Genomic DNA, 72,089 nt, shown 5'->3' on the forward strand with positions numbered 1-72,089 from the left:
GAGGGGCGATTGGTATTAGGTGTCGTACGAGGTCTTGTCGATACTGGGGCTTGTGAGGAAGGACGCGAAGATGTGAGAACAGACTGAGTTGTAGTCGGGACGTCAGAGCCAAGGACAGCAAAAGGATTAGATGCCGTAGTGGCTATGGGAGGGGTAACAACAGAGGAGGCTGCAGAAGATGGGACCCCAGAAGTGGGGGGACGTTTGGAAACACGAGAATAAGAAACACGGGGTAGTCTCCCTTGGAGGCGGAGATGAGTAACTGCCATAGCATAAGGGAGACCTTCTGCCTCTTTGAGGCAACGGATTTCACGTTCATTTAAGTAGACCTGGCAACGGCGGGAGTACGAAGGGTGAGCTTCATTACAATTAAGGCAAGATGGAGGTTGACTGCAAGATGTATTAGAATGGTCGTCGGCACCACAGACTGGGCATTCGGCCATAGATCTGCAATATTTCGCTGGGTGACCAAAACGCCAGCAATTTCTACATTGTTGCGGTGTAGGTATCACCTTTCGAACTTGTAACCGATGTCCCGCGACATATACAGAGGACGGGAGTTCTCGGCTGTCAAAAGTTAAACGAGCCACATTGCAAGGGTAACGTCTCCGTCCCCGGGCAGGAAGGACATAAGTGTCTACTTTGAGGATTGGGAGATCCTGGAGTTCCAGCTGTTCAAAAATGTCATTGCCACATGACTGGAAATTCTGTTGGACTATGGTATGGGGCAGAATGACAGTACCACTACAAGAATTGAGAGAAAGATGTTTTTCAATAGTGATAGGAGTAGTATCGATATTCGAAAGGAGAGAAAGATCATGAGCTTGGGTAGCATTCTGGACAGTGACGATGCGCGTACCGCTCTTGAGAGCGTGAAATGAAATATCTCTGCCAACATGACGCAGGAGCGCTTTGGCAATACTATGGTCAGAAAGGTAGGCAGAAGAAGAAGTTGGTCTTAAAGTAAAGAATTTAGTACATTGTGTGGTCCGAAACTGAGCGTGGAGAGGGAGTGCTTGACGTGTCGGTCGTTTCCGAGTAGAATGGGAAGGTAACGACGGAGCATCATCAGGAGATTGACGTTGGCGTTTAGGAGTAGGACCGGAGTTGGTCCGGCATGAAATGGGTGGGCGATTCGAAAATTGCCGTACCGTAGAGGGAGAAGCCGGAAGCATAGTCAAAGGAGAGCGGAGTTCAGACAAATCGAAGGAGTCAGTCGAAGCCTCGGTACCTGAAGCGGGTGAGGAAACAGCACCAGCAAGAGGTACAGGGGCATCAGGAGTGTCCGAAGAGTGGTCTAAACACAAGGCAGGGTCAGAATGGGGTGCGGTATCAAGAAGGGGCCCGGGGGTAGTGGTTTCATGGACTAGGGCTGCCATGGTTAGGTTACTCCTTTGCTTTTTGTTTTTAAGAAAAAAAAAGAAAGAAGAAAAGAAAAGAAAAATAAAAAAAAGAATAAAAAAAGGGGGGAGCGGGGAGGAATAGTTCCCAGGAGGAATGAAAGGGCCGGAAATCTCCCTCCGCGCCCAAGAGGACTCGACACCGCTAGTAGCGCAGATGCAGCATGGAACCCGTGCCATACCCTACCCTTCATGCCAGTAAACCAGCAATCCGGGATAGCAACCTCACATCTGCCGAGCTACCTCGGTGGACAAAAGAGAGGGCGGCCGGATATCCGCCACAAAGCATACCTCCTTCAGCCACCACCCCCGGAATCCGAAAGGTGGCTTCCAGAGATACACCCGTCGCCCAAAAGACACCCAAAGCTACTCCGGGATACCGGAGAGGGATCGGGACATCCCTAGGCAATCCAGATTCCACGGCAAACTACGCCACCGCCAAGAAACCTCAACGGAATGGGATGGACCCCGGTGTCCTTTCCCCTACCTAGGAACTAGCGCGCCTGTGGGAGAAATCACGAAGGCTAAAAAGAGGAAGGGCAAAAGGGAGGGGTGAGGAGGAGGAGGAGGAATGGAAAAAGGGGAGGATGGGGAGGATGGGATAGGGGAGGGGAGAATGGGGGGTAATTAGGTTCGGTCTGAGGAAGAAGACCGACAGGGCTAATTCCTCAGACCAAGAGCCTCTTCACCACGCCAAGGAGCCCCCCTTGAAGAGGTAAACCCACAAGAGCCAGTGCTGTGAGGCTGTGATATTGCAGGAACAGCTGAAGAAAGGTATGGCAACAAAGGGTATGATAATACTGATAAATTGTATTATAATCATAACTAAAGCGCTGAACCCACAAGGGTCATACATCCCGTTAAATTTTAGATTATTATTGGACTTGTTGGGGAATGCTAAACCCCTAGATTAAAGGTTACAGCACCTGGGGGATGCAAAGCCTCTAGAGGTTACAGTACCTGGGGGATGGGAAGAATTCAGATTCAACCGAAGGGAAGTCAGGTACAATTCCTGGGATCAAGGAACCTTCCTTGAGGGTACACTACCACTATCAATCAAAACTAAGCACTAAATCCACAAGGGTCATACAAACCATGTTCTTCACTCGTTAGCACTAATTTATATGGCATGCCTATTTTTCAGGAGCATAACCCACATGTTAATTGGGACTCTTACTATAATTATATTAAAATTAAGTCATTGTATGCAATGCAAGTGCTCATACATGCTAGCTCAATACAGCCTCTCCTCACTTAGTGACAAACTCGTGTACCAACACCTCAGACTTACATCGGGCTCTGACCAGTATTTATACCTAAATGTATATTAGAGCTGATTTCCTGTATTCTGTTTATTTCAATATACAGTACACTACTGTATAAATATTTAAAAATATACCAGAAATGTTATAAATGGTGCAAAGGTGACATTAAATCAATATCAAAGACAGTTCACACAAACCCACTACCATTATAGTATGCTCCTCACTTAGCGACGAATTCGTTTAATGATGTGATCTTAGAAAAGAACTCTATCATTAAGTGAAGAGAGGCTGTAATATATTCTAAGAGAACTGCTAAACCCATAGGATTTGTAGATTATTGTTATAATCAAAGAAGTGCTGAACCCACTAGGGTCGTAGGATTTGTAGAGCATGGAAAATGGAAGGGAACCCGGTTTGATAAAAGGGTCACTCCAGTTTCTTGGATCAAGAGTCATTCACCAGCCTTTAGATGTCCCCCAGTGAAGGGTTATTTTAACAGTAAGTATACAATGACACCATTTGATTTCTAAGTTTTATCTAGAGAAATTACAGTGTAAGCAGCCTGCTAGAAAAAAAAGACAGTACATGTTCCAACTGTTGTACAACCAACAAAGCCTCAGATTTAACAAGCAAAAAACTTAAATGAGCATTATGAGTGACAATTCAGAAATTTGCTGATCTCCATGAAGAAGCTCGGATAATACCAACACTCCTGAGTCAAATGTTGTGATACAATATTACTAATAGTAATAATGTACAGTATGTTATGCATTCAATATGCAAAGGCCATGCATTGTGAAAAAGAATAAACAGTTTTACTCCTTTCATTGAAGAATCTCATTACTCTATGTACATTGTCCAAGATTCAAAGCAAACGACATGCTGAACCTAGTCGACATACATATTACCTTACAAACATATTTAAGTATTACGATACAGAGGCGATTGACACTACACTGGGTCACAGAGGGAATAAAATTATTTTCCTTTATAATGACCTTTAAGGTCGATAAATTTTGTTTTATGTGGCAAACACACACAATATATTTATATAAAAATAAGATGAAGTGGCACTTTTTTATTTTTATGCTTACCTGGGAAATCAAATATGAAACAGTGAAATAACCTGCACAAGCAAAAACATTTTTATAGACACTTTCTCAAAGTCTGAGGAATATATTTCAATTTCACTGCATTTGAATGAGCTTTGTGCGCAATCCTATACGAGGTCCAGTAAAAATGTAAATGAAGACACATGTCCAGAGCAAACTTCTATTGTGACAATGCTTAACTCAGTGTAAATCTTCATTAAGTAATCAACAATAAAATTATACATGGTATGACACAAAAGCTTGCTCTGTACCAGTGACATTTATATATTACTTTTGGTAGTATCCCTTTGTATCCACCATTAAAAAATTTCATACAAATGCAATGCTAATTTTACAGTATTGTGAAAGGAATTTTTTTTTTTTCACCATGAGAAAGTGTTAAACCTGTAGGGTTCATACACAAAAACATTGATGAAGGAAAAAACATCCTTGCCATATACTGTAAACTTGAATAAAATGCTGGGCTTTGTCCACTGATGGCTTGGGAGAGTAGGCTTGCTAGTAGTAAAAGTAAACTGTGAAAAAAATGTACCCAAACTCCATCATACAGCTAGTAGACAGACATGCTACCTGAAATATCTAATGTATAAATGATATTTTAAGGATTACCAATTAGTCAATTGTTTGTCCAGGCAACTACTGTTGCCAGAATTTTTTTATGGAAATTCCCAATTCCACCGAGGTTCAGGGTAAAGTCAATGCACATGCCCTACACTTGTGGGCGCATGTACAATCACTTGCAAGCAATGTTCAAATTGCATAAGAATACAATTATAGACAGGATAACCATCCACATACCACATTACTGTGGATAGGTTAATTTAAACACATGCTTCTACTGCTGCCACCAAGCAATGAAATAAAATTTAATAAGTGGGAGACGGCCGACTTGTTGGGAGAGAGAGGGGGGGAGAGAGAGAGAGAAAAAAAAAAAAAGTTTAGAAGATAAAATGAGACGTTACACTTGGTAAAATATGCAAACAATTTTAGCAATCGCAGAATTTGAAATATAGACCACTAAATTGTGATGTACAGAATGACCCTAAAATTCTATTTTAACAATGATTATGCAAAATTCCTATTTGGTTGTTTATTAATCTTTACAGAAATATGAAAAATTTGTAGGCATATTATGTAATGATGATAATGTTAAAGTAAAAACAGTATCTCAAAAATACCAGCTAAATATATAAATAACTTTTTCCTGGAAACATTTTGAACTAGTGAGAGAATATTTTAACAGCATTTTTCTCAAACCAAGCAATACACAAGCTACACAAACTAATGAATTTTCAAACTAGGACTTCACATAATTTTCCAATAACATTAAAGTAGGCAAACCCTTTAATAAAATTCTCTTCCCAAATCTTAATCATTTTTGCAAACAAATCAGTTGCTATTTCATTTCCATATACAGATAAGAGAACAAACTATGTGCAATCAAAAAACAGTCATACTGCATTAGCATGTAAGATAAAGTGTTGAACAAAACAGAGATACCAGGATACCTAGTGTTTAAAATCCTTCCAAGGACTATATATGGTTGATGTAAAAATTCCTTTTTGAATACAGAATGACTTTAATATTTAATATAGTGACACTTCAACAACAAATGCAAAATGAGCACAATCAAATATTTTCAGTTTAGTATCAAGGTATTACATAAACTTTTGTCGACCCAAATTTACAAGTGGCTAAATGGCTATTAAATATTTATTAAGCACAGATTATTCTCCCACATGGTGGAAGATGACATGCAACCTGAGAACACAATAACTAAACATAATAACTGCATCCAATAATGTCAGATCTGTTATTTTCTCTCAAGTCTCCTGCATCAAAAGTAAAAGCATAAACATATTAACAAATCAGTATAATTCTTGCAAATATTTGATGACAATTTCCAGCCAATAAATCACTAATAACAATAGTAGCAATACTACTAAAAATAGAGTGATTTCTTCCTTTGTTCTCCTTACTTGTCTGATATATTAAAATTTAGCCTTTAATAACTATTAAACCATTTATGATCACACAAAGTTAATTTATCTTGGAAAATTCAGCAGCATTTAAAACATTCTCTTTCTCTTTTCATTGTCTTTTAGAACCTTCTTTTTCAGCATATCCTTGTATGCAAGAATGTCTCCTTGCCATTTTGTAACAGTTTCCTTTTCACAGATCCAAATTTCTTCTGCTACCTGTGGATGACAAGACAAATATATTGAAATTAGTGCATGAGGAAAATGTCTATCTAATTTTTCAACTATCAGTTCTTATTCAACCTAAGATAAAGCATGTTTAAAATTATGAAAAATCAGTATGTAGTAAGTACTATACATACATTAGAGCCCTAAATTACAACATTCAACTGAGAAAAACAGGAATCTAATACAGTGAGAGGCAAGAGGATGAGCTGGGCAAAAAGTGGTAGGAAGAAATCAGCCTAGTGGTTTAGGGGCACGACTGTATTCCAAGTACAGTGGTACCTAAAGTTTTGAACAGCTCCCAACTCGAACAATTATGTAAGTGTATTTTTATAAGTGCTTTTGTAAGTGTATTTTTGGGGGGTCTGAAATGGACTAATCTAATTTACATTATTCCTCATGGGAACAAATTCGTTTGATATCGGCACTCGAACAGCCTTCTGGAATGAATTAAGTTCGTAACTCGCGGTACAACTGTATTAGTGAAGCATTTATTAGGCATAATGTTTAATATACTTCTTTAGGAAGGAGGCTTTTACAAACACTGCAAGCCCTCAATGTCAAACTGCCTGATTTTTAAATTAATACCTGCTTGATAGCTCCTGACAAACTAAATACTTCAAGCTAGTCTTTGATTAGCTGGTGATATTCTAAAATCTCCCCAGGAAAGTGGAACAGAATTCTCCCTCTGTAAGTCATGCATGTTGTAAGAGGTTACTCAAATGCTGGGAGCAAGGGATTAGTGACCCCTTCTCCTGTATACATTACTCAAATTAAAAAGCCTGCCTGCACATAAAATTTAAGCACAATATTCTTTACAGTGATTGTGTGTGAGTGAGGTGAATGTGTTGAATGATGATGAAAGTATTTTCTTTTTGGGGATTTTCTTTCTTTTTGGGTCACGCTGCCTTGTGGTAGACAGACAACTTGTTAAAAAAAAAAAAAAAAGTATCTTATTTTGTTATCCATAGCTAAAACACTAATTCCTAACACTGGTTATTCATGGCCAACCTAAACCATTGGAGTATGAATGTACACTTAAACATGTACAGTACCACTAAAAATGATAAGCCTCTTACCTGAGATATTAATCTGAAGTCGTGAGAAACTAGTACCAGGCCACCTACGAAATCCCTAATAGCATCAGCAAGAGCGTCAATTGTGTCCATATCTAAGTGATTAGTAGGTTCATCAAGGAGCAGCAGATGAGGTGCCTGCTGAGCCAGCCACGCAAAGACAACACGGCAACGCTGTCCATCACTCAACTGTCGAATTGGGGAAACCTGTTGCTTTCCTGTTAAACCGTATCGACCAATGATCTTGCGTACCTAAAATAAATATCTTAAATTAGAAATGCATAATCTTTGGAGAAAAATAAATAAGAACAAACCCCTTGATCATTTTGTGCTTTGAATATAGATATACAGTGGTTCCTTGAGTTACAATAATTTTGAGTCAGGACTCACCCTCAAAAGAATTTATGTCTGAGTTGCCAAAAAAAATTTGATACACAATGTGTGTACAATGGTCAACATGCATTGGTGGTCCTCAGCCAACCAGCAATGTGGTAGCTTGCCTCTTGGATGGCATCAGTTATTGTGTGGGTGGACCTTAGTCAACCAGCGACGTGGTAGTTTGCCTTCTGGGCAGTATCTGAGCCAACGGGAGTGGGAGATGTCTTAGCAGTGAACACAGATACGAGTAAAGTAATGAGGGTTATCAAATGAGTTAGGTAAACAAAAACTGAACATCACACTGACGGGAGGGATTATGGAAGCAGTGACTTAGAAGGATTTGAGGCTGAAGAGGATATAAACAAGGAGATTGTCCCTCTCTTGGTGAGGCAATGGGGCTGAAAGTTGATGAAGAGAATGTGGAGTTAATTCAGGACCACAGGCAGGAGTCGACAACAGATGAGCTCCAGCAATTTACAGAGATGAACGAGGACAGTGGGAAGGAAGAAATGGAGGAAGATGACCATAGGATAGCAGCTGCAGAAATTCAGAGGTTTACTTATTAGGAACGTGTTAAAAGAGCTTTTGAAGATAATGTCGTATCTTATTGTAACAGCTTTAGAGGCAAGTAACAGAAACCATTCTGGATAATTTTTTCAAGAGGCAGCAGCAGGAAGGAGCGTTTCCTTCCAACCAGTAACCTTCTCTCCCACCATTACACCACCGACTTTTCAAGTCCAAGGTACAGTAGAAGTTGCATTTCCAGGATCTTGGAATGAATTACCATAAATCCATGTATTTTGGGGTTTGAGTTGCAAGTCTTGAGATAAGATCTGTCTTCTGAAAAACGAATATCATAACTCAAGAGACCACTGTATTTTGCAAGATTATCAATTTGTATCGAGCAGTACTAATTTAGTGTGCTCTCTTTAATAAAAAATAGTCAACAGCTTTCTGCTACTGTTCCAGTTTGCTCATTCAGAACTATAAAATGATCATAAGTTGTATTCCATAACTTTTATATAATTTGTTCAGTCACATTAAAGAAATCTTCACAATGCAATTAAAACAAGATTTTAATGTAGATAGGGGATATTCAGGTTTTATCCAAGGAAAGGGCTCTAGCTCTTCCAATGACATGGAAACCCATGTAAAAATATTTAATATAAAGTATTGCTTTATTCAAATAATGTAAACACAAGTATCAAGACATTCACCAATACCAGTAAATATCTTTACAATATATGTTAAAAACTTTGGAACAGCAAATTTGAAAATAACACACCTCATCACGTTCTTTAAGTTCAGGGAACTGAGCCATCATATAATCTAAAGGAGATGCATCCAGATCAAGTAGTTCATGAAGGTGCTGGTGATAACGGGCAATCCTGAGATGAGAATTCTTGCGTATCATACCTGTCGTTGGGTTCAATTCTCCGTACAGAAGCTTAAGTAGAGTTGATTTGCCTGCGCCATTAGGACCTACTAAAGCCAATCGTGTGTCCAAGTCAATACCAAATTCCAAGTTTTTATAGATCCATGGAGTATTTTCATTATAGCGGAAACACACATTTTGAACCATGATGACCTGGATGTAAAAGTAATTGTTAGGAACACATGTACAGAATTTTATTTAATAATTTTTCATTACAGTTGACCCTTATTTAATGAGAGTTTGTAGAATGTAATTTCAAACACCATTCATAAAACCCGCAGACCACCCCGTGCTTAACTAGTGGTACTTCTCACTCATACAATGACCTAATACCAGGCCCTGACCATTATCAATGATGGGCATGTATGTATACAACCACTGTTAGTGAGATAAAACACGTAAATGTTCATACCATACTTCAACATATCTAATGGAAAAAATAAAGAAAAATATGTGAATATCGCACCTGTAATATAGCAATCCATTTTTTCTTTTAACAAGTCGGCTGTCTCCCACCGAGGCAGGGTGACCCAAAAAGAAAATATTTCATCATTCAACACTTTCATCTCACTCACACATAATCACTGTTTTTGCAGAGGTGCTCAGAATACAACAGTTTAGAAGTATATACGTATAAAGATACACAACATATCCCTCCAAACTGCCAACATCCTAAACCCCTCCTTTAAAGTGCAGGCATTGTACTTCCCATTTCCAGGAATCAAGCCCAGCTATATAAAATAACTGGCTTCCCTGAATCCCTTCATTAAATATTACCCTGCTCACACTCGAACAGCTCGTCAGGTCCCAAATACCATTCGTCTCTATTCACTCCTAACATGCTCACGCACGCTTGCTGGAAGTCCAAGCCCCTTGCCCACAAAAACCTCCTTTACCCCCTCCCTCCAACCTTTTCGAGGACGACCCCTACCCCGCCTTCCTTACCCTACAGATTTATACGCTCTCCATGTCATTCTACTTTCATCCATTCTCTCTAAATGACCAAACCACCTCAACAACCCCTCTTCAGTCCTCTGACTAATACTTTTAGTAACTCCACACCTTCTCCTAATTTCCACACTCCAAATTTTCTGCATAATATTTACATCACACATTGCCCTTAGACAGGACAACTCCACTGCCTCCAACTGCCTCGTTGCTGCAGCATTTACAACCCAAGCTTCACACCCATATAAGTGTGTTGGTGCTACTATACTTTCATACATTCCCTTCTTTGCCACCATAGATAACATTTTTTGTTTCCACATATACCTCAATGCACCACTCACCTTTTTTCCTTCATCAATTCTATGATTAACCTCATGCTTCATAAATCCAGCCGCTGACATGTCAACTCCCAAATATCTGAAAACATTCACTTCTTCCATACTCCTCCTTCCCAATTTGATATCCAATTTTTCTTTATCTATATTATTTGATACCCTCATCACCTTACTCTTTTCTATGTTCACTTTCAACTTTCTACCTTTACACACACTCCCAAATTCGTCCACCAGCCTTTGCAATTTTTCTTTAGAATCTCCCATAAGCACAGTATCATCAGCAAAAAGTAACTGTGTCTCTTCCCATTTTGTATTTGATTCCCCATAATTTAATCCCACCCCTCTCTCGAACACCCTAGCATTTACTTCTTTTACAACTCCATTTATAAATATATTAAACAACCATGGTGACATTACACATCCCTGTCTAAGACCTACTTTTGCCGGGAAGTAGTATCCCTCTCTTCTACACTCCCTAATCTGAGCCTCACTGTCCTCAAAAACTCTTTATAGCATTTAGTAACTTACCCCCTATTCCATATACTTGCAACATCTGCCACATCGCTCCCCTATCCACTCTATCATATGCCTTTTCTAAATCCATAAATGCAATAAAAACTTCCCTACCTTTATCTAAATACTGTTCACATATATGTTTCAATGTAAACACTTGATCTACACATCCCCTACCCACTCTAAAACCTTGCTCATCCGCAATTCTACATTCTGTCTTGCCTCTAATTCTTTCAATAATAACCTTACCGTACACTTTCCTGGTATACTCAGTAAACTTATTCCACTATAATTTTTACAATCTCTTTTGTCCCCTTTCCCTTTATATAAAGGGACTATATACACTTTCTGCCAATCCCTAGGTACCTTCCCCTCTTTCATACATTAAACAAAAATACCAACCACTCCAACACTATGTCCCTCCCTGCTTTTAACATTTCTGCCATGATCCCGTCAGCTCCAGCTGCTTTACCCCCTTTGATTCTACGTAATGCCTCGTGCATCTCTCCCACACTCAAATCCTGCTCTTCTTCATTCCTTCACTGATAAAACTGTATCAAAGAAACAGGGATCCCCCAAATCTACACCCAAAGAACTTTTTTTTTTTTTAATTAACACATCGGCCATTTCCCAAGATAGGGTGGCCCAAAAAAGAAAAACTTTCACCATCATTCACTCCATCACTTTCTTGCCAGAGGTGCACTCACACTAGTTATAAAACTGCAACATTAACACCTCTCCTTCAGAGTGCAGGCACTGTACTTCCCATCTCCAGGACTTAAGTCTGGTCTGCCAGTTTCCCTGCCTCCCTTCATAAATGTTACCATGCTCTCACTCCAACAGCATGTCAAGTTCTAAAAACCATTTGTCTCATTTGCTCCTATCTAACATACTCGTGCATGCTTGCTGGAAGTCAAAGCCCCTGGCACACCAAACCTCCTTTACTTCCTCCCTCCAACCTTTCCTAGGATGACCCCTACCCTCCAATAGATTTATACACTCTCAAAGTCATTCTATTTTGTTCCATCCTCTCTACATGTCCGAACCACCTCAACAACTCCTCCTCAGCCCACTGGAAAATAGTTTTTGTCATTCTGAACCTCTTCTTAATTTCCAAATTATGTATATTCACACCACACATTGCCCTCAGACATGACATCTCCACTGCCTCCAGCCTTCTCCTTGTTGCAACATTCATCACCCATGTTTCGCACCTATATAAGAGGGTTGGTAGAACTATACTCTCATACATTCCCCCTTTGCTGTCATGGACAAAGATCTTTGTCTCCACAGACTCCTCAGTGCACCACTCACTTTTTTTCCTCATCAATTCTATGATTCACCTCATCTTTCATAGACTCATCTGTTGACACATCCACTCTTAAATATCTGAATACATTCACCTCCTCCATACTCTCTCCCTCCAATCTGATATCCAATCTTTCATCACCTATTTTTTTTTTTATCCTCATCACTTTACTCTTTCCTATATTCACTTTTAATTTTCTTTTACATACCCTACCAAACTCATCCACCGACCTCTGCAACTTCTCTTCAGAGTCTCCCAAAAGCACAGTGTCATCAGCAAAGGGCAACTGTGACAACTTCCACTTTGTGTTAGATTCTTTATCTTTTAGCCCCACACCTCTTGCCAAAACCTGAGCATTCACTTCTCTTACAACCCCATCTATAAACATATTGAACAACCATGGTGACATCACACATCCTTATGTAAGGCCTACTTTAACTGGGAAATAATCTCCCTCTTACATACTCTAACCTGAGCCTCACTATCCCCATAAAACCTTCACTGCTTTCAGTAACCTACCTCCTATTCCACACATTTGCAACATCCACCCTGTCATACACCTTATCCAAATTCATAAATGCCACAAAAATCTCTTTACCCTTATCTAAATACTGTTTACCTATGTTTCACTGCAAACACTTGGTCTACACATCCCTACCTTTCCTAGAGCCTTCTTGTTTATCTGCTATCCTACTGTCTTACTCTTAATTCTTTCAATAATAACTCTACCATACACTTTACCAATATACTCAACAGACTTATTTCCCTATAATTTTTGCACTTTGTTTTGTCCCCTTTGTCTTTATACAAAGGAATTATGCATCCTCTCTGCCAATCCCTAGGTACCTTACCCTCTTCCATACATTTATTAAATGAAACCACTAACCACTCCAAAACTACATCACCACCTGCTTTTGACATTTCTATCTTTATCCCATCAATCTCAGCTGCCTTACCCCCTTCATTCTACCCACTGCCTCATGAACTTCCCCACACTCACTACTCACTCTTCCTCACTCCTACAAAATGTTATTCCTCCTTGCCCTATACACAAAACCACAGCTTTCCTATCTTCATCAACATTTAACAATTCCTCAAAATATTCCCTCCACTTTCCCAATATCTCTAACTCTCCATTTAGTAACTCTCCTCTCTTGTTTTTAACTAGCAAATCATTCCCTAGGTGCCTATTCCTCAATTTATTAATTTCACACCAAAACTTTTATGTTCAACAAAATTTGCTGATAACATCTCACCCACTCCCTCACTTGCTCTCTTTTTACATGGCTTTACCACTATCCTAATCTCTTTTTTTCTCCATATACTCCTCCCTCTTTGAGTATACAAAGACACTGCTTAATACTATAGTTATGCTGTGGATGAAGTCAGTAATAGGAAGTACTGAAATATTGGAACCTAGGCAGCAATCAGTTATATCATGCAGCACTGTTTTCATTGCCTCTGATTTTTGCAATTGCAAAGATATTACTTGAGAAAATTACTGGCAGTGGTTCACCTCGAAGGGAATGTGAGGCCAATCTCTTGTGAATGCAATGCAGTGCATAATGAATTTTATCACACCCTAGAAAAAATAAATGGGAAGCAGAAATGGATTATTCTTGTCTTGGTCCACATCTCAAACTATAATGCTTATGTCTATAGGAAAATGCTCTTTATCTAGGTCATTAAACAGGGGTCAACTGTACTTCTTGTACAGATAAATGCATTACATGTATGAGCAGATATTTACAAAACTTATCAAAATGAGTAAGAATTCTTACAGGTGGAGGAATTTTACCGCAATCTGGAAAGCTAAATGTGAGACACTTGTCTCTGCTCACTCTTTCTGTGAGACCACCAGCAACCATTTTTGCCAGAGTTTTTTCCTTGGATTGAGCTTGACGAGCAAGCTTAGCTGAACCATGACCAAATCTTGCAATGTAATTCTGAAAAAGGAAATTTTATACCTTAATTTTTGCAAATATATGTTGAAACATCAAAGTATAATAAACACTTGTCAAAGACCCAAACTCCCAGAGTCAAACAATTTGTTTCCTGTACACAGTATTTTAACCTCTTACTGTTGTACTCTCGAGCAGATGCAGCAGGTAACTGCTGAAGAGCACCTCAGGTGGAACTCATAATATACAGACAACCCATTTGTTTCTGTCTCCATTTTGTAATACAATAAACTCCCACATAGTATTGCACAAGTTACTTTCCTGAAAATCAGCACTGCATGTTTTATTGTTATATGTAGAGTGAAAAACATGCAGTTATAGTCTTAATTTTTTTACTTCAATTTTATATTTTTACAAAATTATTTTTTTTGACATCTTACATTGTAGTTATCATGTGGAGAGGGTTGATGTGGCCTAACTAAGCATAGTTAGGTGTAGCAGTATCTAAATAGAGGACGAGACAAAAATTTTTGGTCAATATTAATATCCAGTTTGAGGACACTAAATCCATCAACATTAGCCTGTACATAAGATAAGATTTCGTTCGGATTTTTAACCCCGGAGGGTTAGCCACCCAGGATAACCCAAGAAAGTCAGTGCGTCATCGAGGACTAACTTATTTCCATTGGGGTCCTCAATCTTGTCCCCCAGGATGCGACCCACACCAGTCGACTAACACCCAGGTACCTATTTGCTGCTAGGTGAACAGGACAATAGTGTAAGGAAACGTGTCAAAATGTTTCCACCCGCTGGGAATCGAACCCGGGCTCTACGTGTGAAGCGGGAGCTTTAGCCACCAGGCCACTGGTCTAGACATTCTATCATGCATCTCCTGTGTTTTATCCTGCAGTCCTTTAAAAATGTGGCATCATTACTCGCTGCAGACCCTGTTTCACAGCATTGCTCCTAGATATGTCTGGGTAATTTTCAGTCAAAAATCAGCAATTTTTACCAATACCATGCAAGGTCTCATTGTATATCTGATCATCAAATGTTTAGTTTCAAATTGTTCTTTCCATCCTCTTCTGTTATCTGCCTCTTCTAGCTAGGAACTGAGCCCCTTCAACATTTCCTCTGCAGTTTGTTTCTTGTCTTTTAAGAATTCATTTCCTGGACAGGACTTTCTACTGAGGGGGAAACCTATGGAATTATTTACCACACTGTCATAGTTTTCTCCAGCCAACATTTACTGACAAGTGGGGCACCTGACGACACAACTTTTATATTTATTACTGCATCTATAATTTTAGATTTATGCCAGAACTCAGGTCCTCTGGGGGTTGGCAATGTTGTCCACTGCTGCGAGGAGTGTCTGTATAGCTTTTCATGTGGCACTTAATGTCTTAATTACTCCTCAATTCAATGGCTGGATAAGATGTTGGATTTGGTTAAAAAAAGAAAAAAGTTGAGAGATGGCAACACTTGAGGATGGATATGGGAATTATCAAGAGGAAAAGCCTCCAACGAAAGGGTCTTTTGGTACAGGTACAGCTTGACTGAAGGAATAAAGTGAAAGTACTAGACCAGTAATCAGTCAGTAAGGTCTCATTCATCCATGCTGTCTTGTTAGATGGCCAAGTAACAGGCAAAGTGGTTTTGTCTTTACCTTCTAAAGCACAGGAATTCCTTTAGTAATGAGTACAAGCTCATATTTTAATCCATTTGATACAATAGCATACCCAAGTATGCCAAAACTACTTCACTGCCTTAAATGCAGGTGCATTTTCCCTTACTTGCTGATGCAAGTTTAGACAAACATCTTTCCAATGTACTCCTGTTTCATCAGCATTCAACTTTTGCTAGGTTTGTAACCACCCTCAGAAATAATTTCCCTAAACCCTGCTGGAAAATTTTCTGCAGCCTCATTGTCAGCAGACACAATTTTCCATCATATACTTTAAAATGGCTAACCATCCATGCTTTCTTTCCTGCTCTCACAGTCTTATAGTACGACAGGCCATTTCTACTCGAGCACATTCAGTATCTTTTCTATATTACTTTGATGTATTAACCTCAGATATTTTTTCACTATCCTCCATGGGGAAGTGGAACAGAATTCTTCCTCCGTAAGCCATGCGTGTTTCAAGAAGCAACTAAAATGCCAGGAGCAAGGGGCTAGTAACCCCTTCTCCTGTATATATTACTAAATGTAAAAGGAGAAACTTTCGTTTTTCCTTTTGGGCCACCCCGCCTCGGTGGGATACGGCCGGTGTGTTGAAAGAGAAGAAAGATTTTTTCACTATGTTACAATCTGCATTACTCGCTGCACAAGCTCTTTTTCACCTTACTCTCAAACTAAAAGGACTGTTGATTCTCAAACACCAAAGGCACACACCATCTCTATGACCAAAGCACCATCTTTCAGCATAGATATAACTACTAACTTTTTCACAACATGTACAGTTTCACACATAATTCTGGAAACTTCAGCATCACTAGTCTTCCTTTTTTTGGGGTGCAATGGGTAATATCCAAAGACTAGACAGAGTGATGAAAAGATTGAAAGTGAAGTGATGAAAGTTGGAGAGGGTATGATATGGAAAATGTTCGCATAGCAGATGACCCAATGGGCAGCTGTTTACAAAAGAAGTCAAGCTAGGTCTTCCCGTAAAATGGCCTTGCTCTAGGTGTGGAGAGAAGGAAAAAAAAACTGACCACATAACCAAGCAGTATTTTCTGCAAAACTTTATTTTTCTCAAACCTACAGTGCAATGTCAGAGTCTACTGTTTGTGTATGTTACAATAGATCTTCAACTATAATGTAGCTGGACAGCACAAGATAGTTTTAGCTGACAAAGAAATTGTAAATGAAATATATATAGTAGCTTGAAAAAAAGATCACTGCTGAGTGGTGTAAAGTAATTAAATTTGCCCTGTCCCACTGGGCGAACTTAATTCTTATTAAAACATTTAAACACCACTACATATTAAAGGTAATGGAAACCTCATTGCAGCAATGGATGACAACCTTGAGACTGGAGTACCAGAGTTCTGATATAACTTTATTACAGATATATTTACATACGTGCAAAGTGACATTCAAGAAAGTGCCCCAATCAACCATAAATGCAGGCTGAGATTAATTATGGCCTTCTATGGTGAATACTTTGTTTTTTCCTTCAGTAAGTAGTTAGGCCAAGGAAATTATTGTGACTGTCAAGGACTGACATGAGGGCTTTCAAGAACAGATGTAAATGAACCATTAGAAGACAATGAAGAAGAAGCATCAGCAGAAGAAATGCTAGAGGGCCTCAATTCCAAGTTAGGAGAGAGGCAAATAAAATAGGATAGCAAATAATAACTTTAAAGTAAACAGTTAACACTGCAGGAGTTATGCGAGAAAATCTATGTTATTACTAACTTGACAAGATTTTTCAATGAAAGACCCCAACACATCTCGAAGCATTGCTGTGAAGTGGGATCTGGAGCAGGTGATGATGCCTTATCTTCACCTGCATAAGTACTGCTGGGAAAAAACAGCAGAGTTGCATTATAGTACACACAGCACTTACATATAACTGCAATTGCAACAGAAATAGAACCACAACCACCCACCTCCAGCCCAGATGGGCTATATCAATCCTCTCTACAAACAAAGTCAACATAGCAACAGCACCCACAATGCAATGCAAAAAGAAATTTATGAAGCCTCTCACTTTACATTATTTAAAACAATTTGTTCTTCCCCCCCTCTTCCCTTTTTCTTTTGTCTGTGGAATGTAACCCAATTTTTACCATTGGTTCTTCAATTAGCATTCCAGAACATAACCCAACACTCTGACTGAATTCATATCGTACTTTATTAATCAAGGATATAAGAGGGACCTGGAGACATGACTAATGAACAGAGGATATGCTATTTTAGTGCCAAGAATGTCTGCATTGTTTATTCTGGACCCTATTTTGAAATTGGCATTTTTAATTTGCGTGAAATTGGTCAAATTGCCAATTTCTGACCACCTTACTGGGTAGCTGAAATTGGTAAATGGGTGGTTTCTTGTGTTCAATTGATAAAAAAATGGAGTTCTAAAGAAATAGCTATGAGTTTGGTCGACTGGAACAATGTAATTGGCTGAAAATAGGGCTCAAAGTCGGCAAAATCTCCTGTGTGTATATATCGCCAAGATATCTAACTTTGTGGGAGCATAATTCCGTAAGTTTTCAATCAAATTTTGTAATTTTGGTGTCATTACCATTGGGAAAAGTGTGTATCATTTCATAATTTTTTTTTTTCCAAAATTTTTTTTGATACCAGGAGACACTTCAGGATTTAGGGTTGCGACAGTCAAAGGGTTAAAACTTTCATGGGTTCACTAACCTTCATGTGAGCAATCTGGTCTTGCTCCCACTGATACTGCTTCATCTGATTTTCCAACAACTCAATACGAGTTCGTATGAAGGCATCATAATTACCTCCATAATACTTCAATTTTTTCTTGTCCATATGGATCACATTCGAACACACACCATTTAAGAAATCCTGTAAAATAATATATAGTTAATAAGCTTGTCACACACACAAAATATCAGTGCATTCAGTGAAGAGTCAGTGGAGGAAAAAATAGAGAATCAGCTGTCACAAAACAGTACAGTGGAACCTCGAGTTTTGTCCGTAATCCGTTCCAAAAGCTCAGCCGAAACTCAAAGCAATATTTCCCCTAAGAAATAATGTAAATCCAATTAATCCATTCCAGACACCCAAAAATATCCACAAAAAATTCATTTTTTAAAGAATAAACATAGTTTTACAAACAGAAAACAATGAGAAATAAATATAAACATTACATACCTTTACTGAAGACTCTTGTTGGCTTATGGAAGACGAGGGTGGAGGAGAGTTTATTTGGAGACAGGACAAGATACTTCTTCAATATGACACTAATTTCAACTCTACGGCTTATTTATCTATCACAATATTAATAATATAGAAACATAATATATACTGTAGAATGAATAAAATATGTCATTACATATGTCACGAGTGGTGGCAGCAGTGTTGTTAGCGGCCCTATATACCTCCAACAACATTTGAGGAGTTATATTCGTGTCCTTTTTCTATCTCTTAATTGCTTAACTTACTTGTTATACTGTTAATGCTACACTATCACTGGCTGGCGTTATGGCCTTCATCGACTCCTGCTGCTTCAGTATTGTACATATCGCAGAATCACTGAAGGCAAACTCTCCCCTCTCTCTTCCTCCTCCACTTTTGTACTTTGCTACAATTCCTTTCTTCAATTCTATCGCATTTCTCACTTTCTTTACCAGAAGGCTGGCACTAGGAAGTTTCTTTCGGCTCATGGTTAATTATGTAGCAGTCGCACTCAATCAAAAAGCAAAAAACAATGGATTAGTGAAATGTTTAGATGAAAGTGCAGGGTAACGTTCACTCTAGGAGAAACAAAGCCAGACTCAACGCATGCGTGGGATGCTTTGTGTGGGCGCGGGCTGGTGGACAGGTTTGGCACGGAGGCCGAAACTCGAGGTACTGTTCGAAACTCAAAACAAAATTTACCCGAAGAAAATGATCTAAATTCAAAACAGCCGAAACCTGGGGCAGCCAAAACTCAAGATTCCACTGTACTTGTCAAATTTACAGTTCTTGACTAATAGCTTACTAACAAATATGAGCACTTTATACATACAGAAAATACTAATGCTTTTGGTGTAAAAATAATTCCAGGAAAACAGTTTGTTTGAATGTTTACAATGTTTGTACTTGCAGATCAGCCATTTGCAACTCCCTTGGCTAAGTCAAAAAAGAGAGAGATTACTAGAAAAAATAAAAAAGACTAAAGGTAAAAATATACTGTATATTTTATATAACCTTTCATAAAGGAATGAAATTATTAAAAAAATAATTACTGCAAACTGCATACATTCAATGCATAAAAATTTCAAAGTATTATATTGAGTTTTTTGAAATGTCAACAAAAATATATAAAACAAAATTGCAATAATATTTGTAGTAGGTTGGTAGACAGCAACCATCCAGGGAGGTACTACCATCCTGCCAAGTGAATGTAAAACAAAAGCCTGTAATTGTTTTACATGATGGTAGGATTGCTGGTGTCTTTTGTCTGTCTCATAAACATGCAAGATTACAGGTATGTCTTGCTACTTCTACTTACACTTAGGTCACACTACACATACATGTACACGTTTATTTATACACACTCATCTGAGTTTTCTTTGATTTTATCTTAATAGTTCTTGGTCTTATTACTTTTCCTTTTATATCCATGGGGAAGTGGAATAAGAATCTTTCCTCCGTAAGCCATGCGTGTTGTAAAAGTCAACTAAAATGCCGGGAACAATGAGCTAGTAACCCCTTTTCCTGTAAAAATTACAAAAAAGAATAAGAAGAAAATTGTCAAGAAAATTGTCAAAGTGGGAAGTCTGAATGTGCGTGAATGTTGTGCAAATGATAAGAAAGAGATGATTGTGGATGTTATGAATGAGAAGAAGCTGGATGTCCTGGCTTTAAGTGAAACGAAGCTGAAGGGGGTGGGAGAGTTTCAATGGAGAGGAATAAATGGGATTAGGTCAGGGGTTTCAAATAGAGTTAGAGCTAAAGAAGGAGTAGCAATAATGTTGAAGGATAAGCTATGGCAAGAAAAGAGGGACTATAAATGTATTAATTCAAGGATTATGTGGAGTAAAATAAAGATTGGATGTGAAAAGTGGGTTATAGTAAGCGTGTATGCACCTGGAGAAGAAAGAAGTGTAGAGAGAGAAATTTTGGGAAATGTTGAGTGAATGCGTGGTGTGATGTAGTCCAGCTGGGCTTGTGAGGTCTCTGGGGAGACCTAATTTAACCAATTATATGGTCACACCTTGCCTTGGCAAACGTCTGTAGCCACGCCCACGTCTGAGGTCTTTTGTTCTTGACGCCTTAGACCTAGGCGTCAGGTCGTACACGTGGTTGTGGAGGGTGCTTGGACCACCATAAAAGCCCAAGGAAGAGCATGATCAGGAGATTCGAGCGGAGCTGCTGCTGGGGTGCAGAGCTCCGAGCAGAGATTCGAGCGGAGCTGCTGCTGGGGTGCAGGGCTCGGGAGAAGGCTGCTGAAGTCTCTGGAGGAGACTGTTGGAGGCATTGGGCAGAGTACTGGCTTGGCGCAGTACTCTTGCTGTGTAGGTCTTGGGACCTGTGGCTTAGTTCCTGTGATGAACTGCCCTCTGAACTACATTATAAGTTATATTCTGTTTCGCCAAGCTAATTGTATTCCCTGTTTCACTGCTTATGTGTACCATCCCATTTATCTAAACCCCAATGTACTCCTGTTCCCAAATATATTATTGTACAAGGACTTAATAATAAACTGTGTTTGAGTAGAATAGTAATATTCACTGTCCCCGTTATTAGCTATTCCTATTTCTCATATTTTATTATGTTTATATGAGTGAAGAGTGGGCGAGGCATATGTTAGTGAGTAGTGTAGAGTAATGAGAATGTCGTGGTGGTCACCACTGACCTGTCATTACCTACCTACCTCCGCTAATCATCTCACTCCTAACACCGCGCCAGCCTCTCCCCTGCCTACATAATCCCTTACTCCCATATTCCCCACTTATATCCTATTCAATCATTACCCCCCTACATGACAGTGGGGAGTTTTGAATCAAGTGTGAGAGTAATGGTGGTTGGGGATTTCAATGCTAAAGTGGGTAAAAATGTTATGGAGGGAGTAGTAGGTAAATTTGGGGTGCCAGGGGTAAATGTAAATGGGGAGCCTTTAATTGAGCTATGTGTAGAAAGAGATTTGGTAATAAGTAATACATATTTTATGAAAAAGAGGATAAATAAATATACAAGGCATGATGTAGCACGTAATGAAAGTAGTTTGTTAGATTATGTATTGGTGGATAAAAGGATGATGGGTAGGCTCCAGGATGTACATGTTTATAGAGGGGCAACTGATATATTGGATCATTATTTAGTTGTAGCTACAGTTAGAGTAAGAGGTAGATGGGAAAAGAGGAAGGTGGCAACAACAAATAAGAGGGAGGTGAAAGTGTATAAACTAAGGGAGGAGGAAGTTCGGGGAAGATACAAGCGACTGTTGGCAGAAAGGTGGGCTAGTGCAAAGATGAGTAGTGGGGGGGAAGGGGGGGTTGAAGAGGTTTGGAATAGTTTTAAAAATGCAGTATTAGAATGTGGGGCACAAGTTTGTGGTTATAGGAGGGTGGGGGCAGGTGGAAAGAGGAGTGATTGGTGGAATGATGAAGTAAAGGGTGTGATAAAAGAGAGAAAGTTAGCTTATGAGAGGTTTTTACAAAGCAGAAGTGTTATAAGAAAAGCAGAGTATATGGACAGTAAAAGAAAGGTGAAGAAAGTGGTGAGAGAGTGCAAAAGGAGAGCAGATGATAGAGTGGGAGAGGCACTGTCAAGAAATTTTAATGAAAATAAGAAAAAATTTTGGAGTTAAACGTTTGTTTAAGTTAAGAAAGCCTAGGGAAAGTATGGATTTGTCAGTTAAAAACAGAGTAGGGGAGTTAGTAGATGGGGAGAGGGAGGTATTAGGTAGATGGCGAGAATATTTTGAGGAACTTTTAAATGTTGAGGAAGAAAGGGAGGTGGTAATTTCATGCACTGGTCAGGGAGGTATACCATCTTTTAGGAGTGAAGAGCAGAATGTAAGTGTGGGGGAGGTACGTGAGGCATTACGTAGAATGAAAGGGGGTAAAGCAGATGGAACTGATGGGATCATGACAGAAATGTTAAAAGCAGGGGGTGGGGGGGGATATAGTGTTGGAGTGGTTGGTACTTTTGTTTAATAAATGTATGAAAGAGGGGAAGGTACCTAGGGATTGGCGGAGAGCATGTATAGTCCCTTTATATAAAGGGAAAGGGGATAAAAGAGATTGTAAAAATTATAGAGGAGTAAGTTTATTGAGTATACCAGGAAAAGTGTATGGTAGGGTTATAATTGAAAGAATTAGAGGTAAGACAGAATGTAGGATTGCAGATGAGCAAGGAGGTTTCAGAGTGGGTAGGGGATGTGTAGATCAAGTGTTTACATTGAAGCATATATGTGAACAGTATTTAGATAAAGGTAGGGAAGTTTTTATTGCATTTATGGATTTAGAAAAGGCAGTGGATAGAGTGGATAGGGGAGCAATGTGGCAGATGTTGCAAGTATATGGAATAGGTGGTAAGTTACTAAATGCTGTAAAGAGTTTTTATGAGGATAGTGAGGCTCAGGTTAGGGTGTGTAGAAGAGAGGGAGACTACTTCCCGGTAAAAGTAGGTCTTAGACAGGAATGTGTAATGTCACCATGGTTGTTTAATATATTTATAGATGGGGTTGTAAAAGAAGTAAATGCTAGGGTGTTCGGGAGAGGGGTGGGATTAAATTATGGGTAATCAAATTCAAAATGGAAATTAACACAGTTACTTTTTGCTGATGATACTGTGCTAATGGAAGATTCTAAAGAAAAATTGCAAAGGTTAGTGGATGAGTTTGGGAATGTGTGTAAAGGTAGAAAGTTGAAAGTGAACATAGAAAAGAGTAAGGTGATGAGGGTATCAAATGATTTAGATAAAGAAAAATTGGATATCAAATTGGGGAGCAGGAGTATGGAAGAAGTAAATGTTTTCAGATACTTGGGAGTTGACGTGTCGGCGGATGGATTTATGAAGGATGAGGTTAATCATAGAATTGATGATGGAAAAAAGGTGAGTGGTGCATTGAGGTATATGTGGAGTCAAAAAACGTTATCTATGGAGGCAAAGAAGGGAATGTATGAAAGTATAGTAGTACCAACACTCTTATATGGGTGTGAAGCTTGGGTGGTAAATGCAGCAGCGAGGAGACGGTTGGAGGCAGTCGAGATGTCCTGTCTAAGGGCAATGTGTGGTGTAAATATTATGCGGAAAATTCGGAGTGTGGAAATTAGGAAAAGGTGTGGAGTTAATAAAAGTATTAGTCAGAGGGCAGAAGAGGGGTTGTTGAGGTGGTTTGGTCATTTAGAGAGAATGGATCAAAGTAGAATGACATGGAAAGCATATATATCTATAGGGGAAGGAAGGCGAGGTAGGGGTCATCCTCAAAAGGGTTGGAGAGAGGGGGTAAAGGAGGTTTTGTGGGCAAGGGGCTTGGACTTCCAGCAAGCGTGCGTGAGCGTGTTAGATAGGAGTGAATGGAGACGAATGGTACTTGGGACCTGACAATCTGTTGGAGTGTGAGCAGGGTAATATTTAGTGAAGGGATTCAGGGAAACCGGTTATTTTCATAATAGTCGGACTTGAGTCCTGGAAATGGGAAGTACAATGCCTGCACTTTAAAGGAGGGGTTTGGGATATTGGCAGTTTGGAGGGATATGTTGTGTATCTTTATATGTATATGCTTCTAAACTGTTGTATTCTGAGCACCTCTGCAAAAACAGTGATTATGTGTGAGTGTGGTGAAAGTGTTGAATGATTATGAAAGCATTTTCTTTTTGGGGATTTTCTTTCTATTTTGGGTCACCCTGCCTTGGTGGGAGACGGCCAACTTGTTGAGGGAAAAAAAAAAAAAAAAAAAAAATATTAACTTTCCCATACCAGAAACAGTGTGTTGTATTAAGACAAATATGGTCTTTAAAAAATCTGTGATAAGAGGTTAGAGAAATTAGACATACTGGTAACCACCATGAAACTGGTAAACAAGTTGTAAAAAACAAAATTTAGATAATTTATATATAAAGAACCTGTTCAGTTGAGCCATGTATATATATATATTTTTTTTAACAAGTCGGCCGTCTCCCACCGACGCAGGGTAAAAAAAAAAAAAAAAAAATATCCAACTCTTTCACCCACACTCACACATAATCACTGTTTTTGCAGAGGTGCCCAGAATACAACAGTTTAGAAGTATATACATATAAAGATACACAATATACCCCTCCAAACACACACCCACCCTCAGGGTTTTCTTCTATTTTCTTACTAGTAGTAGTAGTAGTTCATTTCCTCTAATCTCCATGGGGAAGTGGAACAAAATACTTCCTCTGTAAGCCAGGAGTGTCGTAAGAGGTGACTAAAATGCTGGGAGCAAGGCACTTGTAACCCTCTTCCTGTATAAATTACTAAATTTAAAGAGAAACTTTTGTTGTTCTTTCTGGGCCACCCTGCCTCGGTGGGATATGGCCAGTTTGTTGAAAGAATGAATGTAGAGCAGAATTTTGTTTAAAACATTATATATAAGCTACTTCTTGGCACATATGCTGTATTCTATTCAAGATTGATGGACTGCCCACATCGACTCAAGTTGAGGGACTGATTACCTGATTCTTCTCCTGTTCTTCACTATTCTCCTTAGTATGGACTGATGAAGCCACTGTATGGCGAAACGTTTCCTCAATAAAGATACCCAAGAGTTGCACATGTGTCTAATTTATACAACATTATATGTATGTCCAATGCTTTTGATACATATCTAACTGCTACACTGCACTGTCTGTCATGGTCACTGATCATTAATGAATTATGTGACACCAACACTCATCTAGCTATCCATTCACTATCTCACTCCACACAATCTGTATTCCTATCCTTAATATATGACTTCTTTAACTAAACAAAAAATAAAAAAAAAAAAGCTAAAATAATTCATAGATACAATAATTTACTAGTCCTTAATCCAACAATAACCTGTGAATGGGAGATGATGACCAAGATTCGCTTATACTTGGCTAATTCTTCCTCAAGCCACACACAAGCATCTAAATCCAAATGGTTGGTGGGTTCATCAAGCAGCAGCAAATGAGGTTTGACAAAGAGTGCTCTTGCCAATGCAATTCTCATCCTCCAACCACCAGAAAAGTCTTTGCATTTCTTCTCCATCATGGCATGTGTAAAGCCAAGACCATGAAGAATAAATGCCGCTTTGGCCTCTGCTGTGTCAGCACCTAAGTCTTCCAAGCGATCATATATATCCATGAGTTGTTCCTGAGTCTCTGCAAGAAAAAAAATAGATATGCTAAGTCAACAAAGATCAATTGTCAAGAGCATATAAGATGGTTCTACGAGAGATGAAGCGAACCACACAAATATACAATTTGAAACTAAAAAAATTTTTTTTTTTAAATTCTGCCCCACACAGGGAAAATAGTGTGTCAGGGTCTACCACAATTAATGTGTTAACAGATTTATCACTATCACAATATACCTACAGTATTACCTTAATGTACTATTTAATTAAAACATTAAGCTTTAGTGTTTACCATCATCTTCACTTGATGCCAATTCTTCTGCCAATGCTTCTAAGCGAATTCTTTCTTCATCTACTTCCTTGACACACTGAAGTGCAGTCTTGTCCGAAGCTGGCATTTCACGTATCAGATGGAAGATATCTATATGGCTCTGGATAGGTACCTCTCTATTGGCTAATGCGGCTAGCAAGGTTGACTTCCCGCAACCATTGGCACCAATTAATCCATACCTAAAAAATTACAATGTAAATCCCACAAATAATCTCTAATATTAAAACAGCCAATACACATGCAATCTACCCCTTTTTCTAATTAATAATAACAATAAAAAAGGAAGAGGGGGAGGGTAAAAAATTTGGACCAAAACTATTCATGAGGAAAATACATGTGCAACATCTGGGTATTCTTATTTGTTACAAAGATACTCAGATGTTGCACGTGTCTAATTCCCCATCTTATCGATATTGTAAACCATTTCGAGGACTCAAGTCCGGCTAAGCGGTTTCCCTGAATCCCTTCATAAAATATTACCATGCTCACACTCCAACTCGTCAGGTCCCAAAAACCATTCGTTTCCATTCACACCTATCTAACATGCTCACACTTGTTTAAGGGAAATCCAAGCCCCTCGCCCACAAAACCTCCTTTACCCCCTCCCTCCAACCTTTTCGAGGATGACCCCTACCTTGCCTTCCTTCCCCTACAGATTTATACGCTCTTGTCATGTAGGGGGGGTATTGGTTAGGGGAATATGGGGGTAAGAGGAGGGAGTTAGTAGGTAGGTGACAGGCGAGGCAGGAGGAGGGATGAGTGCGGAGGTAGGTAATGTGAGGTCACTGGTGACTACAACTTCACCTCTCATTACTCTACCCACTACTCCAACCTACTCACCCTCTCACTACATGAAATAAAATAATGAATAAAATAGCAAATAACGGGGACAGTGAATATTACTATTCTGCTCAAACACAGTTTATTATTAAGTCCTTGTACAATAATATATTTGGGAACAGGAGAACATTATTGTGGTTTAAATAAATGGGATGGTATGTATAAGCAATGAGACAGGGAATACAATCAACTTGACCAAAATGAATATAACTTACAATATAGTTCAGAGGGCAGTTCACTACAGGAACTAAGCCACAGGTCCCAAGACCTACACAGCACGAATACTGCGCCAAGCCAGTACTCTGCCCAATGCCTCCAACAGTCTCCTCCAGAGACTTCAGCAGCCTTCTCCCGAGCCCTGCACCCCAGCAACAGCTCCTCTCGAAGTCTCTGCTCGGAGCTCTGCACCCAGGCCAGTGCTCCGCATGAATCTCCTTGCTCAGCTGTTCCTTGGGCTTATATCGTGGTCCAAGCACCCTCCGCAACCACGTGTACGACCTGATGCCTAGGTCTGACGCCGTTAAGAACAAAAGACCTCAGACGTGGGCGTGGCTGACAGACATTTGCCAAGGCAAGGTGACCATATAATTGGTTAAATTAGGTCTCCCCAGAGACCTCACAAGCCCAGCTGGACTACATCACACTCTGTAAGTCATTCTACTTTGATCCATTCTCTCTAAATGACCAAACCACCTCAACAACCGCTCTTCAGCCCTCTGACTAATACTTTCAGTAACTCCACACCTCCTAATTTCCGCACTCTGAATTCTCTGCATCATACTTACACCACACATTGCCCTTAGACAGGACATCTCCACTGCCTCCTCACTGTGCATTTGCAACCCAAGCTTCACACCCATATAAGTGTTGGTACCACTATACTTTCATACATTCCCTTCTTTGCCTCCACGGATAACGTTTTTTCATCTCCACAGACACCTCAACGCACCACTCACCTTTTTTCCTTCATCAATTCTATGGTTAACCTCATCCTTCATAAACCCATCCGCTGACAAGTACACTCTCAAATATCTGAAAGCATTTACTTCTTTCAAACTCCCTCTCTCCAATGTGATATCCAATTTTTTTTTTTTATTATCACACTGGCCAATTCCCACCAAGGCAGAGTGGCCCGAAAAAGAAAAACTTTCACCATCACTCACTCCATCACTGTCTTGCCAGAAGGGTGCTTTACACTACAGTTTTTAAACTGCAACATTAACACCCCTCCTTCAGAGTGCAGGCACTGTAATTTTTCTTTATGTGAATCATTTGATGCCCTCATCACCTTACTCTTATTTATGTTCACTTTCAACTTTCTACCTTTACACACACTCCCAAACTTGTCCACTAACCTTTGCAACTTTTCTTTAGAATATCCCATAAGCACAGTATCATCAGCAAAAAGTAACTCATTCTCTATAAATTAAAATAATTTATGTAAGCATTTCCAAGGACTCTCCATGGGGAAATGGAACAGAATCCTTCCTCTGTTAGCCATGCGTGTTGTAAGAGGCTACTAAAATGCCGGGAGCTAGGGGGCTAGTAACCTCTTCTGTATATATTACTAAATTTAAAAGGCGAAACTTTCGTTTTTCCTTTTGGGCCACCCCACCTCAGTGGGATGTGGCTGGTGCGTTGAAAGAAAGAAAGATTTTCAAGGACTCACCGTCGGCCACAATTTAACTCTAATTTGGTGTCTTGAAGCATCTCTGATCCGTGGAAAGTGATAGAGAAGTTGTCAATCTTAATATCCCGAGCACGTGGGTGGATGCCCAAGACACCAGTACAGGATCGAGCTTCACTAGCAATTTTCATATCTTCCTCAAGTTTCAGGCAGAGAATTTCTGGGGAGGAAAAAAAGGGGACATTCATTCTGTCACACTTGAAATATGCTATGGTTTGTCCCATTGCCTACATTAACATTTTGCAATACATGCAGACTTTTTTCATATTTTATATATTAACCCTTAAACTGTCCAACGTAGACGTAGATCTGTGTTTTTTCAACATTTGAAAGCATGTAAAAAAAACGTAGATTTTTTTTTTTTACATTTGAAAACGTGTAAAAACAACTTTGATTTTTTTTTGTTATATTTGAAAATATGTAAAAAAACGTAGATCTACTTTTGGAGCACTACACATGTGAACGTAAATTTGTCTGGACAGTTTAAGGGTTAAAGAGCCATAAGGATCCAGAAATTTGGCTATTACAAAATACATGCCGGACAAAAAGATCCTGCGTGTTCTTTACTGGAAAAAAAAAAAAAAGTGTGCAACTCAAATTTTGCATTACTTTTCTTATATACTGTACTTGTGACACACACATTCTCACAGGCAATCAAAAGTTTTGCCTTCATTGTTTGAATTGCACTGCAACAATTTTATGTTATGTCAAGTTCTAATAGATTTTATATTATTTTAAATAGTCCAAACTTCACATATAATCCCTCAGGTTCCTCCTGATCTCAGTAGTAGTACCAGTTCCTAGCAACCAGTTATGTGAGTTCACCAAGAAAGCGCATTTCTTCCGACAACAGTGTGAGTGTAGGAGGCGTAATCATCTGCACAGGACGTCTTCTCATCACCACTTGTCATCCCGTCTTCTACTCCAGACTTCAGTGATAATTTTCTGTTTAGAGACATTTTCCTGCATTTAAAGACATTTGCGTGTGTGAGACATTTACAGTGAATTTCTTGTGTACTCTAAGCCTTGTGTTTTCAGTGTAGACTCAGTGTTTCTTTGACTCATTATTTTTGCAATATTTTTCAGTGTTATCGCTCATCTCATATATTTTTTAATCTGTGTTTTTTTTTTATGCTACTCTATGTCTGTAGTAAGTATTATTGTGTAGTGTACCAGTCATTCATTCTGTGTGAAGTAATTCATTCATTTTTTTTTTTATTCTTTCAGCATTGTATTCTCCAGTATTTGTCATTGTAGTTCATGCAGTGATATTCACCCCAGTATACCAAATTATCCATTTATTTCTGTGTGTCTTTTTTCCGTACACCAGCAGTGTCTCATTCCCTGATCTTTTCGCAGACTTGTGTACCATTATTTTTGCCAGTAATTTTTGTCGTATCAGTCACAGCAAGATTTTGTTGTAAGAATATACTAAAAAAAATGAATAAGTGAATATGTTGTGTGTGCCCCGCCACATGTAAGTGTTGTGTGCCCCGCCACTTGTAAGTGTTGTGTGCCCCGCCACTTGTAAGTGTTGTGTGCCCCGCCACTTGTAAGTGTTGTGTGCCCCGCCACTTGTAAGTGTTGTGTGCCCCGCCACTTGTAAGTGTTACACTTCCAGTTTTGTTTCTTTTATTTTTATTCATATTTTTCATATTTCTTTGAACAAATTCACTCTTAGCGTAATTTCAATTTCTTTTTTTTAATGTAAAGTGTTTTCTTTACTCTGTGAGTAAATTGTTTTGTCTAATTTACAATTAAGAGTTGAAGTGTTCAATCAGTTTTTCTTCATATTTTTATTTTATTATTTAACCTACATTTTCCCAGTGTAACTTTATTACTGCAGTGATTATTTCTACACCTTATTTTGTTGCACTTGTTCTGCAGTGAATTATTTTCTTTTATTGACATTATTATTCTCAGTTCATTATTGTATGAGTCTTGTTTTTCATTTTATTATTTTTTCCTCATGTTGTCTTTGTATTATATTTTAATTTTGTTTATGCAATCTTAGAAAATATTTAAATTTCCCAGTTATCTCTCGTTGCATACAATTTAGTGATTTTATTTTATACTTTTTACATTGATTTACAGTTTTATTAATTAATTTCTTTATTAGCAAGAGTACAGACAGCTCATTTTGCATTTAATTCAGCCTCCAGTAATATTTTTACTAGTAAATTTCAATGTAATTTTTTTATCTTGTCCAGCAGTCCTTTACATTGAGTTGTTCTTCCTCTTGCAGTGTATCTTAGACATTTTTTTTATTACTTCTGCAGAATTAGTTGCATCTCTTTTATTTTAATTTTAACATTTTATATCATTTTTATTGTTCATTATTTTTGCCTTATTTGTTCTCGTGCAACTTTCTTGCCATTATGTCTCACATACCATCAAGTGATACTTTAGTGAATGGCTACACTAAGACCTCTCAGGCTACTGCTGCTCCTGTCATCAGTCCTCACAGTTCCTTAACGACTGACAGACCGACCCAGACACTGAGACACTACAGTTTTACTCGTGATTCCCGTGATGCGTTACCTTTATTCAATGGCCATGTACATAGTCTTGAAGCATGGTTTACTGCCATTCGTTCTCGTGTTAATGCTCTAGTTGAAGGTCCTCCTTCTGAGGAAAGTCTTATCAGACTTGCGAAAGAAGCTCTTCATCGATCCCCTGCTGCTGTTCACGTTGTTGATCTTGATATGCGAGACTTCAGGAATCTTACTAAGTGGTCACAATATGAGGAACTGATTCGTTCTTTCCTTGTACCAGTAAAAACAGCTGATCCATATGTCGTTCTTCGGGAACTTGTGAATGCTACACCCATGACTAATGAATCGTTGAGTGCATTTGCTGTTAGATTAGACAAACTTTTATCATCATTTATCAATGCTGTCCAGTCCTCAGCTTTTGTCCCTGATGAGGATAAACCATCCACAGCATCGTTTGCTAAAATAGCAGCTTTTGGAGCAATCAAAGAACTAATGCCGCCTGCTTCCGTGTGTGCTTATGAGGCTAATCCTCCAACTGTGACGGTGGAACCACTTACAGCCCTAAATCATGTACGCTCCTTGTGCCCCCAGGGTACTTTCCCATGTATCAAAAGTAATTTCACACCTATGCCTCAGTCTGCACCACCTCTTGTTTGCGCCACAGCGACAAATCGTGGTCGTCAACCATCTCAGCGATCACAAAGGACCAGTGTACAGTCATTATAAACCTCGTAGTATTCATAGTACATTCAGTAACCATAGTCAACGGACTTGTTACAACTGTGGTTTCCGTGGCCATATTGCAATAAATTGTCCTGATAGTCACCCTAAGAGGCGTCGTGCTGATGATGAGTACCAGTCAGATCTTCCCTACTGTACTTATCATAGAATACATGGACATGACACATCTGAGTGCAATGCTCTCGACAACCTTCAGTACTCTAGGTCTTTCCGTGGCCGTTCCAACCGCAGAACCAGTAGAGGAAACAGACATCGTGGTTCTCAAAATAACCAGAACCAGGCTCATTCTTCCAATTCGGGGGAATTCGAGCGCCCCAGTCAAACCGTCCCATGGTGACAGTAGGTGATAATGAGAACACCATCCCCGTTCACAATTCCTTTGAAGCCTTCAGCAGTCTCGAGAATGACAATCCTGCTGATGATGTTGCTTCACATGTCTTTGACGTAGATGATTTTGGGGATGAAGTGGAACAAATCTTTGCTGATGACAATCCACCTTTTTGTTTGCACATAACTTCCAATGCAACCATAGGCCCTATAGTGCAAGCATCTGTTCATGATGCGCCCGTTCATTTGTTCATGGACTCTGGTGCGCAAGTCAATATTATCAGGTCTAGTTTGTTTAGGGATAAGCAGTTACGACATGTCCTTCTCGTAGAACCGACTCATGTGTCCTCCCTTAGTGGAGTAGCTGGTTCTCACCTGCGTGTCCGTGGTCGGACTTTCTAACTTTTTCTATCCAAGGTAGAGACTTCACTGCTTCCTTCCTTGTTGTCGACCAGATTACTTTCCCTGGTGACCTTCTACTAGGATTTGCTTCCATGCGAGACTTACGCATTGTGCTCGACCCTTATCGATGGCATGCCCAAATTGATGACTTGATCGTACCATTTTGGGGTTACCAGCTTGGATCCGAGATCTGCCATACTGCCGCAGAGTACGACATTCGAATTAAGTCCTTACAGGCCAGTGCATTTTCCAGTAGCGTGCCCAAGCGGTCAGGCACTGATGATCCTGTCACTCCTGTCTGTGTTCCTGCAACTTCAGACTTGCAAGATAGTGTCCAGTTACCTCAAGTGTCCGAGGACGCTCTGACTACCTTGAGTGCTGAGCCTATCCCTGCAATGTCTGCTAGTTCAAGTAGTAGTTTCTCCACAGGGGACGCCTTGTCAGAAAACAATTACTTGCAACTAGTAATGCCATCTCTTGTTGATGTCACATGCCGTCTGCAGAAAGACGTTTCTGTCGCAGCTAGTGCCCTCACTAGAGTGTCTGTTGTTGTTCCTAGTGTTCCAGATGGTGATAACGTCCTAGTTGACAGTGAGTCTTGCAAAGTAAAAGGTCTATTTGTTGAACCATCCTTACATGTTGTAAGAGATAGTAAGATCCATTTCTTCCTAGCTAACACTTCTGGTCACAGTGTTCGTCTCAGAGCAAATACCAATCTTGTTGACCTTGTTCACTATCCTTACCCTGTTCAGGTAGAGGATGAGTTGTCACCTGACCAGTGGGTCGGTGCTATTTCTACCGGGGAGACCTCATCCACTTCACTGGATCAATCTGTTCCACCAGTTGAGGAGAAAGACATAGCTCCCACTGACTTCCCAGATGAAGTCAAGAGTTTGTTGACTCTGTTGAACAAACGTCGTAAAGCCATTGCCTTACCAGGTGAGAAGATGGGTATAACGAACTTATTGTCCCATCGTATTCCACTTGAACCTGGTACTAGACCTATCTATATACCTGCGTACAGAATGCCTCATTCACAAGTTGCTGTTGCAGAAGAATTGATCAAATGCTTGATGATGGAGTTATTGCACCTAGCAATTCACCTTGGAATGCACCCTTGATCCTAGTACCTAAGAAGGATGGTACTTGGCGCCCAGTGATTGACTTTAGGAAGTTAAATGCGAAAACTATCCCAGATCGCTTCCCACTTCCTGTACTGGGTGATCTTTTACGTAACATCAGAGATAACAAAGTCTTTTCAACCCTGGACTTGTTACAAGGGTTTTGGCAAGTCCCTCTTCACGAGGACAGCCAAGAGCTAACTGCATTCTCCACTCCTAGAGGTCATTATCACTTCCTCCGTATGGCGTTTGGATTACGATCCTTCCCTATCACGTTCTCAAGGCTCATGACTAATATCTTTAGAGGTCTCATAGGTAATGCACTTATGGTGTACTTAGATGACGTAATTGTCATGTCTAAAGACGTGGATACACACTTGAAAAGACTTGATGTAGTACTTGGTAAGCTTGAAGAAGCCAATTTAAAGATCAAACTGTCTAAATGTCAATTTTTCAGATCAGAAATTAAGTTTCTTGGTCACGCAGTCACTCCTAGAGGGGTTACGACCGACCAAAGTAAAGTAACTGCAATACTAAATTTTCCAACACCCAAAACTGCTGATGCCGTAAGATCCTTTGTGGGCTTAGCAGGTTTTTATAGATCTTTCATTGCCAATTTTTCTTCCATAGCTGCTCCTCTGAGTTGCTTAAGAAAGATGCTCCTTTTGTTTGGACCTTCCGTCAAGAAAGAGCATTCCAAACTCTAAAAGAAAAGCTAACATCTGCTCCAATTTTGAAATTTCTAGATTTTTCTAAGCCCTTCTATCTGACTACTGATGCTAGTTCTATTGGCAAAGGTGCCGTACTAGCTCAGAAGATTGATGGCAAGTACAACGCAGTTGCATTTGCTAGCCGAGTCCTTACGAAGGCTGAACGTAATTATACAGTAACTGAGCAAGAAGCTTTAGCAATAGTATGGTCTTTAAAGCACTTCCGAGACATTATTTATCAGTACTCTGTTCATGTCTTGACAAACCACGCTTCACTGATACCTTCATTCCAGAACAAACAACCTACTGGAAGGTTAGCCAGATGGACCTTGACTATCCAAGAGTTCAATCCCACCTTTGAACACTTACCTGGCAAGTCAAATGTAGTCGCAGATGCCTTATCGCGACATGTTAGTATAGTAACTGCAGACCCTCCATTTAGTGCTGAAGATGTAAAGAATGCTCAACGAACAGATCCCATGTGGTCTGGTGTGATTCGATTCCTGCTCCAGGAAGATCTTATTCTGACTGTGAAGCCACCAGCACCCATCAGTGACTTTGTCACGAACCAAGAATTACTGTATCGAACAGCCGAGTTGGGTACTCCTAGCAGAAGAGTTTACCAGTTAGTAATTCCACAGTCACTAGTGAATGTAGTCTTACAGCTAGTTCACGATGTACCAGGTGTTGCGCACCCTGGTATGGATCGTTCAGTAAAACAAGCCAGATTGAAATACTTTTGGCCTCGTATGGCAACTGATATTTCTGAGTATGTTAAGAAATGTAGTGTCTGCATGCAACATAAAGGTAATGCTAATGGTCCTAATCCAATCCAGGTGTATCCAACCACTAGCGAACCGTGGGAAAGAGTTGCGCTAGATCTGTTAACTAATTTCCAATGTTCCCTCCAGGGCAACAAACATCTATGTGTTATGGTAGACCATTTCACCAGATATTGTGAGTTAGTTCCTATTGCAGATAAGACTGCAGAGACAGTAGCTAAAGCGTTTAAAGAACGCATTATCTGCAGGCATACCGCCCCTAAGTCCCTAGTAACAGATAATGGAGGTGAATTCTGTAATGAGATTCTTGAAAATTTGTGCACCTTGTACAAGATCTCTAAATCCACCATTGTTCCTCATCATCCTGCCAGCAACGGGTTAGCGGAACGTACCAATAAGAAAGTACTTGATGTCTTGAGAGCCACTATCAATCCCAACAGTGAAACTTGGGATGAAGTTATACCTGATGTGCAGTGTGCTATAAATTCTGCTTACAATGTTTCTATAGGTGACACTCCACATTATGCATTGTATGGTGTAGATAAACGTTTGCCTTATGAGTTGCTATATTCTAATCCAAAACCAAATTACAACCCTGATGATTTCATAGCAACTCGTACCAGCTTAGCTCAAAGTGTCTTTAGAAGAATCCGTGAAACACTTCATAAATCAACAGCAGAATTTACAAGAGTCGCAAACACTCAAGCAAAGCCATCCAAAATCAAAGTAGGTTCGAGAGTTATGCTGACTAACTTTAACAAAACGTCTGCAATGCCTAAGCTTGATCAAAAGTTTGTTGGTCCTTATCGAGTAGTTGAACATATCACTGGTAATAAGTATAAGGTTAGAGAAATTAGTACTGGTCAGTATAAAGAATCCCATTTGGATCATATGAAGTTAGTATGTGATGATAATGATGTTCCAACCCAGACTAATGTGACAGACTCTGACAATGCTCCTGATCCTTTACTCTCTACCTCTGATACTCGGTCAGACGATCAACCTGAATGTCGTTATTCCCTACGTACACGACAGGTATTGAGAAATCCTCAAGTATCATTTGTAACTACCAATTCAGATTTGCCTCAAATACAGCATGAGTTAGCCAGTGCAACAGTTTGATCCTCCCAGAGATGGCACCCATTCTGCATATATCAATCTCACTCTAGCAGAGTTGGGGTTAAATGTAAATAACCTGTATAGATGAATAATTACAGTATCAACTTATCAGTGTTCAAGAATTTTTTTTTGTGTTCACGTTCTCTCCGAATTCTGAGAATTAACAGTCTAGATTTGAGTGCATCGAATCTGCCTTTCTGTTAAACACTTCTTTCTTTGTATATATTCCTTCCTCAGAATCCGTAGATCACATGAATACAGATCGATCGATCAAATTTTTTTTTTATCACTTCTATTGTGTAATCCCAACGTTGAGTTTCATTCGATGAGTTGTGCTATATTATACCTAGTATTGCATTAGTTTTATTACAGTTTCAATTATGTAAGCTTCCATTCCAATATTCTACTTATGTATGTTATAATGTTCAATTGTTGTGTACTTTGACATTGTATAGAATCAATCCAAGCCGTACACCTGCCGTCTCTAGTTTGTATTAGTTGTATGTCGGGACGACATACGTTAGCGTCGCCGAGCTCTCAGTAGTAGTACCAGTTCCTAGCAACCAGTTACCAGTAACCAGTGTACCAGTAGATGACTCACTACCAACCGTCTGTGTGAATCATTGACTGTATTCATATTGCTGCTGACCATAGCAGGATTTCAAACACCCTCACCCGTAGGCACTATGGGTCAGTCGTAGTTAGGCAGAGAGAGAGACAGGTCGGCTGTTGGCGCTTCCCATACTTTCCGATATATATTATACGTACTACCAGCCTACGTGAGTATTCTTACCCCATCCACGTATCGAAAACCCACATGACACTGACTACATTTTCATTGAGAAAGTTCCAGAAAGTAATGCCACAGACAGTAGAACTAAAGGGGTGATTTGAGGTAATCAGTCCCTCAGCCTTGATATAAGGTGGCCAGTCCCAGAGGTATCAGGTCAGAGACTTGCATATTGTGACCAGAAGTGAGGTATAGTAACTTGGAGATGTCACAAGTGACCAGGGCTATCCAGTGGAAGTAGTTCATGCTAAACAGGTGTTAGTAATAGAGTTGTAGAAGACATCCCCTGTACCAGGACACCATGGTATGCCTGAACCAGAAAAATTATTATAGTTTACCTGGAGAGAGTTTCGGGGGCCAATGCCCCGCGGCCCAGTCTGTGACCAGGCCTGTATGTATGAATGATACACAGTACCATTAAGTTGATGAACAAGACAGGCAGTGTGTTCATGAAGCAGCAGAAAGTTTTCATCAATAGACACTACATGTTGCACGACTTATCAACTTGTTGGTACTGTACACCATTCAGAACATGTCTGACAAAGCAACACCATGGTGTCTTGGTATAGGGAAGGTCTTCTTTATTGCTGCTAAGAAAAGTTTCCCATAACCTACTTCCCCTAGTGGCCCCATCCCCTCACCTGTAATGTTATCTCCAAGTCACTACACCTCACTTCTGATTACAATGAACAAGTCACTGACCTACCTTATGCCTAGTCAACTAAGAGGCAGTTGCTAAGTATGGAGAAGACATAGCATAAGCACTATCTTGCTGAGCTGACTTGCACTGGTAAGCTTTGTAAGTTTAGTGCTAAAGGGTTTGCGTGTTGAGCATAGTGAACTTCCTAAAGATTTCATACTACTCAGTCCAGTAGGCAAGTTTACCCTGTCCACACTTTTCAAGTATTTAAGGTAACTAAAAGAATGTAGCTTGTTTGCTTGTTTACACACAAAGTAATGAAAATGGATGTCTGGAGCATAACCCAATTTTTTTCTCATATCTTATGCAACATTATACATTGTGCTGATTTTCATAAGCATAACCTATGCATTGTAAAAGGGGGCTTCTGTATTATTGAACTAGAAAAAGTAGGGGTGTTAATTAATGTTGCAGTTTTATAAATGTAGTGTAAGCACATCTCTAGCAAGACAGTGATGGAGTGAATGATGGTGAAAGTTTTTCTTTTTCGAGCCAACCTGCCTTAGTGGGAAATGTCCAATTTGTTAATAAATAAAATGATATACAGCAATGTGCAATCAAACAATTTTATCAGACAATTTAATGAGATAAAGCAGACATACTGACCTTCAGCACTAAGCTTCTCTGTACCATTTGTGGTGCCATTCATCAATGGTGTTGTTTCACGGGAATTCTTCTTGGAATTGTTTGAATTCCCATTTTCTTGAGGCTGTAAAAGTTAGGGAAATTAATAATAATCCTAATAATAAGTATTACCTTCGATTCAAGCAGTAGCCACGTTTTTGAAAATGGCATTAATAGAAAAGCTGTCTAACTCTTTCACTGTGAGACCCCTGCTCACAAACTTGCTCCCAGTGTTGGAGAATTTAAAAAAAAAAAAAAAATTTCCTTATGAAATGATAGAGAATCTTTTCCCGATGGTAACGACACCAAAAATGCAAAATTTGATGGAAAAATCTAAAACTTACGGAATTACGCTCTCAGGAAGTTAGTGGTCTTGGCGATATTTACGCATTGGCAATTTTGCCCACTTTGAGCCCTATTTTCAGCCAATTCCATTGTTCCAGTCAACTAAACTCATAACTATTTCACCAGAACTCCTTCTGTTCTATCGACTGAGAACAAGAAACCACCCATTTACAGATTTCAACTACCCAATAAAGTATATTATACCCAGGATAAACACTCGTTTTGTAATTCCCAAGAGGTAAACACATGCTTGACCAACAATATGCCAGAAAAATCTTAGAATGGTTTGTGTGTGTGATTATGAGATTTAATAAAAGAACATTTCTAAGCATTCCTTGGTTAAATAATTATTTGTCAATTTTGTATGCATATACAGAGCATTTTTTAAGATGCACCAACATATTCATGTATTCACTGTATGATAAAAGCACATTTATTCAAAACAAAATATAATCAAGTAAAATTGCTTAGTCCATACCTCCTTTTCATCCTTTGTTTCTATCTTCTTGCCAGCTTGTTTAGCTTTTGCTGCTTCCTTCTTCTTTTGCTCACGCTTCTTTTTGGCATCTGATGGCATTGTGGTCTTTGATCTGCTGAAGAAATAATTAATGCTAGCTTAACCTTTTTAGTTACAAGTCAGGCTGGATTAGGTTATTCAATTTTGTTACCAATTTTATTTTGTTCAAATTCACCTCAAAATTAAACTTTATTAACATAGGCACATATAAAGCTCCCTACATAGTACTATACTATATTTACACTTCACAGCACCATTTTTATTAGGCTATCCTGGATTAAACCGTTTTAATGGTGGTGATGGTTTATTCAGTGTATGGTTGTATGGTTAAGTCACTAATTTTCAAAATCACCAATGTCTGTGGTGGCAATCCAGTGATTTGTTGAACTATAAGAAGTCATCTGGTGATAGTCTGGGCAACCTGGCTGTTGCTGCTGGTGGGCCACTGACCCACATATCAATTAGACTGGTTGATTTGGCACCTGGTGAAGATACTTGTCAAGTATCCTCTTGAACACTTCTACACTTGTCCCAGCAGATTCTGATATCTTCTGGTAAGATGGTGAATAGTCTAAGACCATGAATGATAGTGTTCCCTTATTATGCCCACTGTACCCCTGCTTTTCATTGGATTTATTTTGCACAAATCTCTCACTCCAGTGTATTATGGTAGTGTGCAGATTTGGGACCAGGCCCTCAAGTACTTTCTAAGTATGTACAGTATTAGTATGCATCTTTCTCTTCTCTGCTCCAGCAAGTACTATGTATCTAAGATCAAGGCATTCCCAGTCATTTAAATGCTTTATTGGTTCTATCTCTGTACCTGTTACAGTTCTGATATTTCTCCTGGCCTGAACAGGGCCGTTAACACTGAACAAAATTCCAAATTGGAGAGAACAAGTGAATTGAAAAGTCTGTTATGAGATACTAAGAGCTAGAAGACAAACAGCTGTCCCTAATTTTTATTTCATTTTAAAAAGGAAGAGGCCCTAAATCCACAGGGGTCATATAGCACCCCAGGAATGGGAGGCATTCAGGTTCAATCCAAGGAAAAGACCAGCTCCTTGGATCAAGAACCTTGAAGTGTAGCTGTCTTCAGACAACTACATCTCCTAATAAATAGAGGTAAAGGTAGAAAGTTGAAAGTGAACATAGATATGAGTAAGGTGCTGAGGGTATCAAATGATTTAGATAAAGAAAAATTGGATATCACACTGGAGAGGAGGAGTATGGAAGAAATGAATGTTTTAAGAAATTTGGGAGTTGATGTGTCAGCAGATGGGTTTATGAAAGATGAGGTTAATCATAGAATTGATGAGGGAAAAAAGGCGAGTGGTGCGTTGAGGTATATGTGGAGACAAAAAAACGTTATCTATGGAGGCAAAGAAGGGAATGTATGAAAGTAAGGTGGTACCAACCCTCTTATATGGGTGTGAAGCTTGGGTTGTAAATGCTGCAGCGAGGCAGTTGGAGGCAGTGGAGATGTCCTGTCTAAAGGCAATATGTGGTGTAAATATTATGGAGAGAATTCGAGGCATGGAAATTAGGAGGTGTGGAGTAATAAAAGTATTAGTCAGACGGCTGAAGAGGGGTTGTTGAGGTGGTTTGGTCATTTAGAGATTGAATCAAAGTAGAATGACATGGAGAGCATATAAATCTGGAGGGGAAGGAAGGCGGAGTAGGGGTTGTCCTCGAAAAGGTTGGAGGGAGGGGGTAAAGGAGGTTTCGTGGGCAAGGGGCTTGGACTTCCAGCAAGCGTGCATGAGCGTGTTAGACAGGAGTGAATGGAGACGAATGGTTTTTGGGACCTGACGAGCTGTTGGAGTGAGAGCAGGGTAATATTTAGTGAAGGGATTCAGGGAAACCGGTTATTTTTATATAGCCGGACTTGAGTTCTGGAAATGGGAAGTACAATGCCTGCACTTTAAAGGAGGGGTTTGGAACATTGGCAGTTTGGTGGGATGTGTAATAGGACAGTATATATATAATTGGGGCCCTGATATTGTAATTATTTCAGGTCACTTTTTATATTGTATCTTTATATATGCTTCTAAACTGTTGTATCTGGGCACCTCTGCAAAAACAGTGATTATGTGCGAGTGAGGTGAAAGTGTTGAATGATGAAAGTATTTTCGTTTTGGGGATTTTTTCTTTTTGGGTCACACTGCCTAGGTGGGAGACGGCCGACTTGTTGAAAAAAAAAAAACTTTGTAATTAAGTCTGATCCATGTTATGAAAATATTACCTTAATTTTAACAAGGAATTTACAAAGTCATATCTAATGACAGTAACTTGCTACACCTGTACTGTTTGCATATGATTCAACAAAAATTCTTTATGTACAATACTTGACTAATACAAGGACCCCAACGGAAATTTGTCATTTTTTAATTTTCTGGGTTATCTTGCGTAATTTACACGTTATTGTGTGTTATAATTGTACTTACGTGGATCTGTACCTAAATAAACTTACTTAACAAAGAAATTTAGTAAGTTTATTTAGGTACAGGTACACAAGTACAATTATCGTACATACTAACATGTGTGTAAATTACTCAGGATAATCCAAAAATAAGCCATAGTGACCCAGTTCCAATGGGGTCTTTATGAAAGTAAGTTTATTCAGGTATAAGTACATAAATACAGTTACATAAATTATCATACAAAGCAGCATATATGTAGATTACCTAAGACAACCCAAAATAAAGTCAGTGATATTTCCATTGGGGTTCTTAATATCTTATTATTTAAACCTAGCTGTAAGATACAGTAGAAATCATTCATGACTATAAACCTTAAAAATTGAAGAGGCTAAGTAACTTAACCTGGTAAAGATCAATTAGAGTAAAAATAGGTGCAATAGAGAGCTTTTAACGCATACTAAGACACATATCACACGAAATAAAATAAGCCGAGGCTACACAAAAGTATTTCCTCCCATCAAAAATGTTTCCCATGGTTGGGGTTCAACCATTCAACACATTTTACCTACATTTGGTATCAACGTAACTTTTTTTTTTTTTTGGCAGACAAATATCCATGACGCAAGAGTTACGGATGTCACCATTTATTCCAGTGGTTCCTCTCATCAAGTGTTCCACACACACACACACACACACACACACACACCTACACGATCTCCATACTACCCACATCCTACACACCAACAAGAGACCCATCCACCCACACATCCCGGGAACATCACACACGAGAGGCTAAATAAGGCATCCGCAATGACTAAGACAGCACAGCATGGCCTAATTTCTCCTGTGCTCTCCCATCAAATAACAACAATAAATCACTTCCTCTCCACCCACATTATTACTCGATCATTCACTCGCAATATGCAACACCTCAGCACGAGGAGAGAGGCGTACTTACATAAAAATGAGCCTAAATACGACAAAGGAGCCTTCCTCACGTGCAGTGCTGTGGTCGGGGGGATCACTTCCACCAGCTGCTGACAGATGGCAGCACCGCCTAGCAAAGTCCCTGTACCCAGCATAATACATGAAATATACTCATTATTCTTCAAATCTAATCATTAACTTAAGGCTATTAGTAAATACTTCTATAATTACAAATATGATTTAGGATATTGTTATAAGGAGCGTATTTAGAGTTTTATTTAATGTAAATGAAAGATGTGCATGTTATAATGCTCACCGAGTGGAAAATATATTGTCAGTTTTCAGTGGGAAAACGCGGGAAATGCAATATGAGGTCGATTGTGGGGTCACGGTGGCCGTGGAAGTAGTGTTGGTGTCACGGTGGTTGTGGAGGTAGTGTTGGTGTCACGGTGGCTGTGGAGGTAGTGTTGGTGTCACGGTGGCTGTGGAGGTAGTGTTGGTGTCACGGTGGTTGTGGAAGTAGTGTTGGTGTCACGGTGGCTGTGGAGGTAGTGTTGGTGTCACGGTGGCTGTGGAGGTAGTGTTGGTGTCACGGTGGCTGTGGAGGTAGTGTTGGTGTCACGGTGGCTGTGGAGGTAGTGTTGGTGTCACGGTGGCTGTGGAGGTAGTGTTGGTGTCACGGTGGTTGTGGAAGTAGTGTTGGTGTCACGGTGGCTGTGGAGGTAGTGTTGGTGTCACGGTGGCTGTGGAGGTAGTGTTGGTGTCACGGTGGTTGTGGAAGTAGTGTTGGTGTCACGATGGCTGTGGAGGTAGTGTTAGTGTCACGGTGGCAGTAGAGGTAGTGTTAGTGTCACGGTGGCTGTGGAGGTAGTGTTAGTGTCACGGTGGTTGTGGAGGTAGTGTTGGTGTCACGGTGGTTGTGGAGGTAGTGTTGGTGTCACGGTAGTTGCGGAGGTAGTGTTGGTGTCACGGTGGTTGTGGAGGTAGTGTTGGTGTCACGGTGGCTGTGGAGGTAGTGTTGGTGTCACGGTGGTTGTGGAGGTAGTGTTGGTGTCACGGTGGCTGTGGAGGTAGTGTTAGTGTCACGGTGGCAGTAGAGGTAGTGTTAGTGTCACGGTGGTTGTGGAGGTAGTGTTAGTGTCACGGTGGCAGTGGAGGTAGTGTTAGTGTCACGGTGGCAGTGGAGGCAGTGTTAGTGTCACGGTGGCAGTGGAGGTAGTGTTAGTTTCACGGTGGCAGTGGAGGCAGTTAGTGTCACGGTGGCAGTGGAGGTAGTGTTAGTGTCACGGTGGCTGTGGAGGTGGTGTTAGTGTCACGGTGGCTGTGGAGGTAGTGTTAGTGTCACGATGGCAGTGGAGGTAGTGTTAGTGTCACGTGGCTGTGGAGGTAGTGTTAGTGTCACGTGGCTGTGGAGGTAGTGTTAGTGTCACGGTGGCTGTGGAGGTAGTGTTAGTGTCACGTGGCTGTGGAGGTAGTGTTAGTGTCACGGTGGCAGTGGAGGTAGTGTTAGTGTCACGGTGGCTGTGGAGGTAGTGCTAGTGTCACGGTGGCTGTGGAGGTAGTGTTAGTGTCACGGTGGCTGTGGAGGTAGTGTTAGTGTCACGGTGGCTGTGGAGGTAGTGTTAGTGTCTCGGTGGCTGTGGAGGTAGTGTTAGTGTCACAGTGGCTGTGGAGGTAGTGTTAGTGTCACAGTGGCTGTGGAGGTAGTGTTAGTGTCACAGTGGCTGTGGAGATAGTGTTAGTGTCACGGTGGCCGTGGAGGTAGTGTTAGTGTCACGGTGGCTGTGGAGGTAGTGTTAGCGTCACGGTGGCTGTGGAGGTAGTGTTAGTGTCACGGTGGCTGTGGAGGTAGTGTTAGTGTCACGGTGGCTGTGGAGGTAGTGTTAGCGTCACGGTGGCTGTGGAGGTAGTGTTAGTGTCACGGTGGCTGTGGAGGTAGTGTGATGGTTACCTGAAGCGGCTTCCGGGAAGGGGTCACCATCCCACGGCCGTCAAATGACATAAGGAATTTATCCAGTTCCCTCTCGAAGACAGCTAAAAAATTGTTTGTAATTCCCTTTATTCACAGTGGGATGACGTTGAAGAGTCGTGATCTCCTTCCACGTACTGCGTTCTCTCAGCATACTCATTGTACCCCTGCTTTTTCAGTGGAGTTATATTGCACCATCTGCCAAGACTTGTGCTTTTTGTAAGGAGTGATTTCACTGTGCAGGTTTAGGACCAACTCCTCTAGTATCTTCCGTACATAGGTTCTAAGTAGTAGTTTGAGGGACTTCAAGCACTCCAAGTAATTTAGGTGCTTGACTGAGGTTATGCGAGCTCTGAAGGGTCGCTGTACATTTTTTCAGTTCTGTAATTTCGCCTGCCTTGAAGAGGGCTATTTATATATAACAATATTTCAGCCGACAGAGAAGGAGTGACCTGTAGAGTATCATCACTGGCTTGGCCTCATTTGTTTTGAAAGTTCTTTTTATCCAACCTAACATTTTCCTTGTGGTTGTGAAACAACACTGTTGTGCTTCTTGAAAGTGAGATCCTTCGATATTATTACTCGTTCTGTTGAGTGATTTGAGTTTGTGTTGTACCATCAGCTCGTTTTGATTTTCCCGATTTTTACCGTAGCGAAAAAAAATGAATTTGTCCTCACTGAACATCGTACTATTGTCAGTGGTCCACTTGAAGACTTGGTTTATATCAATTTGGAGTCTCGCTGTGTCTTCCGTGTGTGCCACTCGTACAAATTCTTTTATCATCTTCAAAGGATAGATACAGTGATATGATTTATGTCACTGTCTGTAATGGATATGAGAATGAGAGAATGGAGGGGGCAAGTAGTGTTCATTGAGGAACAGAGCTTTTCACTGTGGCAGCCTCTTATTTCATGTTGTTTACTGTTACACTTTATATTCTATTAATAGATAGTTCAATATCCACCTGCTAACCTTTCCAGTTATTCCTTTTGAGAGCATTTTGTATCAAATTACCATATGGTCGCACTTACTGGAGGCTTTCGCCAAGTCAGTGTACACTACATCCGCATACGCTAGTCTTCCAGTGTTTCCAAGACTCAAATGGTACAGCAACTGCGAGAGGTACGAACGACCTGTTCTATACCAGTGTTGCCCTAGGTTGTACAAATGCTGCGATTCCATGTGGCTGGTATTCTTGCTTCTTGTAATCCTTTCAAAGGTCTTAATAATGTGTGATGTCAGTGCTATTGATCTATAGTTTTTGCAATTACTTTACTGCCATTTTTATGGAATGGGGCTTTATCGATTAAACTTTTAATGATTTCCGGATGACTACAGTATTCAAATTCCAAATACTTTATTTCTTTTATCCAGCATACAGATAATGTAGTTTACATCTAATACTATTAGGCACAAAAGAAAGCCACTAGCAAGCAGTGGTGCCCTGGATGTAGAAGCAGCGATCATGATGCCACGGTGGCTGAGGATGATGGTTATGTCTTGATGAAATCCTTCACAGTGTTCAACACTACCCTCACCGAGGACTGACGGGAAAAAAGTCAAGGTGATAAAGTAGGAAATGAATCTTGAGGGACATCCGACATCCCAGTAGATAATATTCTGTCAATAGCTCTTCTGCAGTATTTATTTAATCATGACAGTAGGGACTGCCTAAGAAACCTGCACCATGCTCTCAGCTCAGCATCTAGCAGACTTTCCTCAAAATGAGGATCATTTAGTAACCTCCGAATTCGAGGTCCGATGAGGATCCCTTCCTTCACTTTGGCGTCAGTAACTTTGGTAAACCTCTCTTTCATGTAAAAAAAACTTTGCACCTTCTTCTTTGTCCGCAGCACTGACAATTTTTTTAATAAGGCCTAGCCTGATGTATAAAGGCGGAAGGAGGATGTCCTTCGGATCGACTAATGTCCTCATACGATTCTCGAGTTGCCACATACATTGAATATAATGCTGCTTTGTATCTTGACTGTCCCACAGGCAAAGGAAACAGCTGGGACTGCAAGGTAGATTCTGTAAATCTACCTTGCAGTCCAAGTTACAAACCTATTACTTTTAAGTTACCATGGATTTTCCACCCAAACTTCTCATATTCGATCAGTGACAAGTTTTTTCGAACATGCTTTATATCTCTAGCTATAGATAAAGGCAGACTTGGTAGGGTGTTGCTATTATGAAGTGAGCCTAGCTTCAGAATTGTTTTGTTGGGATCGAATCGAGGACGACGAGAGCTGTCGTAAGATGGGAAGGAAGAAGGATAAGGAAGGATGGAAATAACTGGAAAAGGATGGGAAGGAAGGGAAGAGGAGGAATCAAGGCAAGTGGCCCAACCACTTTGGGACATGTGGTACCGAAGTACTGGAGACGTAGATTGAGAGGCTTGAATGATGTGTTGGGATCAGTAAACAAACACCAAATTACAGGATCATAATGTTTAATCAAAGCATCGAAAAGTCCATTAACATCAAAGCAGTAATATATTGATTCTTCATATTTAAGGTTTCCAGGTTTTTCTGTCGTTTTCTAGACAAACTGATGCTTGTGTCATAGTGCAGTAAGTTCCACTGGCACAATTTTGAGCCGAGTAGCTCTGTTTTTTTTTTTAATAAATCAAACCTGTACACAAAGATCGTTAAGGTCAGTAGATGTGGTTCCTGGTTGTTGACTCCAGCCAACTCAAACTCGGAATCTGAGTTAGCGGCTTTTTCATCATCCAAGGAAAATTTATCTTTACAGTATTTTGGGACTGGAACAGGAAGATCTGAATGCTCCACCTGTCTGATTGAAGAACTGGATATGTTTTTCTTTTTATACAAAATCTTCCAGATTTTGTGATTCAGAAATAATCCTTGGTATAATCTTCTGGTTCCCTCCATACTATCAGGACTGCAACTATCATGCATGACTTCCAGCAATTTACAAGTGTAGGAAGTTAGAGCAAGTCAGACAACAACGATGAGGTACCCACAGCTTGTCCTGATCTCCAGCCTCCGCACCAAAGTGGTGAAATAGGCTGTTTTCACAAGGGGTGTGATCGTCTCTGCTTTCTCGGAGTAAAGCTGCCACATATATACCCCTCATGGAAGGTTCCTTGATGTTGGTGAGGGGCTCTTGATTTAGGGAATTGGATCTGTGCTCCAGTTCCCCGAATTAAGCCTGAATGCCTTCCACATCCCCCCCCCTGGGCGCTGTATAATCCTATGGGTTTAGCGCTTCCCCCTTGATTATAATAATAATAATGCCACATATATAGCAACCACGAGGCATTATAAGCTTATACTGTAACGGTTAAAAATACCACTTACTCTGAAAAAGAGAAAGTATAAAAATTTATTAGAGCTAAAACAATCTCATTAATCCACAAAAATCAAACAAAACCATAAATCATCTTCCAAATACGAAGAATGTAATTGGGGTGAAGGCGCTATTCTATTTCACAGAAACTGAAAGCATATTAAAGCAAACCTAACTTCAAATTTAAGTTCAGCGTCCCAGAATTAGTTAGACGCACATGTTTTTTAAGCGTGAACTGAAACTTTTGATGTCCCGTGGCCTGGTGGCTAAAGCTCTTGCTTCACACGGCGACCATCTGGGTTCGATTCCCGGCGAGGGTAGAAACATTGAGCATGTTTCCTTACACCGGTTGTCTATGTTCAACCATCAGTAAAATGTGTACCTGGGTGTTAGTCGTCTGGTGTGGGTCGCGTCCTGGGACAAAACTGACTTAATTTGCCCCAATGCTTTGTATAACAAGCGACTTTCTGTATAGTAGTATGTCATTGATATCAGCTAGGCCTGTAAACCTTGTACATGTACTTGTAGAAATAAAGATATTACTATCTAGGCTGGAATATTGCTGCACACTAACAGCACCTTTCAAGGCAGGTGAAATTGCTGACCTAGAAAATGTACAGAGAACCTTCACGGCGCGCATAACGGAGATAAAACACCTCAATTACTGGGAGCGCTTGAGGTTCCTGAACCTGTATTCCCTGGAACGCAGGCGGGAGAGATACATGATTATATACACCTGGAAAATCCTAGAGGGACTAGTACCGAACTAGCACACGAAAATCACTCACTACGAAAGCAAAAGACTTGGCAGACGATGCAACATCCCCCCAATGAAAAGCAGGGGTGTCACTAGCACGTTAAGAGACCATACAATAAGTGTCAGGGGCCCGAGACTGTTCAACTGCCTCCCAGCATACATAAGGGGGATTACCAACAGACCCCTGGCAGTCTTCAAGCTGGTACTGGACAAGCACCTAAAGTCGGTTCCTGACCAGCCGGGCTGTGGCTCGTACGTTGGTTTGCGTGCAGCCAGCAGCAACAGCCTGGTTGATCAGGCTCTGATCCACCAGGAGGCCTGGTCACAGACCGGGCCGCGGGGGCGTTGACCCCCGGAACTCTCTCCAGGTAAACTCCAGGTAAGTTACCAATGCTTTACGTTTTCTTCCAACTATAACGTGTTTGAGGCAAGAAAATGGTAATCTTTGCCTAACTAAAATATTTTTTCCTTCTTCTGGTTTCGTTAGGTTGATCATTCTGTTTTGTGACATCTTTTTAGATCCTAGAATTTCAGAAAAGGTTTTCCAGGTCTTTTTCATATCACTTTTTACGTCATATAATCTGTTTTCAAAATACAGTTTTTTGACGTGTACTTAGCTCAGTGGTGACGTGTAATTAGCTCAGTGGTGACGTGTACTTAGCTCTGTGAAGACCTGTTTGTGTGCTCTCTATGAATCTGAACCAGGATGCCCTCTCTTGAGCAACTTGACCAGCAGATGAAAGAAGAGCTTAGGTTTGCTAAGGGTAGGAATTTTTATTGACCTAAGAAAAGCTTTTGACACAGTAGACCCGGTGGCCTGGTGGCTAAAGCTCCCGCTTCACACACGGAGGGCCCGGGTTCGATTCCCGGCGGGTGGAAATATTTCGACACGTTTCCTTACACCTGTTGTCCTGTTCACCTAGCAGCAAATAGGTACCTGGGTGTTAGTCGACTGGTGTGGGTCGCATCCTGGGGGACAAGATTAAGGACCCCAATGGAAATAAGTTAGACAGTCCTCGATGACGCACTGACTTTCTTGGGTTATCCTGGGTGGCTAACCCTCCGGGGTTAAAAATCCGAACGAAATCTTATCTTATCTTGACCACGGCATCCTACTCCACAAACTTGACCTTTACCTGGAGAGAGTTTCGGGGGTCAACGCCCCCGCGGCCCGGTCTGTGACCAGGCCTCCTGGTGGATCAGCGCCTGATCAACCAGGCTGTTGCTGCTGGCTGCACGCAAACCAACGTACGAGCCACAGCCCGGCTGATCAGGAACTGACTTTAGGTGCTTGTCCAGTGCCAGCTTGAAGACTGCCAGGGGTCTGTTGGTAATCCCCCTTATGTGTGCTGGGAGGCAGTTGAACAGTCTCGGGCCCCTGACACTTATTGTATGGTCTCTTAACGTGCTAGTGACACCCCTGCTTTTCATTGGGGGGATGGTGCATCGTCTGCCAAGTCTTTTGCTTTCGTAGTGAGTGATTTTCGTGTGCAAGTTCGGTACTAGTCCCTCTAGGATTTTCCAGGTGTATATAATCATGTATCTCTCCCTCCTGCGTTCCAGGGAATACAGGTTTAGAAACCTCAAGCGCTCCCAGTAATTGAGGTGTTTTATCTCCGTTATGCGCGCCGTGAAAGTTCTCTGTACATTTTCTAGGTCGGCAATTTCACCTGCCTTGAAAGGTGCTGTTAGAGTGCAGCAATATTCCAGCCTAGATAGAACAAGTGACCTGAAGAGTGTCATCATGGGCTTGGCCTCCCTAGTTTTGAAGGTTCTCATTATCCATCCTGTCATTTTTCTAGCAGATGCGATAGATACAATGTTATGGTCCTTGAAGGTGAGATCCTCCGACATAATCACTCCCAGGTCTTTGACGTTGGTGTTTCGCTCTAGTTTGTGGCCAGAATTTGTTTTGTACTCTGATGAAGATTTAATTTCCTCATGTTTACCATATCTGAGTAATTGAAATTTCTCATCGTTGAACTTCATATTGTTTTCTGCAGCCCACTGAAAGATTTGGTTGATGTCCGCCTGGAGCCTTGGAGTGTCTGCAATGGAAGACACTGTCATGCAGATTCGGGTGTCATCCGCAAAGGAAGACACGGTGCTGTGGCTGACATCCTTGTCTATGTCGGATATGAGGATGAGGAACAAGATGGGAGCTAGTACTGTGCCTTGTGGAACAGAGCTTTTCACCGTAGCTGCCTCGGACTTTATTCTGTTGACGACTACTCTCTGTGTTCTGTTAGTGAGGAAATTATAGATCCATCGACCGACTTTTCCTGTTATTCCTTTAGCGCGCATTTTGTGCGCTATTACGCCATGGTCACACTTGTCGAAGGCTTTTGCAAAGTCTGTATATATTACATCTGCATTCTTTTTGTCTTCTAGTGCATTTAGGACCTTGTCGTAGTGATCCAGTAGTTGAGACAGACAGGAGCGACCTGTTCTAAACCCATGTTGCCCTGGGTTGTGTAACTGATGGGTTTCTAGATGGGTGGTGATCTTGCTTCTTAGGACCCTTTCAAAGATTTTTATGATATGGGATGTTAGTGCTATTGGTCTGTAGTTCTTTGCTGTTGCTTTACTGCCCCCTTTGTGGAGTGGGGCTATGTCTGTTGTTTTTAGTAACTGAGGGACGACCCCCGTGTCCATGCTCCCTCTCCATAGGATGGAAAAGGCTCGTGATAGGGGCTTCTTGCAGTTCTTGATGAACACAGAGTTCCATGAGTCTGGCCCTGGGGCAGAGTGCATGGGCATGTCATTTATCGCCTGTTCGAAGTCATTTGGCGTCAGGATAACATCGGATAGGCTTGTGTTAATCAAATTTTGTGGTTCTCTCATAAAAAATTCATTTTGATCTTCGACTCTCAGTCTGGTTAGCGGCTTGCTAAAAACTGAGTCATATTGGGACTTGAGTAGCTCACTCATTTCCTTGCTGTCATCTGTGTAGGACCCATCTTGTTTAAGTAGGGGCCCAATACTGGACGTTGTTCTCGATTTTGATTTGGCATAGGAGAAGAAATACTTTGGGTTTCTTTCGATTTCATTTATAGCTTTTAGTTCTTCCCGCGATTCCTGACTCCTAAAGGATTCTTTTAGCTTAAGTTCGATGCTTGCTATTTCTCTGACCAGTGTCTCCCTACGCATTTCAGATATATTGACCTCTTTTAGCCGCTCTGTTATTCTTTTCCGTCGCCTGTAAAGGGAGCGCCTGTCTCTTTCTATTTTACATCTACTCCTCCTTTTTCTTAGAGGAATAAGCCTTGTGCATACATCGAGTGCCACCGAGTTAATCTGTTCTAGGCATAAGTTTGGGTCTGTGTTGCTTAGTATATCTTCCCAGCTTATATCGGTTAGGACTTGGTTTACTTGGTCCCACTTTATGTTTTTGTTATTGAAGTTGAATTTGGTGAATGCTCCCTCGTGACTAGTCTCATTTTGTCGGTCTGGGGCTCCACGCATACATGTCTGAACCTCAATTATGTTGTGATCTGAGTATATTGTTTTTGATATGGTGACATTTCTTATCAGATCATCATTGTTAGTGAATATGAGGTCTAGTGTATTCTCCAGTCTAGTAGGCTCTATTATTTGCTGGTTTAAATTGAATTTTGTGCAGAGATTTAAAAGCTCGTGTGAGTGTGAGTTTTCATCAGAGCTGCCTCCTGGTGTTATTACTGCAACAATATTATTTGCTATATTCCTCCATTATGGTATAAGAGGCCATGCGCTTGCATATTTCAAATCTTACCTTACTAATAGGTATCAGTATGTCGCCATTAAAGACACAGCATCAACAACACGGCCAATAAAAAAAAAAACACGGCCAGTTGATACTGGAGTTCCGCAGAGAAGTGTCCTTGGTCCCCTGCTCTTCCTCATATACATCAATGATCTTCCAAACGTATCCCAACACCTGAACCCCATTCTCTTTGCTGACGACACGACTTATGTCATCTCTCACCCTAATCTTGCCACCCTCAACACCATTGTTAACGAGGAGCTGATCAAAATATCGACTTGGATGACAGCCAATAAACTTACGCTTAACACTGACAAAACCTACTATATTATGTTTGGTAGCAGAGCAGGAGTTGCGCAAATTAACATTAAGATCGACAACACTCTAATTGCCAGACATAATGAGGGCAAATTCCTAGGCCTATACCTCGACAACAACCTGAATTTCAGCACCCATATCCAACACATAACCAAAAAAGTATCCAAAACGGTTGGGATCCTCTCCAAGATACGATACTACGTGCCTCAAAATACCCTTCTCACACTATACCACTCATTTAGCCATACCTCACCTATGCTATTTGTGCTTGGGGATCAACTGCAGCAACACATCTAAAGCCAATAATAACCCAACAAAAAGCCACAGTAAGAATAATCACTAAATCCCATCCCTGGCAACACCCCCCCCACTCTTTATAGATCTAAACTTACTCCCTATTCAGTACATCCACGCTTACTACTGTGCAATCTACATCTACAGGACCTTAAATTCCAATATTAACCTTGACCTAAAACGCTTTCTTGATAGTTGTGACAGAACCCACAGGCATAACACCAGACACAAACATCTCTATGACATTCCCCGTGTCCGACTAAACCTACAAAAATTCAATGTGTGTCAAAGGCCCTAAAATCTGGAACACCCTACTTGAAAACTCTAGAACTGCAGATACATTCATCACCTTCAGAACTACCATTAGAAAACATCTTATCTCCCTGATACACCCCGTCAACTAATTACACGAATACCACCTGGTGGTTCACACTTTCACTCACCCATTTGACCATAAACAGAAATATCAATCTCAATCTTAAAATAATGAATCCTAACTAGTCATAAGTTGGCCTGTGATACTCCAATACTGAAACTATGTATTGTGCCAAAACAAAAGCATTCACATTGCTAAACTCACAAACTAGTATTTAGTCACTTAGCCATAATACCAACTTACCTCATAATTTGTAATATTTTAAATTTAAGAATTAATCTAAGTCTGCCCGAAATGCCTAGCCATGCTAGGTGTTCTAGTGTCCCCCTCTGTAATTATTATTTTACTATATGTAAACCACACAATAACCAAATCTTGTAAACTCAGCATTGTAATCCTTATACAGAATGAACTTTGAATTTGAATTTGAATTTGAACATGGTGCTGCATAGCAGCAGGCGCATCAACACTGCGTTGAGTTGACCCGTGGGGCTGTCACGGGAGCCACGATGGATTTGTTACTACCGGCGATTATCCGTGATACCTACGGTATCGCAAATGAAGAGATATGTGGTGTAGCACTTAATGGGACGACACGGATCTTCGTTAAATTGACGTCAGCAAATGTCTATGAAGCGGTGGTTGATAAGTATCAAGAGACCATTATAGCCGTCAATTCAGCTGTATCAGTACGTCTTCATGATGTATCTCGACATTACACATGGGTAAAAATCAGGAATGTGCCTTTTGAGGCGACTGATTTTGTTATAAAAGATGAACTATGTAATTATGGTACGGTTCATATGGTCTTCTGCAGGTCGGTGGGCCACTGGGCCATATGCTGGAATGTTGGAGGGAACATATTCAGTCAAAATGACCTTACGCCATCCCATACCATCCTATGTTATGTTGCAAGCATTTCGAACTCAAGTATATGTAACATATGCAGGGCAACGTCGTACGTGTCGGCTGTGTGGGTCGTATGACCACATAGCGGCGCAGTGTGGTAAGCGTCGTGGGAATCTCCAACTACCGCAACAGCAACAATCGGAAGAGGTCGAGGAAGGTGAGGGACGAGAACAGTCTTATGCTAACCCGTCTCGACAACGGTCATCTTGGAGTGATGAGGTAGAAAAAGCACAGGAGAATGCTTTGGAGGATGCAATACAGCGAGGAGAATCACCGTCACTGGACATAAATAAAGTATTTGAAGAGACTCTGCCCACTATGGGGGAAGAGGATGTAGCGGCGTCTTTAGCGAAGGCACTGGATGTTTTGTTAGACGAGTCGATCGTCAATCGTGTGGAGGATCCAGGTGCAATTTTGGGATCGGTTGAGCATCATGGTGAGGCGACGGATGGAAGCATTGAGTCTAGTGTGTCGCATGGTATGACGGTGAATGTAGCAGAAGTGGAGGTGCATCACGATAGTACTAAAGAAATCCCAATGCAGGTGGAGGGTAGGACGCGAAAGCGAACTGCGACCCCATCGGACTCAGACGACGTGCTTACTCCTGCCCAAAGGCCAGGGAAAAAGTCTTGGGCGGATGTACAGAGGAAAGGGAACAGTGAATCCACGAAACAAGAGTTTATCAAGGTGGTTCCCAAAAAAGGGGGGAGGGATAGAGGTGTTGTAAAATGTATAAGTGAAAAGTCTATACCTAGAACGAAAGGAAAATCCCATTAATTGACTTTAAGGTTTTGACAATAAATATTAACGGTTTGAGATCTGAGCGGAAGCGAAAGTGGTTTAATGAATTTTTGGTGCGTCTAGATGTGGATGTGGTATTTCTCCAAGAACACAATTACAGAATTGGATATGAGTTAGAAATGGATGGTTACGATGTGTATATGGAATATGCGACGAGGTTGAAAGGGGGCGTCGCCATTCTGGTAAAGGAAAAGAGCCCGTTTATGGAGTAGAGTACACATAAGTTTTGTAGGTGTATATGGGCCGGCCGAGGGAGATGTACGACTTAAAACTCATTTTGTACAAGATGTATTAGTATATTATCTACGTAGTTTACCAAATGTAGCGATAATAGGGGGCTACTGGAATTGTGTAATACGACGAAAAGATGTGGAGCCTCGAGGAGCGGATTGTTGCTTGGGGTTCCTGGGAGATTTATTGACGAGTGTGGGTTTAATGGATGTGTGTGGGGGGGGGGTGGCATGGTGGAGCATACTTTCATTAGACGAGATTATGCGGCGAGATTGGATAGAATGTATGTGTCTTGTGCGGTTACAGTGCGGAGAGTGAATGTGATAAATGTTGTTTTTTTCGGATCATAGAGGAGTTGTAATGGATGTAGATATTGAGGGCGTGCCTAGGAGGGGTCCATCATTTTGGAAATTGAATGTAAAGTTATTGAAGAGAGAGGAAAGTCGTTTGTCTTTTGGGCATATGTGGGAACGCCTTGTGGTTGAAGCACCTGGAGATGTGGCTTTGGTTAATTGGTGGGAAACGATAGCCAAAAAGCGAATTAAGGAATATTATATTAGTCAAGGGGTGAGATATAATCAGTTACAGTATGGTTTCCAACGATATTTAGAGGGGCAGTTGCGCGACTGCTATGTACAAGCGAATGCTAATTATCCTGTTATAGAAATTGAAAGAATTAAGGAGCAACTGAGAAATTTACAAAACGAAAGGTTTGATTGGGAAAGGCTTAAGGGTGGAATCGAAGAGGTTTTGTGGGGAGATCGGCCGTCGGCGTGTGTTGAGGAATCAACACAGACGTCGCAAGGCAATGGAGTTAATGGGGTTGAATGTTCAGGTAGGTATGCAGGGGTATAGAGTGAGTCAGGTGTTGATGACGACGGAGGGTATGAGTGGGTATATTGATGCTTGGGTTAAATTGAAAACGCAAAGTGTTGGAATAAGTGAAATTGCATTGCAGTCAATCGATAGGTTTGTGCAGTGTGAGCTGATGGAGCATGATCGTTTGATGTTGGGAGGGCCGATAACGGAGTGTGAGACTTGGGAGGCTTTATCTGGGGCGCAATTAGGTAAGGCGCCAGGAATTGATGGGTTGCCCAGCGACTATCTTCAAAATTGGAACGTTTTAAAGGGGTTTTTGGTACGTTTATTCAATATAATGAAGCGGGATGGGGTTTTAGGGGAACAACAAAGGTTGGCTGTGGTCGTCCTAGTTCCTAAAGGTGAGCCATTAACGGTTAAAGATTATCGTGCAATCTCGTTATTATGTGGGGACTATAAAATTTTTGGAAGGATCTTGGCTAACAGAATAAAAAAAGTCCTGGGCAAAGTGATTGACAAGGGACAATATGGGGTGCCGGGCAGGTCTATGTATGACGGTCACGGTATGATTAGAAGTTTTATTGAAGAAAGAGTAAGATTGGGAGGGGGGGGGGTATTGGCTATAGATTGGGAGGCGGCATATGATAGTGTGGAACGGGAGGCGTTATGGAAGATCATGAGATGGCAGGGGTTTGGGGCGGAAATTATATCATGGGCCAAATTAATGTATCAGGAGGCAACCTTGCGTGTGCAGGTGAATGGGAGGTTGGGAGATCGAATTCAGATGGGAAGGGGTTTGCGTCAAGGTTGTCCCCTTTCACAATTTTTTTTTTTGCTTGTTTTCAAGATCCCTTTTATAGAGGTTAGTTTAGTTAGTTTAATATGTTTATTATGCACCCCATACCCATCCTGTGGGCGGTAGTCAAAAGATTACAAAGGTACATAATGGGTCCAGTGACTGGACCCCAAAGTTATGATAGCTGAACTAGTTACAAAGGTAATGAACTCCAGGTAGATCTGGTCACAATCATGGCAAGTTACAAAGGTAATGAATCAGCTTCACTCCTATACATGGTTACAGTCATGAACAAATTACAAAGTAATGAACCACTGATACGTCCACACCTGGTCACAATTGTAATGAGTTATAAATACAAATATTAAGTGGATCATACACCCACACTAGCGCGCGCGCACACACATGCACACACGAGGGCGCACGCACAGACATGTGCACACCTAGTAGCGATCAGTGAAGAGGCGGGGCCAGGAGCTCGGACTCGACCCCCGCAACCTCAACTAGGTGAGTACAACTAGGTGAGTACCTAGTAGCGATCAGTGAAGAGGCGGGGCCAGGAGCTCGGACTCGACCCCCGCAACCTCAACTAGGTGAGTACGAGCGTACAAATATATGCATACACACAAGGACGCACACACACACACACACACACACACCCACACACACACACACACACCCACACACACACACCCACACTCACCCACACCCTCACACACACCCTCACACACACCCTCACACACACCCACCCACACATACACACACACACACACACACACACACACACACACACACACACACACACACACACACACACACACACACACACACATGGTAATGCATTATTTACAGCTAGCAAAGTCAGGGTATTTCTCCAGAATGGTCTGTAATGTACCACTGTGGATAAAATACTTTGCCATTTCTTGAACATTTCTGAGTGAGTTGTTTCTAAATTCATTAATTTGGTCACACTCCAGTACATAATGATGTAAGGTGTGACAATAGTCCATCTGGCAAAGTTTACATTTCGTTTGGTCTACATCTGGTGGTGGTGATTTAACCTGCCATAGATACTTGTAACCCAGCCGGAGCCGGGCAGTAGTGACATCCAAGAGTCTGCTTATCTTTTTGGATGCACCATAGACATGTGGCTCCTCCTGCATGATGGAATGATGATAGATGGACTGACTTGTGTCAATCTCCCTAAGTCTTAAGTCAATAAAGTTCATTTGAAGTTCTTTTCGTATTATTGTTCTCAAACTGCTAACTGACAACCCAAGATTGTAATCTACTCCCTCTTTGAAAGCATACAGCTTAGCCAATTTATCAGTTCTATCATGCATCTGAAGACCAATGTGAGATGGAATCCACAGCATGTGCACTCTGACTCCACAGACCCCTGGCAGTCTTCAAGCTGGCACTGGACAAGCACCTAAAGTCGGTTCCTGACCAGCCGGGCTGTGGCTCGTACGTTGGTTTGCGTGCAGCCAGCAGCAACAGCCTGGTTGATCAGGCTCTGATCCACCAGGAGGCCTGGTCACAGACCGGGCCGCGGGGGCGTTGACCCCCGGAACTCTCCAGGTAAACTCCAGGTCCACAATCTTACCATACCTGTGTCTGGCTTCTGACACAAGCATGCCACAATTTATACTTAATGAGTTGAGAGCATTTATGGATGACAGAGAATCAGTTATAATTAAAGTGTCAACCTTAGATACATGGACACATTTGAGTGCAAGGAGTATGGCAAACAGTTCTGTTTGAAGGGTAGAGGCCCAGTTATTGATGCGTGCTCCAATTTCTTTATGAGAGCCATCACTCTGTGTGACAACAGCAGCACTACCAGCTGCACCAGTGGACTGGTGAACAGAACCATCAACGTAAATAATTTGTGAAAGATTGTTCTGTGTGACTAAGTTATCAATACAGCTTAAAGCATCATGTTTGGCTTCAAGACGAAGCTTTGGTTGTGATTTAAGAAGAGTTTTGGGGGGAAATGGAGGAATGGTAGTTTGGAATGGGGTAATATCCCATGGAGCAGGGAAATGTTTCTGTTGTCCAACTTGATATAGATCATGTAGCTGGTTCATGCGGAGGTCGGATCCAGTTTTTTCGATCCATCTGGAAGGATGTTCACCAGTGCTGAGGAAAGTTTGGAGGGCTTCTGTGCAGGGGTTTGAATGGGCTAGCCTAAGCATATTGACCCCAATAAGGATATTTCTTTCAGTAACACGATATCTAATGCTTGGAATATTAAGTTCTTTCCGCATATTTAAAATTTTGGCAGTACGAGGGCATCCTAGGATGATCCTCATTGCTTCGTTTTGCAGTTTTTCCAGCCCTCCAAGCTTCCAGTCAGACACGAGTGCAAGTAGTGGCGCCGCATAATCAACCAATGATCTAATATAAGCAAGATACATCATTTTCACAATTTTAACATTAGCACCATACCTGGGGTGAAACCCAGCCACAACTCTAAGTGCTCTCAGCCTTTCTTTGTATTGGCGACAAAGTCTCGTTACAACAGGTCCAAGTAGTGGAACCTCAAAGCCTAGATACCTGTATCTGCTTACATATTCTAGAAGAGATCCATCATGCAACTGGATCTGACGAACTGTGCCTCTCTGCCGAGGAGGACGTCTGTTGAGTATCTTTGTTTTATCCCCTGAGATTATTAACCCAAGGTCCTGACACGAGGCTAGTACATGATTAAGAATGTTTTGGGTGTTGGAGAATCCTGTGGTGTGAATCATTATGTCATCAGCAAAACTAACCATATAATGATGGGGCTGGCTAGGCATGGCATTAAGTAAGGCATTAATCAAAATGTTGAAAAGGGTGGGACTAAGCACACCTCCATGTGGGGTTCCTAATTCAAAATCTTTAGTTACACTTCTATGTCCCTGGAACAACACAGACGACTTTCTGTTGGATAGGTAACCTTTAATCCAGCGGAGAAGCCATCCTCCAACATCCATTCTGGCAAGTTCACTAATGATTACATGTCGGTTGGCTACATCAAAAGCGGATTTAAGGTCAAGGAAGGTAGTGTATGAGCTGTCAGTGTGCAGAGTGAGAAAGGTGGTAATGCAATGATGCACACTCCTTCCATGCATGAAGCCATGCAACCGGGGAGACAAGAATTGCTTAATTCTGTGCATAAGACGATTAAGAATCATCCTTTCGAATGTTTTACACAAGCAGCTAGTAAGGGATATTGGGGGAAATGAGTTTTGTTGATTGGGCTTCGGAATGGGAATAATGAGGCTATTGGTCCATGATTTAGGGAGCTCCCCAGTGACATAACTCATGTTATATAATTCAAGTAAAGGATTACCTGGTACTCGACACAGCAATCTGAGTATGTTGTAAGTAATACCATCCTCACCAGGCGACGTGGAGTTTCCCTTAGTTAGTGCTGCATCAAGTTCATAATTAGTGAAAGGAATGTTGCAGTCATCTGCCTTGCTGAGCATAAAGCAAACAAGTCTCTCCCTTGCATCATATTTGTCCATTAATTTCGCCTGTGTGGTACTGGGAAGACTGTCATAGCTAGATGTAGCAGCCCAAGCACTGACTAACTCATTCGCCCTATGCAAGGGATGAGGGTGCGCGATCTGCCCAGTTCTGTTACCCTTAATTCTATTTATGTCCCTCCATGCCCGGCTAAGTGGGGTGTGAGCATTGAGACCATTGACAAATTGTTCCCAGTCTGTTTGCCGCAACTCTGTCATACGTTCTCTGGCAGCAGCAAGGGCAGTTTGGAAGAGGCTCAGCATTTCAGGGGTACGATGGTTTCTATAGGCTAGGCCTAGTCTGCGAGCAGTACGTTTCAGTGTTCGAAGTTTAGAATCATTGTAATAGGTATGGTTTTTATAAGACTTATGATTATTATGGAAGTCATTTGGATTTAGAGTAGTAGGAGGTTTCAGAGGCGGCTCTAAGAAGTTCTGAATACTGCTCACAAGGTCATTGTTAAAAGTCTCGACAGAGGTACACTCATAGGAATTATACCAGTCAGTCACATGTGCAACAAAGTCATCATGTTGATCAGGGGAAACATTAAGACGTTTCCGTTTGAATATCCTACCAGGGAGGATAGTATTACCAATATCTAGAGAGGTTAGCCTTGGGAAATGATCAGACGCTATATCTGTTACAATGGAAGACTCACAGCTGGCAGAAGTAATGTTGAAGCCAAGACACAGATCAAGGACACCTCCATAGATATGTGTGGGTTCAAGGTCACCTACAATTTGCACATTATCATGACTGTTTAAGAGTGACAACAGTTGACTGCCATTACGATTACCAAACTGAGAGTTTCCAATGCTTTTGTGTCTTGCATTATAATCACCAATAATGAGAGTAGGTTCAGACTGAGCACAAGTTGGGAGCTCCAAGTAATTAAACTTATCAGCAGGAGCGTACAAGTTAAATATGTTGAGAGCAGAGTTCCCAATATAAATCCTAACACCGTGATATTGTAGCCCCTCTGTTTTCTTATGTGCAAGAAGTTGATGGGGAAGTGATTTTTTAATATATAGAACACAAGAATTAGTAGATTTGAGATTATATGCAACAAATGATGGCAATTTAGGGGGTTGGGATTTTTCAGGGACTCTACACTCTTGTAGACACACAATATCAATGGATTCAGTGGTTACTTTATGATGCAGGTCAGAAAATCTTTTTCTAAGTGACGCAATATTCCAACTTAAAATGGATAGTTTATACGAGTTTGATTCCATTATAAAAGTCCAGGGATAGATTTCAATTTCTCAGCAAAATGAAAAAAACTTACTAAATAACAAACAGACATAATCAATATCAATATCATCAGTATTATCCTTATCCATGAGTCTCCTAAGTGCACTTCCATTAGTGAGACCTCTTGGGAGTCTTTGTACACAGAGGGCACAGCGCTCTTTGTCTGTGAATGTATGGATCGTGACACTATCCCTCGCACTCACCTCTCCGCTTTTATTACACTCATCACTATCATCACATGTATCACTTCCCTCATCATTATGACCAGTGATACATACACCATTATCAACAACCTGGTCATCTCCACACTCAGTATCTATCAATACATTACACTCATCAGGTTGACTATCATGATGGTCTTCACTGCCCTTATCATCTTCACTGTGATTGTAAACACCACTATCAGATTCATCATTTTTGTAATTATTAACACCACTATATTCATCAGTTTGTTCATCATCGCCACACTCATTTTCATAATGGCTGACTATCTGTGGGTTGATGTACTCATTTGCAACCTCTGTAAGTTTTTCCTCGTGGTGCTCAAGTTGTTTCAAACACCATTGTTGCTTCTCCAGTACTGTTATGCGCAGTTGCATGTTGTGTACCACCCCAGCAAGACTAGCTTCATCTGGAGGTATGAAGTCCCAGTCAGCTGAGCCAGGTGGCTGACTGACAGCTGATTCAGCCAGACAGGTGGTGTCAACACCAGAAGCATTACTAGTGTTGATAGCAGACGTGATCGTGCTCTGTTGATGTACTCCCAGAGTGACTCGCTCAACCATATTGTCTGAGTTCAGGCATGGATCAGTATTCAGACATAAAGTATCTGGTAGGCCTACTGCCTCATCATGGGGGGTGATGGGTGAGGCGGGAGCCCTGCGGCTGGCGATGTGAGCAGCTTTCGCTCTGCAGTCAGCATGAGCAGCTGTGACTCCTGGAGTATCACAATTGATACATTGTAATGCAACGGTCTGGTGTTTCTTGATCATATCATAGCACTGGTGAGAAGGATGGGCCTTGGCACACACTGCATACCAGTGTGACTTAGATGGGCATTTCTAAGCAATGTGACCCCAGCGCTGACACTTGTAGCATCTACGGTGAGGTGGTTTGTACAAAGCTATTTTGTAACTCCTGTTAAGCGCAGCAATATCAGATCATTTGGAAGTCGACGAGGGTTTGCAACTTGATCTGACAACAGGAATTTAGGATCCATGTATTTATTGACATTGTGGATAACAATAAGCACTTTAGGTGATCTTGGTGGGGCAGCTTGGAGTTGGATGTTAGCATATTTATGAGTAAGAAGTTTTTCTATGAATGTTGGGTGAAAACACGGATTTGCTTCGGGTAGAAAAGTTAGTGAAAGTTTTTGAAAAGGCTTCTGGCATGAAGATTAATACGGGGAAAACAAAGTATATGAATCTTGGAAAAGAGTCACGTGAGGAAGGAATGGTTGCTGAAAGGTGGGAAAGGGTGGACCAAATAAAGATATGTGGGATCGTTTATGTAAGTGATATCAAGTTAGCACAACAAATAAATTCCGTGCGTACCGTTGATAGTGTTGTGAAGCGCCTCAGTGGTTTAAGAGCTGCTAATTTAAGTTTGCAACAAAGGGTGATTACAACGAATGTGCTATTATATAGTAAACTATGGCATGTAACAGTAATATTTCCGATACTTCGTTGTGAGTTAAAAAGGTTACAAAAAAGTGTTTTTAGATTCATTTGGGGAACAGGGAGCGAATGGTTAAGTAGAGCGGTTGTCCCACTCCCGGTTGGCCGTGGAGGGCTGGGTCTTATAGATGTCGAAAAGGATAATAAGTATGTATTTAAAAAGTAGTTATAAGCGGGAGGGGGAGGGACGAAAGAAGATGGTCTTCATAGGATACATCAGGATATGCGACGGTGGTGGGTGGGTAGGGAGTTCATGATAGGTGAGGCAATGTTACGGGTCTTAATAAACGTGAGGGATCCTTCACATATTAAATTGAGAAATCTTGATAGGGTAGATGGTAAGGCTGTGGTAGCGGCGGTAGAAGGAGTTTATCCGATGTATGATTGGCGTAATATTTGGGGGCGTTTAAACAAATTGCGTTTAAAACCTAAAGTCAGAGAAGTTATGTATAGATTTTTACATGGAATCTTGCCGTCAGGAATGATTTTATTCTATAAGAGAATACGAGAGGATGGGGAATGCAAGGATTGTGGAGGATTGGCGACTATTTATCATACGGTGTATTTTTGCGATTGTATTGAACTTATAAGGGTTTGGATGGGTAAGGTTTTAAGGTTAGTGGGGGGGAGGGTAGATAGATTAGATTAGATTAGATTTTGCCACCGAAGTGGCTAGTTTATTGTGCACCCCATATCCATCCTGTGGACGGTAGCGCGAGAGCATGTGGATACACAAAAGGCCTAGGAACTAGGCCCCAAAGGGTTAACAGGAATACATATGGATTTATATCTACATATCTATAGTTCACTTATCTGTTACAAGCAAATTTAGGAAATTTGCTTAGTATATCTGGTATCTTATTTTCATTAATAAGATATCTTGACATGTCACATAGGTTATTATACTGTCTGTCTCTGTATTCCTCAATAAGTGGACAATTAAGCACATAGTGTTCAAGACAGTGACCATATGCCTGATCACATAATTTACATTTAGTTTGATCATCTGTGTGTCTCCCAAACTGCCAGAAGTACTTGTAACCAAGCCTAAGCCTGGCCACTACAACATCAGTCAGTCTGTTCACATTGCAAGTTGCTCCATAAACATACTTATCTACGTTCATGTTATCATAGTGGGTTATAGATCTGGTTTGCAGGTCTTGAGGGTTTTAAGTTTAGATATAACTGGGGTGAATAAAAGGGTTGAGAATGCGATTGGGTATATGATTACGGATTATATATATATGATGTGGGCTATGAGGGAGGCGGACGTGCGTGCAAGAATTAATGCGTTGGCAGCAACTTTTTATAGGACACAGTGTAGGAATAAAGGGGTGTATGGAGGGAGATGGGAGAGAGATTTTAGTGAGGGTTATCGAAATTTCACATTAAGGGATTTATGGGATTTGCAAAGTGGGTAAGGGGATACAACGGGCTATTTTCCTAGAATGGGGAGTGAGCATGGAGAGCTGTTTTTATGGATGTATAATTGAGTTTTGATATCTTTTTTTTTTATTTAAAACATGACATTACAAAAATATAATATGTAAAACTCATTTAAGTCTATAAATTAACACAATCCTCCCTACAGCTAATATTACACACCACACTTACAACTCCGTGTGGGTACACCCCCTGCTCCCTCATCCTATCACTTAACCCAAACCTGTTGAAGCTACTCAACAGAATTACATGATATATATATCACAACAAACATTACATTGCTACAACATAAAAGGCATGTAGCACACAAGTATTTCACTACAGGAAAGACACCAACCCTAAAAATTATCACCAACACAAACGTGTTTGAAGCCTCAACCCCCGTCCCTTGCATGTCCCACCCAAACCTATTCACAACCAAACATACAAATTATACAGTAAAGAAAAAGAATACAACATCGTAACACATTGATACAGTACATGTATATACACCCATTTCACAAATATCCTCAAGTAATTACAAAGGGTCTGTCCTTGTGCATACAAGAGGCCTCATAACAGCAGGTCCTGCACAAGTAACACTACCAGTGTTTTTATACATTGTGTATGCATAGGTATAAAATACATACCTAATACTTGACATAGAACATAAGAATGCTCCTCAAACCTCCACCATACAGACCCCACCCACTATCATACAACATATAGTCCAAGATTCATACACACAGCAGCAGCATACGCCACCTCAACCGCACCAGCGTACCTTAGGCGCACACAGGCGCAGGCATCAACACCTCTAACCAGAACCTAACACTACTCACATTCCACAATTTGCAGACACATCTGAACAGCACATATCAAGCCACTTTCATCCTAACACTGGGCACATGCCCCTCTCTCAAGGAGCACGCTATCTGGTGCCCCCAGACACACACGCCATTAACCGTCGCTGCCATCAAGCAGCAGACCTCATCACACCTCCCACGACTATTCCCGCCCCTGTCTAAACCCCCCCTCACACCTGGCTAAGGTTTCCTCCCTCGCTGCCCCACTTGTACTTTTGCATGCCCACTTGTACTTTTGCATGCCCACTTGGGCCCTGGGGGCCACGTTTGCCATGCTCTCCACGCACGACACCCGTGCCACCTGGCACCACCTGCTGTCGCTGCTCACCTCCACTAGCACACCGCCCCTCCCCATCTACCGATGCTTTCTTCCCTGTTCGTTGAGCCGGCGTCAGGACGTCGTCAGAGTCCGACAATGCTGCAGCCCTCTTCCTCGTCCCAGCATCCTCCTCCATGTTTGTGACCGGATCGTCCACACGATGTACCTCCACCACCACCTTCGTCTCTGCCTTCTGACGAGGGGTCACCACGTCCCCGCCAGCCCCACCAGCACCAACAACCTCCTTCTGCTGCTGCTCGACCGCCACAGACACGATCTCCGGACTGGCCGTCGTCACAGCCGGGGAGACCACATCCGTAGATGAGAACATGGTATGCAAAACAGACGCTATTGTCGCATCCAAGTCCTCCACTTCCACCGTCACCTGGTCTTCCCCGGAAGCCTTCTGTACCACCGGCGATGCAGGTGACTCGAGAGACGACAGCTCCAGATTCGACACCACCACTGGCTCCTCAATCTCCTCACTCCAAAGCCGACCGCGGCCACCATCTCCTTTTCGTCCACGTATGGGAGCCTCCTGCCCATCGTCATTCGTTGATCCACCGGCTGGCCTTCTGGCCTGCCCGCGCTGCCCACACTCTGCTGCCATATGATCATATTCACCGCAGAGGCGACACGTCCGTCGTTGACCAGCATAAGACACCATGACCTGTGTGCGGAAGTCATCAAGGTACACATACGATGGTATGGCCTGGCGTAGAGACATCTTGAGGGTAAACGAACCGTCTGGGAGACCAACATACGCCCCAGCCACCCGCATGCCTTGTTTAGCCATGTGTATCACTCCGTATCTTCTGAAAACACTGCGGAGATCTGTTGCATCGGCCTCGAAGGGCACATTGCGCAGTTTCACCCACGTATATTGTCGAGAGACATCCACCATACGCACATGCACGTCAGGGGACACATCTACGCAGAGATCTTGGAACTGCTCAACCAGCTGCTCGTACACTGGCTCGTAGAGTAGTTTTACAAATATCCGATATGCGCCATTTAATGCCACACCGTACAAATCCTTGTCCGCAATACCATAAGTGTCACGGATAATCTTAGGTAGCAAAACTTGTTCATTCTCAGGCGTAATCGCCCCCCGAACAAACTGTATACCAACGGTATTCACCCGCCTCCTCACGCTGAATACCATGACGTCACCGGATAGCTTGCTATACTGTCAGCAGAGAGGTATGAGGCACGTCCACACTCCCTGGCAGCTAGGTCGCGAATTGATTGATGTCAGCTAGGCCTGTATACCTTGAACATGTACTTTTAGAAATAAAGATATTATTATTATTATTAGCATTGGTGACTGGCAACACTTCCAGAAGGTGTAAAGTAAAAGGACACAAGTGCAACTAATGTGACATTTTATTGTGGCAACGTTTCGCTCTCCAGGAACTTTATCAAGCCATTACAAACAATACATGGACACAGAGGGTATATAAAGGTTCAAAGTGAGGTGCAATACTAGTGAGGTACCATTTCGATGTTCTTAATGGTAGTAGTAGTAGTAGTAGTGCCAAAAGTTGTAGTAGTAATAAAATATGGTAGAGCAATTAATTCGTACATGAGTAAAAGGATATAAAAGCTATTACTTGGGTAACATAAAAATAGGTTGGACAAAAAAAAAAAAGACGGGTATTAAGTCTGAAGTAACACATACAGAGTCTGTTTGGATAGAATTTTCAGAGGGGCATGAAAAACTGATTTTAGGAGTGATATACCGTCCCCCAAACTTAGATAGGGACCAAGGGAGACTACTATGGGAGGAAATTGTTAAGGCCACAAGGCACGATAATGTAGTAATTCTAGGAGACTTTAACTTTAGTCATATTGATTGGAATTTCTTGACTGGGAATTTAGAATCATACGACTTCTTAGAAGTAGTTCAGGATTGTTTTTTGAAGCAGTTTGTGACAGAACCTACAAGGGGAAATAACCTGCTTGACTTAGTTCTGGCAAACAATGAATCCCTTGTTAATAATTTAGAAATTTCAGAGGAACTGGGTGCTAGCGACCACAAATCAATTACATTTAGCATTGAATGGAAGTACGATAGTAGGGATAACTCAGTAACAGTCCCAGATTTTCGCTTAGCAGATTACGATGGGCTAAGAGAACACTTATCATCTGTTGACTGGGGTAACGGAGAGAGCTATCAATATGACAGTTTTCTGAACACTATACATGCTGCTCAAAGAGCGTTTATACCGTATAAAGAAATTAGATCAAATAGAAATGACCCAAAATGGATGAATAATAGGCTGAAATATCTACTAGGGCATAAGAAGGGAATTTATAGACGTATCAAAAGAGGTGAGGGTCATCTTATGAATCAGTATATTGACATTAAGAGGGACATTAAAAAGGGGATAAGAAAAGCTAAAGGGACTATGAAATTAAAGTTGCTAGGGATTCTAAAACTAACCCAAAAAGTTTTTTTCCAGGTCTATAGAACAAAAGTTAGAGATAAGATAGGTCCCCTTAAAAATAACTATGGGCATCTTACTGACAAAGAGATTGAAATGTGCTCGATTTTAAATAATTATTTTCTCTCGGTTTTTACACAGGAAGACACTAACAATATTCCAGTAATTATTTTTTATAGTGGCCTAGAAGAAGATAAATTATCTAACATCACAGTCACTAGTGAAACGGTTGTGAAGCAGATAGACAGACTGAAGCAAAATAAGTCGCCGGGTCCTGATGAGGTTTTTTCAAGGGTTCTTAAAGAATGCAAAATGGAACTATGTGAACCATTAACTAATATTTTTAATTTATCTCTTAAAAACAGGTGTAGTGTCTGATATGTGGAAGATGGCTAATGTAATTCCTATTTTTAAAACAGGGGACAAGTTGCCGTCAAATTACCGCCCAATAAGCCTGACCTCAATTGAAGGCAAATTACTAGAGTCAATTATAGCTGAGATTATAAGAAGCCATCTCGATAAGCATAGCTTGATTAATGATACTCAGCATGGATTCACAAGAGGCCGGTCTTGTCTAACTAATTTATTAACTTTCTTCAGTAAAGCTTTTGAGGCTGTTGACCACGATAAAGAGTTTGATATTATTTACTTAGATTTTAGTAAGGCTTTTGATAGAGTTCCGCACCAAAGACTGTTAGAGAAAGTGGCAGCTCATGGCATTGGAGGAAAAGTGCTCTCATGGATCGAGTCATGGCTCACAGACAGGAAGCAGAGAGTGTCCATAAATGGGGTTAAATCCGAGTGGGGATCTGTAACAAGTGGCGTTCCACAGGGATCAGTCTTGGGCCCGTTGTTGTTTATAATATATATCAATGACCTTGATGAGGGAATTACTAGTGATATGAGCAAATTCGCCGATGACACAAAGATAGGTAGGATAATTGATTCAAACGTAGACGTTAGGGAACTTCAGGAGGATTTAAACAAACTATATTCTTGGTCAGAAAAGTGGTAGATGCAGTTCAACGTAGATAAATGCAAGGTTCTGAAGCTCGGGAGTGTCCATAACCCTAGCACTTATAAGTTAAATGACGTAGAACTTAGCCATACAGATTGCGAAAAGGACTTGGGGGTTATGGTGAGCAGCAACCTTAAACCAAGACAGCAATGCCTAAGCGTACGTAATAAGGCAAATATATTACTGGAATTTATATCAAGAAGTGTAAGCAACAGAAGTCCAGAGGTCATACTGCAGCTTTATACATCATTAGTAAGGCCTCACCTAGATTATGCAGCTCAGTTCTGGTCTCCATATTACAGAATGGACATAAATTCGTTAGAAAACATTCAGCGTAGGATGACTAAATTAATACATAGCATTAGAAATCTTCCTTATGAAGAAAGATTGAAGACTCTTAAGTTACATTCACTTGTTAGACGAAGAATGAGGGGAGACCTGATCGAAGTGTATAAGTGGAAGACAGGTATTAATAAAGGGGATATTAATAAGGTCTTGAGGATATCTCTCCAAGAGAGAACCCGCAGTAATGAATTTAAATTAGATAAGTTTAGATTTAGAAAGGACACAGGAAAGTATTGGTTTGGAAATAGGGTAGTTGATGAGTGGAACAGTCTACCTAGTTAGGTTATTGAGGCTGGGACTTTGGGTAGTTTCAAATTTAGGCTGGATAAGTACATGAGTGGGAGGGGTTGGATTTGAGTGGGTCTTACACATCAGAGCTTATTTCTTGGGTAGCATTGAAAATTGGGTTCAATTCAAATTCAAATTCAAAGTTTATTCTCTATAAAGATTACAATTTTGAATTTACAGAATTTGGTTGTTGTGTGGTTTACATGTAGTTAAATAATGATTACAGAGTGTACCACTAGAACGCCTAGCATGGCTAGGCATTTCGGGCAGACTTAGTTTAATTTTTTATTTTAAAATATTACAAATTATGAGGTAAGTTGGTATTATGGCTAAGTGACTAAATACTAGTTTGTGAGTTTAGCAATGTGAATGCTTTTGTTTTGGCACAGTACATAGTTTCAGTATTGGAGTATCAGAGGATTCATTATTTTAAGATTGAGATTAATATTTCTGTTTATGGTCAAATGGGTGAGTGAGTGTAAGTGTGAACCACCAGGTGGTATTCGTGTAATTAGTTGATGGGGTGTATCAGGGAGATAAGATGTTTTCTAATGGTAGTTTTGAAGGTGATGAATGTGTCTGCAGTTCTAGAGTTCTCAGGTAGGGTGTTCCAGATTTTAGGGCCTTTAACATACATTGAATTTTTGTAAAGGTTTAGTCGGACACGGGGAATGTCGTAGAGATGTTTGTGCCTGGTGTTATGCCTCTGGGTTCTGTCACAACTATCAAGAAAGCGTTTTAGGTCAAGGTTGATATTGGAGTTTAAGGTCCTATAGATGTAGATTGCACAGTAGTAAATGTGGATGTACTGAACAGGGAGTAAATTTAGATCTATGAAGAGTGGGGGGGGGTGTTGCCAGGGATGGGATTTAGTGATTATTCTTACTGCAGCTTTTTGTTGGGTTATTATTGGCCTTAGGTGTGTTGCTGCAGTTGATCCCCAAGCACAAATAGCATAGGTGAGGTATGGATAAATGAGTGGTATAGTGTGAGAAGGGCATTTTGCGGCACGTAGTATCGTATATTGGAGAGGATCCCAACTGTTTTGGATACTTTTTTGGTTATGTGTTGGATATGGGTGCTGAAATTCAGGTTGTTGTCAAGGTATAGGCCTAGGAATTTGCCCTCATTATGTCTGGTAATTAGAGTGTTGTCGATCTTAATGTTAATTTGTGCATCTCCTGCTCTGCTACCAAACATAATATAGTAGGTTTTGTCAGTGTTAAGCGTAAGTTTATTGGCTGTCATCCAAGTCGATATTTTGATCAGCTCCTCGTTAACAATGGTGTTGAGGGTGGCAAGATTAGGGTGAGAGATGACATAAGTCGTGTCGTCAGCAAAGAGAATGGGTTTCAGGTGTTGGGATACGTTTGGAAGATCATTGATGTATATGAGGAAGAGCAGGGGACCAAGGACACTTCCCTGCGGAACTCCAGTATCAAGTGACCGTGTTGTTGATGCTGTGTCTTTAATGGTAACATACTGATACCTATTAGTAAGGTAAGATTTGAAATAAACAAGCGCATGGCCTCTTATACCGTAATGGTCAAGTTTGTGGAGTAGGATGTCGTGGTCTACTGTGTCAAAAGCTTTTCTTAGGTCAATAAAAATTCCTAGTGGATATTCCTTATTTTCCAATGCTGTGTAAAGCAGATCTAGCATTTTTATGATTGCATCATTAGTGCTTTTATTTTTCCTAAATCCAAATTGGCAGGGGTTGAGTATGTTTTGTGCTGTTATAAATGAATATAGTCTCCTGTGCACGAGTTTCTCAAAGATTTTGGATAGCAATGGTAAGTTTGATATTGGCCTATAGTTGTTTAAGTCTGTAGGGTCACCACCTTTATGTATTGGTGTAACCCTTGCCATCTT

General features: G+C 40.9%; 1 protein-coding gene across 2 annotated transcripts; it reads right to left on the reverse strand.

The window, feature by feature from the left end:
* Positions 1-3,183: 3,183 nt before the first annotated feature.
* On the reverse strand, positions 3,184-42,872 carry LOC128695565 (ATP-binding cassette sub-family F member 2). 2 transcript variants are annotated; one of them, XM_070093187.1, is made up of 11 exons: positions 42,767-42,872; positions 39,347-39,458; positions 38,506-38,608; positions 28,695-28,872; positions 26,147-26,364; positions 25,575-25,879; positions 18,255-18,416; positions 13,757-13,921; positions 8,721-9,023; positions 7,061-7,309; positions 3,184-5,975 (listed from the first exon to the last, which is right to left on the reverse strand). In XM_070093187.1, the coding sequence occupies exons 2-11, from the start codon at positions 39,443-39,445 to the stop codon at positions 5,847-5,849; spliced, it is 1,911 nt and encodes a 636-aa protein (XP_069949288.1). In that variant the 5' UTR covers positions 39,446-39,458; positions 42,767-42,872; the 3' UTR covers positions 3,184-5,846. The 2 variants fall into 2 exon arrangements, with proteins under 2 accessions (XP_069949288.1, XP_069949289.1); XM_070093188.1 differs by having other exon boundaries at positions 39,347-39,461; positions 42,767-42,856.
* Positions 42,873-72,089: the final 29,217 nt, after the last annotated feature.

The sequence above is a fragment of the Cherax quadricarinatus genome, chromosome 42 (assembly GCF_038502225.1).
Source record: "Cherax quadricarinatus isolate ZL_2023a chromosome 42, ASM3850222v1, whole genome shotgun sequence".
NCBI classification, from domain to species: domain Eukaryota; kingdom Metazoa; phylum Arthropoda; class Malacostraca; order Decapoda; family Parastacidae; genus Cherax; species Cherax quadricarinatus.

Excerpts from the sequence above, each read along its gene's own strand:
- LOC128695565 (XM_070093187.1), bottom strand. The coding sequence starts at position 39,445 with ATGCCATCAGATGCCAAAAAGAAGCGTGAGCAAAAGAAGAAGGAAGCA. Across the intron at positions 25,880-26,146 it reads GGCATCAAGTGAAGATGATG|AGACTCAGGAACAACTCATG; the intron begins GTAAACACTAAA and ends TTTTTCTTGCAG. Across the intron at positions 18,417-25,574 it reads TCATCATCTCCCATTCACAG|GATTTCTTAAATGGTGTGTG; the intron begins GTTATTGTTGGA and ends ATTATTTTACAG.